Below are 72,089 nucleotides of genomic sequence, written 5' to 3'. Positions count from 1 at the left end.
CAACAGCCGAACCATGGTGTGAGGCGCCGACTGGCCAGAAGAGACCGAATTAAGTTTTGTAAAATAACTTTTGTAAAAACGCCTTGTAGTCCAGGAGGAGCAGGATTGCTCTCCCCAGGTCCAGCAAGGAGTCCTTGGACCTCCCTTGCCCAGGGCTTCCCCCCACCGATCCCCAATCAAGGCTGCAACCCTCTCAACCCGATCGCCTCCAGACCCCTCCGTCCACTGACTGCCGGGGACTGTTCCCACTGGTCCCAGGCTGCAGTCTCCTGCCGTTAAATTCCCGCACGCATCGGCCGGCCAGGTAATAGATCTGGTCGGGTTTGGGCAGGGCTCTGAGAACATTTATGTTACATTACAGCACAGGCTGTTCCTGAAACCCAGTCTGCTTCTAGAATTGGTCTACAACACCTCTTTAAGGTTTGGATTACCCATGCACTGGGTTTGTGCAGTGGGAAAGAATAAAAACTTTCTTACATGCTTTGTATAATGTGCCCAGTCACTGCAGTCCCTGGGGGATTTGTACTTCAAGCACAGTAAATGGTCTGTTCAGACTTTCTTACTGTCTGAATGTGGTCCCTTTCATATCCAACCCTAACTAATCCTGAATTACGAAACCACCTGTCTTTAGGAGTTTGCTTCCACCAGTTCAATGCATTTAAACTGATTGCAGATTATACAAACACCTGCTCCCAACAGTCACTACTTTGTGGTTTCAATGATTTCCCCATTGTAGTTGTACCTAGCCCGATTGGCTATTAACAGCAGATCTCTTGTGGGAACACACACATCAGGCTCAGCATGTGCAAAGGCAGTTGTGCTCTTAAATCATTAGAGTCCGGCCACAACACACGCTATCTAGAAACTGACAATCCACTCACGCCTGCTGCTATATGGCTCCTGTTTGTTGCCTCCTTGATGCGTTTGCCATCAACTGGGCATGAGTCCTACCAGTGTAGAATGCAATGGATATTTGAGACTTAGGGTGTGTCAGCGATGTTCGAGCTAGTATCCCTTTGTCTAGTACCTCAAACCTAAATGATACTGTACAGGAGGTCCAAGTAAATCTGGCTCATATTTCACTGGTACAAATTATGCCATAAATCATGAGCAATGAAATTACGAGTAGGGTGACCAATGAAATATGGAACAGTTAACATTTACCTTAACTCCCCTAGAGTGTCCAACTGAGGGCATAGAATAATACATAATGGAATTACAGTAAATATAAAAATTAATTTTTGTAGGGAATTACACTGTGAAGATTATTATTTGCTGATTTGTTATTTTTGACATCATGTGAGGTAAAGTTTAGCAACCATCTCATAACCATCTCAGAGAGAGAAGCTGGAGTAAACCTGCAGGGAAGGGAGACATGGTGGGCACCAAACTTTCTGCAACTTTCTATGGGACAGCTGGCTGGGGAATCCCTCTTAATGAAGACACTGATGGTGAGTTCAGCGGCTGGGGAGATATCAGCAGGATGTGAAATTACTGTTTCAAATGGCGAAAGATAATAATAGTGCTGAGCCAATGCTTGATTTTTGAATTTTGCTTTCCTTTATGGTAATGTGTGACAGCACAAATTTTAGGACTCAGAAATATTTCACCAAATATGTGCTGGTGTTCAAACATGTGTTTTAACTAAAATTTCTGACTTCTAATAACAGCCATTCCGCATGTCATAAGCAAGAGTCGATCCAGTGACCATTTTATTCATCACTTCATATTTCACTCATTGACTCCACCATCTGTGGAGTAATGGCACAATGACTGTAGAAATGAGAGATAAATGCCACCACTGGCAGTTTTACAATGTTTTGATTGTTTTTCTTTGTGCCAGGCACACTCACAGATTTTAAATATGATATGTGACTACAGAATCTGAATGTTTGAATTCAAACCGGCAGTCTGCTCTCCAATCCCCTTCCCTCAGTTTACGTTGGCATTTCCCTGTCCACTCTTCAATTCAGACTGGTATTGTCCTGCTCCCTTTCAGTTCATGCAGGCACCCACCTCCCCCTGCCCCCAGTTTATGATAGCACTCTCCTCCCCTTGCCCTCAGTTTGTGCTGGCATTCTCCCCCACCCCCTCAGTTCAAACTGGCACTCTTTGCCCCCTCGGATTGTGCTGGCACTCTTTTTCCTAGCTCCAGTTCACATTGGCAGTTTTCTCCCCCTCCCCCCTCGCCACCACCTGACTCCCATGGATGGGAGTACCTGACCTGACAAAAATATTGCGACAATTCCCATCTAGAAAATTGAACAGATTTGCATCCCTCGGAACATCAACAGCATCAGGTGGGAGCTGGGCCAGGCGGTAAGGAGTATAGCCAGGAGTGGTACTGATTTTCACCTGCAAACAAGAAGCAAACACTGACTCCAAAGCGCTAGCTATTTCAAACATAGGCGACTAGTATCATGAATGTGGGTCAGGCTTGATGGACCAGTTGGTCTTTTCCTGCCCGTCATTTCCATGTGTCGTTTGTATGTAAAATGGCAGCACCTCATCCAGGAAGCTGAAAGACACAGTTTGGTTGAGGCATGGAAGCATGCTACACCGCTCGATAAAATTTAGCTATAAAGTACAATCCCTCTGCTATCACTTCAGCTTCTGCTCATCATTTCTTAACTTTTCTGAGCAGCTGTTTTAGGTGTTGCCAGTTGGAGAATAAGCAAACACTATCTCATAACAAGGAGCACATTTTAACGGGAACGTCTGGCAGACTTTATTAATTTTAACAATAGATTTTCTTTACGTAGCTCATGATTCATTTTTTTAATGCTGACAGTGACTGTCAGCATCACTGATGCTTGATAATGTGTGGACTGAAACATTAACAACTACGGCAACATTGCTGCAAGTTTCTTGAGTCATGAGTTGCAGTTGATTATTAGGAAATTATCTGAGCCATGTATCAGCAGAGATGGTTTAGAATGCGTTGAGCATGCGGCACAAATTCAGGACTCAAATGACTTTCATCAACCACTCAAGCATCGCTCCCACAATTTATAATGTCATCCAAACACCCCGACAGCTTTATGGCTTTACGCAGTGTCAAACATTTATTACACCCTGCATTCTGCCTTTCAGACAAGCATATTGTGGTTTTTACAAGGAATGGGATTAGTAATAAACAGAAAACATATTTGACGTAGAAGTTATCACATTTGCTTGATTTGCTTATACACTTAAATATCCTCTGAGTCATGGCTGGATTTTACTTCCATGTCACAATTACTACTGAATCCTGTTGTATTAAAATATTAATAAGCCCCACCCCGCCCATACCCCCGCCACCCTCGTCATCAGGGTTACATTAAAGAAGAAGTCCCATCACCATGATCCATTTCCTCTCTCTTTTGTTTGTGAATCATTGAGGTAAAGGATGTTAGTGCTGGGACTGGAACAACTTTGGTTCCGGTACAGGGTAGACATATCCCTATGAGGAGGAAAGGAAGGGCATCCAAAGCTGGAGGTCCCTGGATGCCCTGTTTTATTTTGATATAGAGATCAAAATGAAACAGAAAAAGGAGGCTTATGATGAATGTGAGCTTCATAATACAGTAGAGAACCAGGCTGAATACAGAAAGTACACAGGAGATCTAAAAAAGGGAATAAGAGGGCCAAAGAGAGAATATGAGAGTAGATTAATGGCTAACATAAAAGGGAACCCAAAAGTCTTTTATAAACATATAAATAGTAAAAGGATAGTCAAAGGAAGCATGGGACCAATAAAGGACAGAAAAAGATCTTTTTGAGGAGACAGAGGGCATGGCTGAGGCATGAAATGAATGCTTCGCATCTGTCTTCACTAGAGAAGAGAATGCCGCCATTGTAGCAGTAAAGGAGGAGGTAGTAGCGATATTAGATAGGATTAAAATAGATAAAGAGGAGGTACTTCAAAGATGGCAGTACTCAAAGTAGAAAAGTCACCCGGTCCAGATGGGATGCATCCTAGGTTACTGAGGGAAGTGAGGGTGGAAATTGCAGAGGCTCTGGCCACAATCTTCCAATCCTCCTTAGACATGGGGACGGTGCCGGAGGACTGGAGGATTGCAAATGTTACAGCCCTGTTCAAAAAAAGGGGAGAGGGATAAACCCAACAATTACAGGCCAGTCAGCCTAATGTCGGTGGGGGGGGGAGCTTTTAGAGACAATAATTCAGGCAAAATAAATTGGCACTTATGGGCTAATAAATGAAAGTCAGCACGGATTTGTTAAAGGAAAATCATGTTTGACTAACTTAATTGCGTTCTTTGATGATGTAACAGAGAGGGTTGATGAGAGTAATACTGTATATATGGACTTTCAAAAGGCATTTGATAAAGTACCACATAATAGACTTGTTAGCAAAATTAAAGCCCATGGGATTAAAGGGACAGTGACAAAATGCATCACATCACACTTCTCTGCGTTAAATTTCATCTGCCATGTGTCCGCCCATTTCACCAGTCTGTCTATGTCCTCCTGAAGTCTGTTACTATCCTCCACATTATTTACTACAATTCTGAATTTAGTGTCATCTGCAAACTTTGAAATTATACCCTCTATACCCAAGTCCGGGTCATTAATATATATCAAAAAGAGCAGTGGTCCTAATACTGACCCCTGGGGAACACCACTGTATACAAAACTGGATACAAAACTGGCTAAGGGACAGAAAGCAGAGAGTAGTGGTGAACGGTTGTTTTTCAGACTGGAAGGAAGTATACAGTGGTGTTCCCCAGGGGTCAGTATTAGGACCACTGCTCTTTTTGATCTATATTAATGACCTGGACTTGGGTGTAGAGGGTATAATTTCAAAGTTTGCAGATGACACTAAATTCAGAAATGTAGTAAATAATCTGGAGGATAGTAACAGACTTCAGGAGGACATATACAGACTGCTGAAATGGGCAGACACATGGCAGATGAAATTTAATGCAGAGATGTGTGATGTGATGCATTTTGGTAGGAAGAATGAGGAGAAGCAATATAAACCAAATAGTACAGTTTTAAAGAGGGTGCAGGAACAGAGAGACCTGGGGGTCCACATACACAAATCTTTGAAGGTGGCAAGACAAGTTGAGAAGGCTGTTGAAAAGCAAGGAAGTTAGTCTAAACCTTTATAAAATAGGTTGAGGCCTCAGCTGGATTATTGTGTTAAATTCTGTGCTTTAGGAAGGATGTCAAGGCCTTAGAGAGGGTGCAAAAGAGATTTACTAGAATGGTGCCAGGGATGAGGGACTTCAGTTATGTGAAGAGACTGGAGAAGTTGGGATTGTTCTCCTTAGAACAGAGAAGGTTAAGGGGAGATTTGATTGAGGTGTTCAACTCATGTACGGTTTTGACAGAGTAAATAAGGAGAAACTGTTTCCACTGACAGGAGGGTCGGTAACCAGAGGACACAGATTTCAGGTGATCGGCAAAAGAGCCAGAGGCGACGTGAGGAAACATTTTTTTACGCAGCGAGTTGTAATGATCTGGAATGCACTGACTGAAGGCTGGTGGAAGGAGATTCAATAGTAACTTTCAAAAGGGAATTTTATAAAAACACTTGAAGGGAAAAAACTTACAGGGCTATGGGGAAAGAGCAGGGGAATGGGACTAATTGAATAGCTCTGTCAAAGAGCTGGCATCGGCATGATGGGATGAATGGCCTCATCCTGTGCTGTACCTACTATGAACTTTCATTTCAAGCATCCAGTGCCAGCATCAAGCATACCCAGGTCAGTTGCAGCATGGTCAAATGCAGAATTGAGCTCCATCTGCTCTGCCCCAACGATATACCTCAGCCCCAGCCTCAAAACAGCATCCTCCGCTGCACCAGTGTGATTAATTTGTATTTCCCATGCAAGCCATCCTCTCTGCATGAGCTTGTCAATTAGTGGTGAATATTGGACAGTTTCGTGCTATGTGTTCATGCCCACTAGGAACAAAGACCCCTCTTAAAGATGCAGTCATTCAAGAATTAGACCTGCCTAAATGTGCACATTCAAGACAGTTTTTTAATTAATATGAACAAAAATTCAGACTCCTGTGCCTGTCAAAGAAGTAGTCCAACAAGTCAACATTTTCCACTTTGGGCACCCAAGGTCAGCATCAGGCACTCCCAGGTCAGCATCAGGCACTCCCAGGTCAGCATCAGGCACTCCCAGGTAAGATGCAGCACAGGTTAGATATGGAAATAAAGCTCCCTATACTCTGACCCAACACTGTGCTCCAACCCCATCGTCAGAAGAGTGCCTGTTAAGGTGCTTAATACTTAATAAAGAAAAAAAAATATTTTTGAAGGTCACAAAGAAAGTGTTTGCATAAGGACTAGAAAAATATTTCCCCGTCTGTTTCTGACGTTGGAAAAAAAAAGACCCTTTCACAACCTCAGTACGTTCCAAAGCGCTTTACGGTCAATAAAGTACTTTTTTTGAAGTGTAGTCACCGTTGTAATGTAGGATCATGTCATATGGCTGGTGACAGCATATTCTATTTGTAACACAGACTTCAGGTTTCTATAACTATGGGACCACTGCTTCATTGCTTCACATTATACCAGCCATTTTTTGGCAATGAGGATTCATTTGACAAGGCACAGAAATAAAAGCCTTGAGGATGTGGTAAGAGTAAGCAGCATGAACGTGGCATAACATCAGCAGATATTAAGATAATGTGGCTAAGTAGTCAAGCCAATTTCATGACTCATGTTTGACAAAGGTTTTTCTACTCACTACATGCTGCTGTCAATGTTCCCTCGATACCTAAATCGAATCAGCATGTCCTCAGTAGCTGGGTATGCAAACCCATGACACAGGCTCGAGTAGGAGGATGGGCTGTATGGCCTACTCCTGCTCCTATTTGTTATGTTCACAACGCAACACAATAATCACCTTCATCAGTTTATTGACCATCGCTGCAATATAATGATACTTTCTTTTGATTAATATCATCAAAATTGACAAATATCTTTTTTGTTCTGACTTGTCTTACTGTAGGATCTTATCTCATCAAAAGAGAATATCAAACAAATTATTTGCACTTCTTTACTCAGTCATGCCTTGGTGCACCAAGCTCACCTGTCCTAGTCTTGCACACACCATTCACAGTACAATACAATGACACTTCATAGAACAGTATGGATCTAGTCCTGCTGTGACAAGGGAATACAACAAGACACAGTTAGTACAGATAAACTCTAGCACTCAAGGTAGAGTCGTTGAGAGTCCAGGGAAAGAAGGCATTTTATTTTTATTTCTTCGTGGGATGTGGGCGTCACTGGCAAGGCCAGCAGTTATTGCCCATCCCTAACTGCCCTCGAGAAGGTGGTGGTGGGCCGCTATAAGATTCTCAAAATCCACAGATCCCCCAAAACTCAGAGAAAAACTCTAAAGAAAAGGACTTTGGACTCTTTTCCAGCCATTTCAGGGTGATGAAATATTGGCCCTAACAGAGGGTGATTCAAGGTCAAAAACCAAGATTTGGTATTTTAAAAAAAGGCATGTTTGGGCTTGTGAAGGGAAAAAAACGGCGACAACAGGAGTTGGGATCAACCTCTGTAATAGACGGTTTGAGTATTGGAGTTAATCAAACTGTCCGGGGAACTGTGTGACCTCACTCAGCCCCTACCTGATATTTACATTCAGACAATAGACCCACGGAAGAGCAGTCCCCACCCAAATTACAGGACCCATCCAAAACATGCATAAAACAAATCCAATCAGCCCACTCCATATAAATCTCAGGCCCAGTCAGGAAACTCGAAACCTGAGCACAATGACTACAATCAAGCAAGAGCTCAACAACTCATGAAACCATCCCGAAACCACTTCACACATTTCATAAACAAGTTACTCTTAACGAGCCAGCCAAAATCTTACAATAAACCGGGTCACATTTGGCACGCAGATAAGGAGGCTTCAATTAGTATAATTGAAGGCCCATTTTCTCAAGAAGTTCAGTTTCAGCCAGGAGTTCGACAGCTCGGGAGACAACAGTTCAACAAGGCGAGGGGGCAACAGAAAGACGTTCAACAGAGAAGGTCCGCAGCTCTAGAAGCAGGCCGACACACAAGAAGAAACCAGAGCAACAGCCCCAGTGACCATCGGACACCTCGCGGCAACAAGGGCCTTACGAAACAACCAACCGAATATTACCACCAACCAACTGGGTAATATTGAGCCACCGTGACCAAAGAAAACCAACTCGGGAGAAAACCGAAGATCCGCAAAGTTTCCACTCTACAATCTATTCCTGACTTACCCCGGGCGAGTTTTCTACTCAAAAGACTCTAAATCCTATCACTTTATGAAGAAAAGTGGGTACTCACCCGATAGATCCAAGACGCACCCTACCGCATCAGTGGACTCGCGAAGACTGACCAGCTACATAGTTGAAGTCCTCTACCGCGTCCGGGGTACGGCAGACACCAACCAACACATACAACGAACCCTGAAATCGCGAACCAGCTCAACTATCAAGGATTCATTTGGTGAGCATTATCTCTGGTCCTTTAGAGCCCAACTTAGCTAGTACAGTGGGATTGGGAAGGGTGAGGTATCTTTCTACTGTAATTTCCCTCGTGTGTACCGAAGTGTTCCCCATTTTATTAGAGTGTTAAGATTGTTGTGTTGTATTTCCTCTCTTGAATAAAGATCAAAGTTTCTTGCACCAAAACCAATTGTCTGCTGTACTTTTGTCACAACCCCCAAATAAGTCCAAGGTCTAGAACCAAGGGAGTGGGAGCGATTCGAACCGTTCAGAAGTCAGATGTGAAGCTGACACACACCACCACCCCCTACACCGCCTTCTTGAACCACTGCAGTCCGTGTGGTGAAGGTTCTCCCACAGTGCTATTAGGTAGGGAGTTCCAGGATATTGACCCACCGACGATGAAGGAACGGCGATATATTTCCAAGTTGGGATGGTGTGTGACTTGGAGGGGAACGTGCGGGCGGTGTTGCTCCCATGTGCCTGCTGCCCTCGTCCTTCTAGGTGGTAGAGGTCGCGGGTTTGGGAGATGCTGTCGAAGAAACCTTGGCTTCACTGAAGTCACAAAGACTGGGACCCTAAAAGTGGGCAGTCTTGGGATGAGGCTTAACTGACTATTTCAACCAGACAAGTTAACAATGAATTAATAGCTGGGTGAGAACTGTCATGGTGGCTGTCTCTGAGAATTTCTTTTCCGAGAAGGTAATTGGGTAGAATTTTTTTTTGGTGTCTTCTAAATGGGGAGAAAATTGAAAAGTTTTGCAGAATATGATGAGTGAATAATGAAAGTAGAAAATAACCAATTTAAAAGAAGAAAAGACAGTTAACCAAAGAGAAAGATAAAAATTGATGGACATTCATGACAAACTTAACAGTCAAAATACTTTTTATATAGAGGTAGTTTTGGGAATGTGCTCTTTATTTTTCAAATTTTTTTTGCATAAATATTGTGTGTTAGGAGCTCACTATCAGTGCAGCCGTCTCTGAACACTGCAATTCCAAAATAAGATGAACTCATTCCCATCTTATTTATTCAGATGGATTGCTCACGCAACGATGAACATCACATGTGCAGAAAGGGAAGTCCCTTTGTCTGATGTTGTATTTGGGAAATCTGATTGAACCTTGACATTTGGTTGGTCAGACACAGTGATTGTGGCTATCACACCTGGAAGTTTTATCTACCCAGTGTTGCCCTACCCTGTGACACCATGCAAGTCAACTTTGGTGGAATCCATTAAGCTAAATAAGAATCTGTCTAAAGTTCACTATAGGATAGAAATCGGTATGCATTGTGCCCGTTTTGGGGCACAAAACTGGTGCAAAGCATATCAATTTAGCAGTGGGACGGTCTGCACAGGCGTAAATATGTAAATTAGGGGCCCAATGCCTGATAAAGTACCCCTTTTCTAAATCCATTGGTGATGAGCGGGGCAGGCTTCAGAAGCAGGGGCTGAATGGCCTACTCCTGTTCCTATGTTGCTATGATACGCTTACCTAACAAAAATCTATCCATCTCAGCCTTGAAAATGATTTTGGTGTCGGTTGAGGTACAAATGTTGGCCAGGATACCAGGAAAACTTCCTTCAAATAGTACACCTGAACTGCCAGAATTATCCATGCTTTAATGTCTCATCCAAAAGACAGCACCTCTGACAATGCAGTGTTCCCTTGTTTCTAGATGTATTTGTTTTCTTTGTACAAAGTTACAACACATTGTGAAATTCAGTTTCTTTTCACCATGCTATGTGGGTGATATGTTACCATTACAGTGGTTCCTTTTGACAAGATTGTCTGCACAATGTATTGTTTGATGTGCTGTCTTTTACATAAAAAAATTGAAAATTGGACTTTGTATATAAAGTATTCAGTGAAATTATATCAGTAGTAATGTACTCTGATTAGCATAAAATGCTTCTCACGTTGGGGGCTCACAAAGTGCTTTATAACTTGATTTGCAGTTTACAACTTGCAATTCTTCAGTACTTCATGTTTAACACATGAGCAGTGTGGTAACCCTGTGGAAACAATATTTTAAAATGCAAAAGCTAAAGAAAAACCCCCTATAAGATTAGACGCTTTTTCAATCTGGGTTGAAACCACATTCTTTTTACAGCACTCAATCCCCAAAACGTGTAAAAAGTTTATAAAATGTTTTCATATATAAAATTAAACTACATAGAATTTCCACTTGCGGGGAATTAAAGGCCTTGTCGGGCCTCTGTGAGCCAAAACCCAGCAAGAGTCTTATTCAGGAGAGGAAGGGGACAAAAAGGGTGTTGGGGAGAAAGCTTTGGTAGTGGCCAAATGTAATAATGTAATTAGAATAGTTTGATTTTATATCCAAATTATTTTACCAGCTTTTGCCATGTTTAAGGGTTGGATGCATGTAGGTTTACCTCACACTGGATGGTGAAGGTACACTAGGTCCATGTGCTTGAAGCTAATGGATTAAAGGGGGCGTTGGCATGTATGGAACTGCCTGAACCTTCAGCACAGCACGGTCTCGAAGTTACACTTGAGGAACCAGTAGAATCCTGGGAAACTGTGGACAATCAGCTCACAGTTCTCACAAATACAGCCAGAAAGGTGAGCTGAAAGGTGGGTCCACTTACCTATCCCTGAGTCTCTCACTCCAGCAATAATGTCATAACCACTTCCCACACACTTTCCATGTCATGTTCCTTTTCTTTTCTCACTTCGTCTAGCAGGCCAGAGCCTGACGTTTATGTATCCTTTTCCTCTTTAATTTTCCCACAGATCACACTAAATTTAATTTGGCCATAAAAATGCAGATCTGTGTTTTTTTTTTAGCAATGGCTGTTCCTGTTAATGTAGTGGACCTTTTGGATACAGTTTTTTGATCTGCTGATGTCTTGATTGTAAAGTTTTTTAAATAGGACATTGAGTGAAGAGTAAAGACGTAAAGATAAACTTATACAGAACATTGTAGGCCACAGTTAGAATACTGTGTGCAGTTTTGGGCACACCATTATAGAAAGGTTGTTAAAGCCATAGAGAGCATAGATCCTAGTATGGGTTCATTAGGGTGATGCCAGGAATGGGAAACAATAGTTATGAGAAGACACTTGAGATACTGAGACTATTTCCACTGGAGTAGAAAAGGCTAAGAGGAGATTTAACTGAGGATTTTAATAGAATGAGTAGGAAAAGATTATTTCCTCTGGTTGGGGAGTCAGTGACAAGGGGATCATCAATTTAAAATCGTCACTAGTAGAGTGAGAGCTTAGGAGAAATTTCTTTGCACAATGGGTTGCTAGATCATGGAATCCTTTGTCACAGGTAGTGGTTGAGACAGACGAACATACGAATTAAGAGCAGGAGTAGGCCATTTGGCCTCTCGAGCCTGCTCTGTCACTTGATAAGATCGTGGTTGATCTGATTGTGACCTCAAACCTACTTTCCCGTCTACCTACGATAACCTTTGACTCCCTTGTTAATCAGGAATCTATCTAACTCAGCCTTAAAAATATTCAATGACCCTGCCTCCACTGCTCTCTGGGGAGTTCCACTGGCTCACGACCCTCTGAGGGAAAAAATTCTCCTCATCTCTGTCTTAAATGGGAGACTCTTTATTTTTAAACTGTGGCCCCTAGTTCTAGTCTCTCCCACAAGGGGAAACATCCTCTCAGCATCTATCCCTTCTAGTCCCCTCAGGATCTTATATGTTTCAATAAGATCACCTCTCATTCTTGTAAACTCCAGTGCATACAGGCCCAACTTGTCCAACTTTTCCTCATAAGATAACCCCCTCATCCCAGGAATGAGTCGAGTGAACCTTCTCTGAACTGCCTCCAAAGCAGCTATGTCCTTTCTTAAATAAGGAGATCAAAACTGCACACAGTATTCTAGATGTGGTCTCACCAATGCCCTGTACAACTGTAGCAAAACATCTCTACTTTTATATTCCATTCCCCTTGCAATAAATGGCAACATTCCATTTGCCTTCCTAATCACTTGTTGTACCTGCAGACTAACTTTTTGAGATTCATGTACCTCAGAGTTCTGCAATCCCTCTCCATTTAAATAATATACTGCTTTTCTATTCCTCCTGCCAAAGTGGACAAATTCACATTCTCCCACATTTTACTCCATCTGCTAAATTTTTGCCCACTCACTTAACCTATCTATATCCCTTTGCAGACTCCTTACGTCCTCTTCACAACTTACTTTCCTACCTACCTTTGTGTTATCAGCAAATTTAGCAACGATACATTCGGTCCCTTCATTCAAGTCATTGATATAGATTGTAAACAGTTGAGGCCCAAGCACTGATCCCTGTGGCACTCCACTCGTTACATCTTGCCAACCTGAAAATGACCCATTTATGCCTACTCTCTGTTTCCTGATAGCTAACCAATCCTTTATCCATGCTAATATGTTACCCCCTACACCATGAGCTCTTATTTTGTGTAGTAGCCTTTGATGTGGCACCTTGTCAAAAGCCTTCTGGAAATCCAAGTACACCACGTCCACAGCATCCCCTTTATCCACGTTGCTTGTTACTTCCTCAAAGAACTCTAATAAATTAGTCAAACACGATTTCCCTTTCACAAAGCCTTCTTGACTGCCTGACTGCATTGAGATTTTCTAAGTGCTCTGCTATAACCTCCTTAATAATAGATTCTAGCATTTTCCCTATGACAGATGTTAAGGTAACTGGCCTGTAGTTTCCTGCTTTCTGACTCCCTCCTTTCTTGAATAGAGGAGTTACATTCGCTATTTTCCAACCTGATGGGACCCTTCCAGAATCTAGGGAATTTTGGAAAATTAATACCAATGCATCTACTATCTCTGCAGCCACTTCTTTTAAGACCCTAAGATGAAGTCCGTCAGGACCTGGGGTTCTAATTATTAGTTCTAATAATTTTTTCAGAACCCTTTCCCTGGTGATTGTAAATGTTTTAAGTTCCTCCCTCCCTTTCACCTCTTGATTCACAATTATTTCTGGCATGTTATTTGTATCCTCCACAGTGAAGACGGATGCAAAATATCTGTTCAATTCACCCGCCATTTCCTTATTCTCCATTATTAATTCCCCAGATTCACTCTCTAGAGGACCAACACTCACTTTACTTATTCTTTTTAAATACCTGTAGAAACTCTTACTTTCTGTTTTTATATTCCTAGCTAGCTTTCTCTCATACTCTAATTTCTCCCTCCTTATTATTCTTTTAGCCATTCTTTGCTGTTTTTTATATTCTGTCCAATGTTCTGACCTGCCGCTAATCTTGGCAAAATTGTGTGCTTTTTCTTTCAATTTGATGCTATCTTTAACTTCCTTAGTTAGCCACGGATGGTACGTCCTTCCCCTAGAGTCTTTCTTTCTCACTGGAATATATCTTTGCTGAGTGTTATAAAATATCTCATTAAATGTCTGCCACTACATCTCTACTGACCTATCCCTTAATCTAAGTTCCCAGTTCACTTTAGCCAGCTCTGTCTTCATGCCCTCATAATTGCCCTTATTTAAGTTTAAAACACTAGTCTTAGACCTACTCTTCTCTCCCTCAAACTGAATGCGAAATTCAATCATATTGTGATCACTGCTACCTAGAGGCTCCTTTACAATGAGGTCATTAATTAATCCTGTCTCGTTACACATTACCAGATCTAGAATAGCCTGCTCTCTGGTTGACTCTAGAATGTGCTGCTCTAAGAAACTGTCCCAAAAGCCATCTATGAACTCATCTTCCAGGCTACCTTTGCCAATCAGATTCTTCCAATCTATATGTAGATTAAAATCACCCATGATTATCACTGTTCTTTCTCACAAGCCTCCATTATTTCTTCCGGTATACCCTGTCCTACAGTATGGTTACTGTTAGGGGGCCTATAAACTACTCCCACAAGTGACTTCTTGCATTTACTATTTCTTATCTCTACCCAAACTGATTCTACATCCTGCTCTTTAGAACTAAGGTCATTTCTCTCTATTATACTCATGTCATCTTTAATTAACAGAGCTACCCCTCCACCTTTTCCTAGCTTCCTGTCCTTCCGAAATGTCAAGACCATTACAGCTTTTAAGGGAAAGTTTAATAAATATTTGAAGCGGAGGATGATACAGACCATGGTGATGGAGCAGGGCAGTGGGATTAGTTTTGGATTGCTCTCAGAGAGCTTGCACAGACATGACGGGCCAAATGCCTCCTTCTCCTCATCCTAAACACATAAGGTTAAGTTTCAGATCCTGAGGAATGTGAGCTTGGCTATGGAGGAAGCACTTTGCAGTGAGAACAAGTAAAATTTATTGGGAAAAAGTCTGAGTTGTAACATGTGTATCTAGAGTAGGGGCTTTTTACTGTAATATAAACAGTGCCACCTTTCAATGTAACAGGAAGAATGTTTAACTTAACATAATGTCTTTTATTGAGTTGTCATCAACTTTTAACAAATCTTACTCATTCTGATGTGGTTTTGTTCAACTATTTCACAGATACTGGATGGAAAATTTTACTACAAGCCAATTCATCCCTTTACAGTTAGCAATGAGCTCTTTTAAATTAGGGTGACTTGCCAATTTATTAGAGATTCATTTTATTATGTTGCAATAGTATTCACAAGCCCATAGTTAAATCTTCATTCTTCCATGTTTACTATTTCCCCAAGATCGGTTTGGATGATGTAGGCTCCTTTGGCCCATTAATCTTATCCTTTCTGAACTCCAAATCTACCTAAATTTCCTTGCTAGTCTTAAGCTCTTTAAGCTCAATTAACAATATTAATGCTGAGCCTTGGAGTAAAGGCTAGGAAATTAGTTGAGCCTTGATAGATCAAAGATGCTGATTTGGTATTCTGAAACGATAAGATTAATGGATAAAGGAGCCTACGTCATCCCAACCAATCTTGTAACAGGATGAAAGTCACTTTCCTCTCAGGGTTCTGATGAAAGGCCCCACCAGAAATGTTAAATTCTCCTTCTATCTCATCTGCTGACTGCCCTGCTGAGTAGAGTCATAGAGTTATACAGCACGGATAGAGGCCCTTCGGCCCATCGTGTCCGCGCCGGCCATCAAGCCCTGTCTACTCTAATCCCATATTCCAGCATTTGGTCCGTAGCCTTGTATGCTATGGCATTTCAAGTGCTCATCCAAATGCTTCTTGAATGTTGTGAGGGTTCCTGCCTCCACAACCCTTTCAGGCAGTGAGTTCCAGATAGAGACAATGAGAATATAACCACCTCCCCTTGACATTCAGCGGCATTACCATCGCCGAATCCCCCACAATCAACATCTTCGGGGTCACCATTGACCAGAAACTGAACTGGACAAGCCACATAAATACTGTGGCTACAAGAGCAGGTCAGAGGCTGGGCATTCTGTGGCGAGTGACTCACCTCCTGACTCCCCAAAGCCTTTCCACCATCTACAAGGCACAAGTCAGGAGTGTGATGGAATACTCTCCACTTGCCTGGATGAGCACAGCTCCAATAACACTCAAGAAGCTCGACATCATCCAGGACAAAGCAGCCGGCTTGATTGGCACCTCATCCACCATCCTAAACATTCACTCCCTTCACCACCGGCGCACTGTGGCTGCAGTGTGTACCATTAGGATGCCACCATGCCCACATCCCATGAACGAATTAAAAAAAAGCATGCAGCAAGTAAAACAACATAAAGTTATGCTTTTCTTTTACTAATTTCTGGTCCAAATCTACATTATATAGATCATAAAAACATCCTTCTTAATGACTTAACTACTTCAGGAAATCCCCTGTGACATTCACTTCCTGTTCTCAGGGTCTATGATAATTCTGATGGTGAACTTCCAGTAACAAGGTGCCAATGAGCCCATCACTACAATGAAAAGAAATGAAACCACGCCAAGTGCATGATGAGCAACGTCAGTACCAGCCAAGGCCGCACATTAGGTTATCTTTCAGCTTTCACAGTCAGTGGTTTCCTGAAGCACAGAAAGAAAATAAGAAAACTGGGGAATTCACAATTCTTTCAAATTTGCTTTTACAGTAAGAAATTTTATGTCTTTGAAGATGGCCTTGGCTTAAAAATATTTGAAAAATGGCATCCTTTGGATTAGATTTTTGGGACTTCATTCCAAGTAGCTCTTGTTCCTGAAACAGAGTCTGGACACTCCCAAAGACAAGACATGCACAGTAGGGTATAAATTAGAGGATGTTGCGCTGAAATGAATACGTGTTCTGGTCTGACTATATCTTAGGTGCCGTGTTTGGTTTGGTCAATGATACACAAGAGGAACATTCACTCTCTGGAGGCTGAGCAGAATAGTCTGGGATTTTCAGCTTGGGCAGAATCCTGGTGGATCTTCGGTGGGGCCAGAGTTCCGCCCACCCCAGTGGACCATCCCGACCCTGGCCAATTATCTGAGGTCAGAGTCATTTAAATAATGTCAGCAGATTCCTGGTAGGGTTCCTGTTATCGTCGGGAAGCCCACCTCAGGGAGAGAGGAAAATCACCACAGGAAGTCTGTCGCAATATTTCGGGGCCAGCTGGAATTTCTACTCCATATGTCCTCCTCCTGAAATGGGACAAGGATGGTTAAGTGCTAAGATTACCTGGCCCACAGCACAATGGAGGAGACACCCACTTCCCGTTCATCTGGAGTGTAGGGGCCGCTCTTCCCAAGTACAGCAGTCAGTCACTAGAGCCCTTTATGATTATCTGGACCGTTATTGGTTTCCCCTCCAGTACAGGAACCATCTCTAAAATATGACCATCACAACAACACACATTGCTGATGGATTTCTCACTAATACAGAAACTATGTAAATAATCCTTTCTAGAATGCACCCTTCTCTCGGGCATTCTTCTAATGTAGATAGTCTTAGACTAAGTACAATCCAACAGTTTTATAAAATTCAAAGTCACAATTAAGAGTGGCCAAAAGGACCATTTAGAACAGAGTCATTTTAATTTAGATGGGAATTAACTCTATTCAGAGGTTAACAATGTATTTCTTCTTTAAAACAATCTTTTTATTTGATTCTCCAAATGCAAAATGATACAGTAAGCACAGCATGCAGCAGGTAGAGGGTTTACAGAACTAAGAATACAACTGAGGTAAAGGACCAGATGATGAGAGACTAAACTTAAGAAGTCAGTGTACGGATCAGTAAAACACACCAAGGTAGAAAGGTAAAATGAGAATATTTGAACATTAACAAAGTATTCTGGGGTTGAGTTTCTGCTTGTTTATGCCGGTAATATCAGCGCAATCCCAGCGGAATTGGCCGAACCAGCGTAAAAGATCGGGGAATTTTAAACGTGAGTTACGCCCAAAACCACTTACGCTCGTGTTTTCTGCGATCATTTACGCTGGTTTAAAATTCAGTTCACTTGAATCAGACCCCGCCCACAAAACTGGCCACAAGCCCAGATCGAAACTGCGAGATTCCACGATTGTACTGGTTCGGGAATGTTCTTCAAATTGCGCTCATTTTCCTAGCGCACAGGCACTAGTAGGCACGTCTTAAAAGTATTTCACGTCAAAAACTGTTTAATTTACTAAGAAACTGACTAGTGTACACCAATGAAACTGTTAAATGGTTCAAGTATAGCTTTTTTTTTTAAGTCATTTTCAGTGATTTTAAATTAAGTTACTCACAGGTGGAGGACTTTACAATCTTATTAAAAATACTTATTTTTGCTGATAAACCCATTTTATTTAACCCATTATTAAACCCAGTATTAATAAAACTGCACCAGGTTACCACTCTTAAATACATCAACAACAATACCAACAATGTGCATTTATAGAGCGCCTTTAATGCAGTAAAACATCCCAAGGTGTTTCACAGGAGCATTATCAGACTGAATTTGACACCGAGTCACAAAAGGAGATATTAGGACAGGTGAACAAAAGCTTGGTCAAAGAGGAAGGTTTTAAGGAGCGTCTTTAAGGAAGAAAGGTAAGGAGGCAGAGAGGTTTAGGGAGGGAATTCCAGAGCTTAGGGCCTAGGCAGCTGAAGGCTCGGCCAGCAATGATGGAGCAATTAAAATTGGGGATGCACAAAAGGCCAGAATTGGAGGAGCGCAAAGATCTCAGAGGGCTGTAGGGTTGGGGGAGATTACAGAGATAAGGAGGGGTGAGGTCATGGAGGGATTTGAAAACAAGGATGAGAATTTTAATATCGAGGACCGGGAGCCAATGTCGGTCAGCGAGCATAGGGGTGATGGGTGAACGGGACTTGGTGCAAGTTAGGGTACGGGCAGCAGAGTTTTGGATGAGCTTACGTTTATGGAGGGTGGAAGATGGGAAGCCAGAGCATTGGAATAGTCAAGTCTAGAGGTAATAAAGGCATGGATGAGGGTTTCAGCAGCAGATGAGCTGAGGCAGGGGCGGAGACAGGCGATGTTATGGAGGTGGAAGTAGGCGGTCTTGGTGATGGAGCGGATACAGGATTGGAAGCTCATCTCAGGGACAAATAGGATACCACGGCTGCAAACAGACTGTTTCAGCTTCAGACAGTGGCTTTAATGGAGTCGGTGACTTGGGAACGGAGTTTGTGGCCGGGATCGAAGACAATGGCTTTGCTCTTTCCAATATTTAGTTGGAGGAAATTTCTGCTCATCCAGTACTGGATGTTGGACAAGCAGCATTGCAAATCAGAGGCAGTGGAGGGGTCGAGAGAGGTATTGGTGAGGTAGAGCTGGGTGTCATCAGCGTACATGTAGAACCTAATGTATTTTCGGATGATGTCGCCGAGGGACAGCATGTAGATGAGAAATAGGAGGTGGCCAAAGATAGATCCTTGGGGAACTCCAGAGGTAACGGTGCAGAAGTGGGAAGAGAAGCCTTTGCAGATGATTCTCTGGTTACAACTGGATAGATAAGAATGGAACCAGGCGAGAGCAGCCCACCCAGTTGGACAACGGAGGAGAGACGTTGGAGGATTTGGTGTGGTCAACTGTGTCAAAGGCTGCAGATAGGTCGAGAAGGATGAGGAGGAATAGTTTACCACGGTCACAGTCACATAGGATGTCAACTGTGACTTTGATAAGGGCCACTTCAGTGCTGTGGCAGGGGCGGAAACCTGATTGGAGGGGTTCAAACATGGAGTTACGGGAAAGATGGGCACGAATTTGGGAGGCGGCAACACGTTCAAAGACTTTGGAGAGAAAAGGGAGGTTGGAGATGGGGTGGTATATAGCAAGGAATATTTTTAATGGAAAGAGAAAAAAGAAACAATTACATTCTATTACGCTGTCCGATTACACTGGTTCATGGAAGATTTTACGTTTGTGATTATGCAAATGTGTTTTAGCGGAAACTTGAACTGTATCCTAACCAGCGCAATTTCAAGCGCATTTTGGGCGCAATTCCCCGATTGCGCCCAAAACAGAAACTCTACCCCCTATCTCTTAGCAAAAAAAAAGGGCTAGAAACTTGGCTTAAAGTGCCAGGAACATCAGTAAGACAATGAAAACTCAGTAAAATTGAACTCTATGAATTGTAACACAAAAAGGATGCTACGGTTTTAACACATGAACCATCACCATTACTACAATTGTGTTGGAATTAACACCATTTACAATCCCACCCCCTGCACAAAGTGGGATGTTTGCATTGAAATACACATTCAATCCCCCTCCGCACCTCCCAAAAATGTTTCATCACAGGTTAACATGTTTCAAATTTCATAGGGTGAAGAACATACTGCAAGCTACATGATATTTTCCCCCATTAACAATTGTAAATGTGAAACTTTGTACTAATTCCGTACTGTCAGACTGGCCGTATAAACTGTTTGATGAATGCAATAGCATTTCAACACAAAAGACTAAAATCAAAAATAGACCATAATCCAAGAATATTTAGAAATACTTTTGGTTGTTACCAGGTTCCAAATTGTTACCGAGATCACCCCACATTAGAAAATTCACAGAAAATTCTTTTGCAAATGATTCATAAAAACTAAATTGTATACCTACTGAAAGCTGGAAAGATATAGTGTAGGCCAGAGGTGCCTTCATCTGGTGATTTCAGTCCTGTCAGTCAAACTGTAAATTTGGATATTCTACAGCCGAATGTCCCTTCCTCTTCCAGACACCACCCCACCCCCCCCCCAACACCCTACACGCAAGCTGTTTAACTCTTCATGATTATGTTTATTATTTGATAGATAGCATTCCTTCATTTCCACCTGCTTAGTCCCAGCCGACCTCCTGAATTTAGATCAAGGCACTGTATTAATCCCCTTCGATTGCCATGTGGTACATATTTTCCTTTTACTTTTGCTTTTAGCATCAAGCATGATCCAAACTGGTCCCCAGCGCCTGGAACTGAGGAGAGTGCTGGTTACTCTGCCTTCTGTTTCTTTCGGTCTCTTCCTTGGACATAGAGGAGCAGCAGCAGTAAGCCAAGGCAGACGGCAGCTGGTGTACACATGTAAAGAGGTTCCTTCAGCATCAGGAGGGAATAGATGGCACCTGCGGAGTCATAAACAAAAACAGTTAAATACACTACTACCTACCTTTTACAAAGTTCATAGCTTTCCCCTGAACAGCAAACAGCAACTCCTGGCTTTAAAGACAGAAACCATTTAGATGGACTATTTCAAGGGATGGTCACTCGTTGAAGGAAAACTCCAACGTCCAAAACAACTTTCATCATTTTGTTTTTATAATTTCCTTTCATTCTATTCTGAAGGTACTGACTCATGCTGGAGTATGGTCCACAGGCCTAACAACTTTCTCATTATCTCACTCATTCTTCATGCCGAAGACTAGACCGTAAGTGTTGGCTGTCTACATGACCATGAAGGACAACCCAGCAATGCCCAATTGCATCATCAGCTGATGTTCAACATGTGCACTCTTCCGTTAAGATTCACTGGATAGCGATCGGGGGTGGGAACCCTGGCTGATATTTTCTCCTTTGGTCCAGATATTAAGTCAAATACCACCTGGCTGAGATAAGCTAACAACAGCAAAGCAACTTACACTCATGTAGCACCTTCAACACAGCTTCACAGTTGGGTATCAAACCCAAACATGAGTAAGGAGGAATTAGGGGAGATAGCCCACAGCACCTTTAAAAAGGTAGGTTTTAGCAGAGACTGAATATGGGGACCTTCCTGATGTGTAGAATTAACTATTCTTTCAAATTTGCTTTTACATTAAAAAATTTTATGTCTTTGAAGGTGGCGTTGGCTTAAAAAAATATTTGAAAAATGGCATCCTTTTCATTCCAAGTAGTTCTTGTTCCTGAAACACAGAGTCTGGAGAGTCCCAAAGACAAGACATGCGCAGTAGAGTATACATTGGAGGCTGTTGTGCTGAAATGAATAAGTGGTCTGGTCAGACTATATGTTAAATGCCGTGTTTGGTTTGGTCAATGATACACAGGAGGGACATTCACGCCCTGGAGGTGGAGCAGAACGGTCTGGGATTTTCAGCTTGGGCAGAATCCTGGTGGATCTTCAGCAGGACTAGAGTTCCACCCACCCCATTGGGCCATCCCTACCTGGCCAATTATCTGGAGTCAGGGTTATTTAAATAATGTCAGCAGGTTCCTCATAGGGTTCCTGTTTCCGTCAGGAAGCCCACCTCAGGGAGAGAGGAAAATCACCACAGGAAGTCTGTCGCAACGTATCGGGGCCAGCTGCCTCCTCTGAAGAGGAGTATAACTTTTTTTAATTGTAGGATGGTCCCCACTTTTGATTCAACTCCCTACTGGGCCTTTAAAATTTAAATGCCACTTTCACACACCATAGCAACGCTGGATACCAGGAATGCATTCCCTTTGAATACGCTCACACGTTTGGGCAGATGTATTCTGTCACTTCCAGCCCAAAATGACTGGAAATGGCAGGGGAGAGTGGGTAGACAGGGAATTCCCAAAGAATTTTCCACCCCTTGTCCTCTGGAGTTACACATGGAACTGGCGGCAAATTCTGGTGCTAGTACTGGGAAACTGAATCATGAAAAAAGACTGGAGATACTTGGACTCTTTAGCCTTGAAACTACTGAGGTATACACAATATTAGTTAGTTTAGGACAAGTAAATCAGGAAGGCTACCTTGACAGCAAGAAATAGGCCACAAGTTCAAACTAGCAAAAGGCCTAGATCAGGAAGGCTTCATATAGAGTCACCAAACACATGCAATGGACTTTAGCTAGGACAGTAAAAGTAAAAACCAGAAGTCATTTAAGGCAAATTTGGAGGTGTGAACTGTAGATTTTTCCTGATGGATGAGCTGTGATGGGATTAAGTGCCTCATCTCTATCGATCTTGTGACCAATTTTGGGAGCACCTATTAATTATTTACTCCACTTAAATTAAGGGCCTGTTAAGAATTCTGCTTATGAGAACTCTGCCCATCACTTGCTCCAACTCACAAAACACTGATCTTTTGTGAAAAATGCAGATGCAAGCCAGATCATTGCCCTGCCTCTGTATTTTTCACAAAAGTTCAGTGAGTTGGAGCACATGGATTAGGGGCAGAGTTCACATAAGCAGCGACCAAACAAACACTGATTTAAAATTGTAAATTGTTGATACGCTTTCCTCGGGGAGAAAACAAAGTTAAAAAAATCTGCAGGCACGGCTCTCCTGATGGTCCAACTGCCCATCCAGTGTGGTACTGAGCTACACAAACAGGAAGAGCCAAATTTCCAATCCCTGGTTTGTGATGAGTTAGCTTATCTCAGCTGGGATGGCAGTGGAAGCACTGCAACTGACCTCAATGTTCCTGGGCTGGGAGGTTGGAAATCAGTCAAGGTACCGGCTCCTTACCACGTTCCGGTGACTTCTCCTCGAAAGTTTGCAGAACTAGCAGAAGCCTGATGGCATTAATCCAGGCTGCCCTCTTGGCTGGGGAGACTTCGCAAAAGGGAGATGATCAAACCACCAAAAAGAAAACAGAAATCCACAAGACAAAACCTGTGTGATCTACACCAGCCCCAGCCACATCAGAAATGCTGTCTACTATAATAGCCTGAGATAGAAACATAGAAAATAGGAGCAGGAGTAGGGCATTCAGCCCTTCAAGCCTGCTCCGCCATTCAATATGATCATGGCTGATCTTCTATCTCAATACCATATTCCTGCTCTCTCCCCATACCTCTTGATGCCTTTTGTGTCTAGAAATCTATCTAGCTCCTTCTTAAATATATTCAGTGACTTGGCCTCCACAGCCTTCTGTGGTAGAGAATTCCACAGGTTCACCACCCTCTGAGTGAAGAAATTTCTCATCTCAATCCTAAATGTCCTACCCCGTATCCTGAGACTGTGACCCCTCGTTCTGGACCCCCCAGCCAGGGGAAACAGTCTCCCTGCATCCAGTCTGTCTAGCCCTGTCAGAATTTTATGTTTCAATGAGATCCCCTCTCATTCTTCTAAACTCGAGTGAATACAGGCCGAGTCGACCCAATCTCTCCTCATACGACAGATGGGGTTGTGCTGATGGTTTCTATGTACCAGCTCTAGTCTCGGCCATGGCATCAAGCTTATGTAGCAGTTCATGAGAATAACCTGTCCCTTTAACTTCCCTTTAAAAAAAAAACTTCAAAACTAAACTGAATTTTGCTCCCTTTTGCCACTATTTCTTCTTCAGGTGTTATTTTCAAGAGTTCTCCTGAAATGAAATAAAAATTATGGATGTCACAGGGCTTAAATATCCTAAAAGTATTTTTTTTAAATTGATGATTTTTTGGGACCTTATGTTGCCATTCATTACAACAATTATTACACCTAACTACAAGAGGAACACCACAAAGGCAGCTAAAACCAAAACCAAAACCACTGCATTTTCAAAAAGACTTGCATTTATATAGCGCCTTTCACAACCTCAGGACATCCCAAAACGCTTTATTGCATTGAAGTACTTTTTTAAAGTGAAGTCACTGTTATAATGTAGGAAACATGGTAGCCAATTTGCGCACAGCAAGGTCCCACAAACAGCAAAGTCATAATGACCAGATCATTTGTTTTAGTGATGTTGGCTGAGGGATAAATATTGGCCAGGGCAACAGGGAGAATTCCCCTGCTCTTCTTTGAATAGTACCATGGGATTTTCCACATACAACTGAGAGGGCAGATGGGGCCTCAGACAGTACATCATTTCCTCAGTACTGCACTGGAGTGTCAGTCTAGATTTTGTGCTCAAGTCTCTAGAGGGCGATTGTGAACCCACAACCTTCTAACTCAGAGGCGCGAGTGCTACCACCTGAGCCACAGCTGACACCGGCCAGAATCAGTGATTACCAGCATTAATCAGACGTGTTTAAGAATCCAGCTCCCAGTTCCAAAAACTTGCTAGAAATTCCACTTTTGCGCTGGTCAGCCCCGTGATATTCAAATAAAAGGGGACACGGATGGATAAGTTCTAAGGTTACCTGGCCCACAGCACAATGGAGGAGACACCCACTTCCCGTTCGTCTGGAGTGTAGGGGCTGTTCTTCCCAAGTACAGCAGTCAGTCACTAGAGCACTCTGTGATTACCAGCACCGTTATTGATTTCCCCTCCAGTACAGGAACCATCTCTAAAATATGACTGTCACTACATCACACATTGCTGATGGATTTCTCACTAATACAGAAACCTTGTTGAAAACCCTTTCTAGAATGCACCTTTCTCTAGGGCATTCTTCTAATAGATGACTACCAAAGACACTCTTAGACTAAGTAAAAGTACAATCCAACAGATTTATAGAATTCAAGGCAACAATAAGGGATGGCCAAAAGGTCCATTCAGAACAGGATCATTTAAATTTAGATGACAATTAATTCCATTCAGAGGTTTACATTGTATCTCTTTTTTTTAAAACAATCTTTTTATTTGATTCTCAAAATGCAAAATGATACAGTAAGCGCAGCATGCAGCAGGTAGAGGGTTTTACAGAACTAAGAATACAACTGAGGTGCAGGACCAGATGATGAGAGACTAAACTTAAGAAGTCAGTGCATGGATCAGTAAAACACACCAAGGAAGAAAGAGAAGTGCTGCTTCCCTTTTAAAATGAGAATATTTGAACTTTAATGAAGTATTCTATCTCTTAGCAAAAAATAAACAAGTGCTAAAAACTTGGCTCAAAGTGCCAGGAACATCAGTAAGACAATGAAAACTCAGTAATAATGAACTCTAAACAGTAAAACACTAAAAGCATACTATGCTTTTAACACATGAACCATCACCATTACTACAACTGTGTTGGAATTAACATCATTTACAATCCCATCCGCTGCATAAAGTTGGATGTTTGCAATGAAATACACTTTCAATCCACAACTCCCGAGGATTTTTCATCACAGGTTAACATACTTCTAATTTCAAAAGGTAAGGAACATACAGCAAACTATATGATATGCTTTCTGCCGTTAACACTTCCAAATGTGAAACTTTGTACTGTTTCTCTATCAGACTGGCCATATAATCTTTGATGAATGCAATACCATATCAACACAAAAAAAAAGGAAAGACTTGCATTTATATAGTGCCTATCACAGCCTTAGGACATCCCAAAATGCTTTACAGGCAATGAAGTACTTTTTGAAGTGTAATCACTGCAGTAATGTAGGAAACACAGCAGCCAATTTGTGCAAAGTCTCACCAACTGCAATGTGATAATGACCTGAGAATCTATTTTAGTGATGTTGGTTGAGGGATAAATATTGGCTAGGATACTGAAGAGAACTCCCCTTCGCTTCTTTGAAACAGTGCCATGGGATCTTTTACATCCACCTGTGGCACCTCAGTTTTACATCTCATCCAAAAGATGTCACCTACTGACACTGCAGCACTCCCTCAGTACTGCACTGGAGTGTCAGCCTAGATTTTGTGCTCAAGTCTCTGGAGTAGGACTTGAACTCATAACCTTCAACTAACTCAAAGGTGAGACTGCTACCAACTGAGCCACAGCACGGTTGTCCCCAGTTTCTATATTCTTACCAAGATCACCCCACATTAGAAAATTCACAGAAAATTATTTTGCAAATGTTTCACAAAAACTAAATAGTATACCTACTGAAAGCTGGAAAGATACAGAGGTGCCTTCATCTGGTGATTTCAATCCTGTCAGTCAAACTGTAAACTTAGATATTTTACAGCTGAGCATCCCTCATTCTTCCAGAACCACCCTCCCGCACCCCACCCCCATCATACAGACTACAAGCAAGCTCTTTAGCTCTTCATGGCTATGTTTAATATTCGATAGATAGTATTTATCTATTTAGATAGTATTTATCATTTCCACCTGCTTATTCCCAGCTGACCTCCATATTTTACTTTTACTTTTAAAATATTCGGACACTAAGCATGATCCAAACTGGTCCCTAGCGCCTGGAACTGAGGAGAGTGTTGGTTACTCTTCCTTCTGTTTCTCACTGTCTCTTCCCCATACATAGATGAGCAGCAGCAGTAAGCCAAGGCAGACGGCAGCTGGTGTGCACAGGTAAAGAGGTTCCTTCATCGTCAGGAGGGAATAGATCTCACCTGCGGAGTCATAAACAAAGACAGTTAAATACACTGCTATCTACCTTTTACAAAGTTTACAGCTTTCCCCTGAACAGCAAACAGCAACTCCAAACTTTAAAGACAGAAACCATTTAGATGGACTTTTTAAAGGGATGGTCACTCGCTAAAGAAAACTCCAATGTCCAAAACAACTTTCATCATTTTCTTTGACAATTTTCTTTCATTCTATTCTGAAGGTGCTGACTCATGCTGGAGTATGGTCCACAGGCCTAACAATTTTCTCATTACCTCACTCATTCTTCGTGCCTAAGACTAGACCGTAAGTGTTGGCAGACTACACGACCATAAAGGACAACCCAGCAACGCCCAGTTGCATCATCAGCTGATGTTCAACATGTGCACTCTTCGGTTAAGATTCACTGGATAGCAATCAGGGGTGGGAACCCTGGCTGATATTTTCCCCTATAGTCCATATACTGAGGTCAAATACCACCTGGCTGAGATAAGCTAACAACAGCAAAACAACTTACACTCATGTAGCACCTTCAACACAGCTTCACAGTTGGGTATCAGACCCAAACACCTTTGAAAAGTTAGGTTTTAGCACAAACTGAACACGGGACCTTCCTGGTGTGCATGGTTCTGTACTAATCCAGACAGGTAGCCATGTCCAATTGCAAGGGTTAATTAATTAGTCATCAGCACTTTGTCGACACAGTAAAAGGTTATTTGATAGGGAATGATTAACATCAGCCATTGTGGATATTGTGAGCAGCCTTTTCAATCTAAGTTTCGATAAATGTTGGTGCTGGAAGAAGAAAAAAATTCACAAAAATTGTTTTCTTTTAATGGAGTTTAAACAGAAGAGTCTTTTGTCTGATAATGACCATCCTACACTCTACTGAAACCTTTAAAAGCACACAGACACTAAGTATCCCAAACAGCAGCAACAGATTAACATCACAGCACCCAACGTTCTCTCCTCAGTAATGGAGTCATTCTGACACTTGTTTTTCCTGTGCAGATGAAATGATAACAAAAATAATCAATGCTTGGAACCAGATATTGGACCACTGTTCTGTGTGTTAAATAGAATCTGCTTAGAGTCTGGAGTTTCCCTCCAAGAATCAGGTAACATCCTGCACACAAAATATTTCACAACCCTTATGTTCTTATCCTGTGAATCCACATAAGCAGCTAGATTTATGAGAATGGTGAAAGAGGCTTTTTAATTGAGGAAAGAACCAAAGAGAAGATTAGAAAAATCAAAAAGCAATGATTAGGTGATATGAGAGGGTGATTAAAGAAATGAGACAGAGAAAAGAGAGAGAGTAATGAGTCCAGTAACCATTTCAGGACACTGGGACACTTGTAGGATGAACTGGTATCTATGAGCGTTTGTGATAGTGATAGGGACCTCAGGAGACTAGTTTCTGCAGCTTTAAAAGTTAAAGTAAATTTTAAGCTAACATGGGATTTATTTTGGATTCTGAAATCTCTTGTTAAAAGCTGTTACAAGTTTGAAATGCTATCTCAACTCCCCAAATCATACCAACAACATCCCATCTCTCTTTTGATCTGTTCCACTGGATATTAATAGGCAATTTTAGGAGTAGAATATTTTGAGTTAGATCTTCCTCTTTGTTCAATAAAGGAGTAAACAACCTATTTATTAAATAGTTATTTATAACCTGCTAACAAAATAACTGGTGCACAGGATTCATAAAAAAGCAATTTTCTGCAATATGATTTTGTTACTCAGAATTGCAACAACAATACAAAATCAGCCAATCATGCAATGACTGTAATAATGGCCCTTCAAAACTTTATAAGCAGTTATTGAGCTACTTAACCTCAACCAACACCACCAAACAGATTAAACTGGTCATTCATCTTATTGCTGTTTGTGAGACCTTGCTGGACACAAGTTGGCTGCTGACTTTGCCTACAAAACAACAGTAACCACACTTTAAACATAACTTATTGGTTGTGAAGCACTTAGGTATGTCCTAAGGTCATGAAAGGTGCTATAAAAATGCAAGTTCCTGCTTTCTTTCTATAAATGACAAAAAGTTTCTGGTTCTAGCTGTGGAGTGCAGGGTACTTTAACATTATTACTGATTAAAAACTGAGAAACTTCCGATTTAATCGAGTCCTTGCATGTAGATGGAACAGTTTCATAAGATCATAGAATAGAATCATAGAATGGTTACAGCACAGGAGGCCTTTCGGCCCATCGAGCCCATGCCGGCTCTTTGTAAGAGCAATCCAGTTAGTCCCATTCCCCCGCTCTTTCCCCGTAGCCCTGCAAATTGTTTCCCTTCAAGTATTTAACCAATTCCTTTTTGAAAGCCATGATTGAATCTGCTCCACCACCCTTGCAGGCAGCGCATTCCAGATCATAACTACTCGCTGCATAAAAATGTCTTTTCTCATGTCGCCTTTGGTTCTTCTGCCAATCACCTTAAATCTGTGTCCTCTGGTTATCGACCCTACCGCCAATGGGAACAGTTTCTCTTTACTTTATCTAAACCCTTCACAATTTTGAACACGTCTATCCAATCTCCTCTTAACCTTCTCTGCTCTAAGGAAAACAACTCCAGCTTCTCCAGTCTATCCACATAACTGAAGTCCCTCATCCCTGGAACCATTCTAGTAAATCTTTTGTGCACCCTCTCTAAGGCCTTCACATCCTTCCTAAAGTGCGGTCCCCAGAATTGGAAACAATACTCCAGCTGTGGCTGAACCAGTGGTTTATAAAGGTTCATCATAACTTCCTTGCTTTTGTACTCTAGGCCTCTATTTATAAAGCCCAGGATCCCGTAAACTTTTTTAACCACTTTCTCAACCTGCCCTGCCACCTTCAACAACAGGTACACATATACCCCCAGGTCTCTCTGTTCCTGCACCCCCTTTACAATTGTACCATTTAGTTTATTTTGCCTCTCCTCATTCTTCCCACCAAAATGTATCACTTCGCACTTCTCAGTGTTAAATGTCATCTGCCATGTATCCGCCCATTCCACCAACCTGTCTATGTCCTTTTGAAGACTATTACTATCCTCCTCACTACACTACCAGTTTGCTACACTACCAGTTTTGTTTCATCTGCAAATTTTGAAATGGTGCCCTGTACACCCAAGTCCAAGTCATTACTATATATCAAAAAAAGCAGTGGTCCTAGTATCGACCCCTGGGGAACACCACTTCCTCCAGTTCAAAAAACAATCGTTCACCCCTACTCTGTTTCCTGTCACTTAGCCAACTTCGTATCCAAGCTGCCACTGCCCCTTTTATTCAGTGGGCTTCAATTTTGCTGACAAGCTTATTATGTAGCACTTTATCAAATGCCTTTTGAAAGTCCATATACACATCAACCACATTGCCCTCATCAACCCTCTCTGTTACCTCATCAAAAAACTCAATCAAGTTAGTTAAACATGATTTGCCTTTAATAAATCCGTGCTAACTTTCCTTTATTAATCCACACTTGTCCAAGTGACTATTAATTTTGTCCCGGATTATCGTTTCTAAAAGCTTCCCCACCACCGAGGTTAAGCTGATTGGCCTGTAGTTGCCAGGTTTATCCTTACACCCTTTTTTGAACAAGGGTGTAACATTTGCAATTCTCCACTCTTCTGGCACCACCCCCATATCTAAGGAGGATTGGAAGATTATGGCCAGCACCTCTGCAATTTCCACCCTTATTTCCCTTAGCAACTTAGGATGCATCCCATCCAGACCGGGTGACTTATCTACTTTAAATAAAGCCAGCCTTTCCAGTACCTCCTCTATCAATTTTTAGCCCATCCAGTATCTCATAACCACCTCTTTTACTGTGACTTTGGCAACATCTTTTTCCTTGTTAAAGACAGATGCAAAGTACTCATTTAGTACCTCAGCCATGCCCTCTGCCTCCGTGCGTATATCTTTTTTTTGTATCACATAATAATATATTTAAGTGTATGGACCCGTTTCGTGTTTCAATACAACTTCAAAACATGGTCGAAGGTAAAAGAATTGATCATCATCAGGAAACCGGCTTTGTGGTGACTGAAAGCTTGATCAATTGGTTTTAAGGAAGGTCAGAAAAGAGAAGAGGGAGTTTGAGAGACGGAGAGGTGTAGAGAGGGAATTCCAGAGCTTACGGCCTAGACGCCAAAGGCACAGCTGCCAATGGTGGGGGGAAAGGGATTTCCAGATGCTCAAGAGGCCAGAGTTGGAGAAATGCAGAGTTCTCGGAAGGTTGTAGGGCTGGAGAAAGTTTCAGAGATAGTGAAGAGTGAGGGCATGAAGGGATTGGAATGAGAATTTTAAACTGGAGGCATTGGGGAACCAGGAGCCAAGGTTGTCAGCTAGCATGGGGGCCAGGAAGGAAAGTTGGGTGGTCAGCAGTTTATTGGAAATGGGGTCAAGAGTAGGAGTGCGTCTCATGGACAAGATGAACTCAGAAAGGGCATAAGTGGACATAGGAGAGAAATGAGAAAACAGGTTCAGGGCAGGGCAGGGGAAACCTTGGGAGAGGTTTAGCTTGGTAAGTAAGAGGAAGGGGTGATGCTGCAGAGGCAGGTGAATGGATGGTCTCAATATTGGTGACAAAGAAGTCCATGAGCTCCTTGTACTTGTTGTTGGAAGTGAGGGTGGAAGGGGCAGGGCACAACGTTTTAAGGAGATGGTGAGTGGTGGAGGAAAGGAGCCAGGGGTTATCTTTGCTTCCCAGGATGATCCTGGAGTAATAAGCAGTTTAGGCAGAGGAATCCTGAGGAATTTCAGAGACATTCTGTTTTATACCTTATCTTTAGCAATAAAGATAAGGTATAAAACAGAATGGCTCTGAAATTCCTCAGGATTGCACCTGACAGTGTCCTCCAGCCCGGAGATTGCAAGGTAATATGGGAGGAGGGCACTTCATTTGCATGGGTCACTCAAGCACAAGTAGCACTTTGGGCACATCTCCAAAACCTGCCTGCAGGACACTCTGGGGATCCGGGCCGGGTTGGGGGGGGGGTGCCCAGGCCCCTCACCTATGGTCCCATCAGCATCCCTATCAAGGGGCCAATCTGAGGAACAATTTTTTAAATGTTACATTCTTCAGGGTTCCAGGCTGCTTGCAGGGCTTTGACCTCTCTGGTGGACCCACACGTGCCCTTGTGAAGGCCGGCATGCTCCATTCACTCAGCGGCCAACTGCCGGAACTACACCGGATCCCTTTCCAGGCTGATGTATGGCGGGACAACTGGAGAGTTCCGGACCAAGTGCCTCCACAGTAGAGCCTCAGAATGAAAGTACGGAACTAAATGCCCGTGTTTAAGATGCACAAAATGGAATGACAATAGTTGGCTGGGCTCTGCCAGGGGTCGGGGTGAGGACACCATATTCTATATTCAGTGTATCTAAACTGGGAAGGTTGGGGGGGTGGGGGGGGTGGGGAAGAGCTATTATTCCCACTCCTGATTGCGAAGTGTACAAGTTGTTGCCGGGGAGATCAGGATCAGGCTCCGTTTAACCAAACGCTCATCATGTGAGTTCAGGTGTCTTGGGCAAGGCATTAAAGGGGTGGAACAGCACCTCAGCCTTTAGATGCAGGTTTTCCCCTTGTTCTAATTTTGTTCATTCTTTACTGTGCGCAGACAGGATTTTTCCAGAATAATCTGATCTCTTCTGCAATTGTGGTTAGGCGAGATAGGTACGTGTTAAAAGTTATATTCCTCATGTACTTTCCATCTAAGCTGGGTTTTTAGTTTAGTGGTGAGAACTAATTAAAAGTTTGCAGTTCTTTTCAATGACGAAAACCACATTCAGCACACAGGTTCTAACAATTTAAAAATGACCTGGGACTTTTCATACACCAAGCCTATAAAACTAGCTTGTTATGAGAGTGCTTGGAATTGGTGATGTAAACAGCAACTTCCTATATACATGAAGTAAAACCACAATCATAAATTTTATTCAAAAAAAGCAGTGATAAGCATCATGTTGAAATTACCCATCACCTCATAAGCTTGAGCGTGTGACTGTAAACGAATATTAAATCATTTCCCACCTAAAATCTATGGTGGATGAAAGATTGCTCAATTTACGTCATTTGATTGTACATCTAGCCTCATGTATTTTTTCCGGTATTGTCACTAGGTTTATTTAATGTATTGAAACTCTGTAAGAGAAATTATACTTAAGTCAGCGAGCTTCAATATTGTTTTGATAGGCTTCTTAATTCATTGCCTCCAATTCCTCCCACTAACACCCCCAGTATCAGACCTGTAACCACTCGTACACACCTCACTACTCCGTCTTCAGCCACAACACATCTTAGGAAGGACAAAACTAGAATATTATACTTCTAAACACCTATAGTGAGGCTCATGAAAATTTAATGCATTCCGCATTATGCTCCCACTTTCAAAGAAAATCCTGTAAATTAATTTCAAGTTGGGGTTGGTCCATTAAAATTCTGTAACTGGGAGTCAGTGGGAATTGGTTTGGTCCATTGGATTTCTGGGCTTAGACCAGAGTAGATGGGGCAATGCCAGTGTTTGCAGGTACCATCAGCCACTCAATTCCTCTAGTCTGGTTGGCAACATTTACACCGCCAGCCAGGGACAAAGTGTTACCCACAAGTGCAGTCGTGAGACTTGAGCCAGCTTGACCTCAGCTGCAAAGAATATGGCACCATTCCTACAACTACTCTTAGTGAACATAGGCCTTTGTTGGGCCACACATGGTGCAGGACACACCCTGATGTTGGTCCAACCACACCTGGCACGGAGCAAGCAGTACCTAAAGAAAGACCGACCCGCATTCCTAGTTTTTCAGTTTCATCTGATATAGATGTGGCTAAGGTGTGATAACACTATCACTTGTGGATGGCATGGCGGTATAGGTGTCTACACTCATACTGTTCAAGGTTCTGCCAGGGAACGATCTCATTGTTGAGCACAATGTGGTAAATATGGTTGCGGGAGAGGAAGCTTAGGTGGTTACTAAGTTAAGCAAAGGCTGAAGAGCAAAACCAGACTGAAGCAACAATAGCATTGGCAGCAGCAGTGAGCTCAGCCCACATGGCACCGGAAGCAGTGGTCAGGTCCCAGGGAGAGGAGGATTTTGCTACCATAGAGGCACCGAGTCACTGGGAAGCAGGAGCCGAGGCCACTCCGCATAATATAGCACAACAAGCAATCAACTAGGGGAGTCCAGTGTTTGCTGTGACTGATATTAATCATCCTCAGAAGTGACATGGGTTGTAGTAGAAATTCCATACATAAATCCAAAATACAAGGGAGACTAATAACCAGAGGCCTCCATCTCAAATCTGTTATCAGTGCAGTATCTGGAAAACAGGGATTTGCAAACAAATATTCAGTCCTGCCTTTCAGACAGTGGAATGAACCTCAATAAACACGGCCGTGAACCTCAATAAACACGGCCGTGAACCCCATTAAACACGGCCGTGAACCCCATTAAACACGGCCATGAACCCCATTAAACACGGCCACGAACCTCAATAAACACGGCCACGAACCCCATTAAACACGGCCGTGAACCCCATTGAATACAGCCGTGAACCTCAATAAACACGGCCGTGAACCTCAATAAACACGGCCGTGAACCTCAATAAACACGGCCGTGAACCCCATTAAACACGGCCATGAACCTCAATAAACACGGCCGTGAACCCCATTAAACACGGCCGTGAACCTCAATAAACACGGCCGTGAACCCCATTAAACACGGCCATGAACCTCAATAAACACGGCCGTGAACCTCAATAAACACGGCCGTGAACCTCATTAAACACGGCCGTGAACCTCAATAAACACGGCCGTGAACCCCATTAAACACGGCCGTGAACCCCATTAAACACGGCCATGAACCTCAATAAACACGGCCGTGAACCCCATTAAACACGGCCATGAACCTCAATAAACACGGCCGTGAACCCCATTAAACACGGCCGTGAACCTCAATAAACACGGCCGTGAACCTCATTAAACACGGCCATGAACCTCAATAAACACGGCCGTGAACCCCATTAAACACGGCCGTGAACCTCAATAAACACGGCCGTGAACCCCATTAAACACGGCCGTGAACCCCATTAAACACGGCCGTGAACCCCATTAAACACGGCCATGAACCCCATTAAACACGGCCATGAACCCCATTAAACACGGCCACGAACCTCAATAAACACGGCCGTGAACCTCATTAAACACGGCCGTGAACCCCATTAAACACGGCCGTGAACCCCATTAAACACGGCCGTGAACCTCATTAAACACGGCCGTGAACCCCATTAAACACGGCCGTGAACCCCATTAAACACGGCCGTGAACCCCATTAAACACGGCCATGAACCCCATTAAACACGGCCGTGAACCTCATTAAACACGGCCGTGAACCCCATTAAACACGGCCGTGAACCCCATTAAACACGGCCGTGAACCTCAATAAACACGGCCGTGAACCTCATTAAACACGGCCGTGAACCCCATTAAACACGGCCGTGAACCCCATTAAACACGGCCGTGAACCCCATTAAACACGGCCGTGAACCCCATTAAACACGGCCGTGAACCTCATTAAACACGGCCGTGAACCCCATTAAACACGGCCGTGAACCTCATTAAACACGGCCGTGAACCCCATTAAACACGGCCATGAACCCCATTAAACATGGCCATGAACCTCAATAAACACGGCCGTGAACCCCATTAAACACGGCCATGAACCCCATTAAACACGGCCATGAACCCCATTAAACACGGCCATGAACCCCATTAAACATGGCCATGAACCTCAATAAACACGGCCGTGAACCCCATTAAACACGGCCATGAACCTCAATAAACACGGCCATGAACCCCATTAAACACGGCCATGAACCCCATTAAACACGGCCATGAACCTCAATAAACACGGCCATGAACCCCATTAAACACGGCCATGAACCCCATTAAACACGGCCATGAACCTCAATAAACACGGCCATGAACCCCATTAAACACGGCCATGAACCCCATTAAACACGGCCATGAACCTCAATAAACACGGCCATGTACCCCATTAAACATGGCCATGAACCCCATTAAACACGGCCATGAACCCCATTAAACACGGCCATGAATCTCAATATATCCTTTTAGAATAATGAGATTAATTAAGGTTTTGAAATAAAAGAAAATTGAGGTGCACATCAACTTTTTACCTGATTTGACCCAGAGCACAGCAGCAACATTTCTGTATCAAAATCAAAAACATAAGAGGAAACGCAGAGTTTTATTTTCCCACTGATTGGTACTTTTTTTTAAGTTTTACTTTATTAACCAACACTGAAAATTGACAGAGATTTTGGGGATATTGTATGAAAGAGGTTTATATTATGGCAGCTTAAAATTTAAATGGGTCACCTGCAGCCACGTAGGCAGAGATGGAAAATTCTGCTACCCAAAAGATACACAGGGCGGGTTTGACTGTGTCAAATCAACAGTGACTCCACAAATGGATTTTTCTGACAGACAGAAGCCAAAGAGGCTGACCTGCTAGAATGTTTCTTTTGAGCACCACCTGTTAACATGAAATTAATGCTTTGCAACTGAGCTCCCTTAATGGCTGTTGGCTAATGCAAAGCCTTAGCGTAGGAATGTCCCCCGGTTCAAACCCTGGCTGTGTTGAGTTAGCTAATCTCAGTCAGAGCTCTACAAGTGGCCTCATTGTTGCCAGGGCTCCTGTTCCTGATTGATATCCCCCAGCCTTACAAATGAAAGGCAAAGTATCAGAGGGCTGCGTGGAATCGAACATCAGTCCGAGTCAGCACCCTCCTGGGAGAAGTGGAGAAAATGCTTCTTTTTCAGATCAAAAGGTAGGGATTAGATTGAAGTTTTAATACCAAAGAGATCAGTACAGCACCATCGCTAATCACTAAAGGCTTTTTTTGAGGGTGGTGGGAAGGGCGAAGGGACAGCAAGGCAGAGGTATAGCAACCGTGTACTGAAATCTATCTCCTCTCTGACAGATAGGCTATTTTCATAGCACACAGCAGACCTGGTCAAGTAGGATTGCCAACCCTCCAGGATTTCCCTGGAATCTCCAGGAATTAAAGACTAATCTCCAGGACACTGCTGCGAACAAACCCACGAGAAAAATCATAGGGGCAATCATTTCTTTTTAATTTTCTGTAAACACTTTTGTTTATTAGTTATAAAAATATTGGGCATGGCAAAAAAGGCTGTTTGACTGACAGTCAAGAATCATCCAATTGTGGAATGAAGAGTCTATTCACTTTCCAATTGGCGTAGGAAGGTGGTGCATCATGAAGACGGACATGTCAGGCGACCAATGGCAGAAGTGTGGGATTGGGCAGTAACCTCCAGGAATATGTCCAACCAGAGTTGGCAACCCTATGGTCGAGTGGGTTGGGTCCTGAAACTTCAAGATGTACACAAGATTTTTTTTAAAACTAATGTTGCTACAAGTCAACTGTGGGGCACTGCAGGTTTAATGCAATACAGCTAGTGTACGTGGGGTGTCTATCTGCAATTTCAGTATTAAACAGTGTGTGGTATACAATTGCAGCATCATCACTAGCTGCTCAGACAATCGTTTCTCACAGGAAACACAGCACAGAATGAACTGGGCTAACTGTTATCCTGTGGTCCAACTGAAAACCAACACACACATCATCGTGTCAAATGCTTACACGAATAGTCCACAGTCCGTTCCAGACAGCCAACATTTACTTCTTGGGGGGTGGTGGAGGGGACATTTTTTGTAAAACTCTACACGAAGGAAGCCTGTATTGCAAAAAGGAACATTTCCCACTTTTTTTAGCCGAAATCAAACAGAAAACCTGTTACTGTATTTCAGCTTCCTGGTTATATCACTTGTCCTCACATGATCCTTCTCGACCTCAGAAGACAGTAGAATAAACATTCCAGTAGACCATGGGTTAGGTTATAAGCTGCTAAACAGATTCATCAAACACTAAACGAATAAGAGAACAGAAACAATAACACATTAGATTTACAGTATTTAAAAACTTAACTATCCTTCCCCTTAACATACAAAAATAATAGTCTCATCTCACTAAATTGTAGTGTAAAATGGACCAGACACAAAGTTCCTGAATATCAACCTTTATGTGGTGGTTTATTACTGACTGTCCACAGATTTTCCTTCTGGCCTATCTATCTCTTTCTTTGATGGTTTTAAACAAGTTGAACAAGACAGGCTAAGAAATGCTTTATCAAAAAAAATGATAGGAACAAAGAAAATTTAAATTAGTATTTCAAACTCAAAAAGTGCTGTCAAAGGTCTATTCAAACAAAACCCACAAGATGTTTGTATCTGAATTGAATGACTTGTCCCCCCTCCCTTAGACAAGGGCTATTGTATCAAAACAAACTAGGCCAGCCAGTAAAAGTGACTGGTATGTGGCTCCATATCAGCTGCAGATTGAAAAGGTTTCTCAGATTCAGGAGTGTCCAGAATTTAGAAGCTCACACTCAAAAGCATTATGCATTCCAGGCCAAGTGAAAAATGACTCCTCGATAACCAATCCATCAAAGCTAATAACGACAAGAACTCTCCTTTAACGTAGTAAAACGTCCCAAGGTGCTTCACAGGAGCGTTATCAAACAAAATCTGACACCAAACCACAAAAGGAAATATTAGGGCAGGTGACCAAAAGCTTGGTCAAAGAGGTGGGTTTTAAGCAGCATCTTAAAGGAGGAGAGAGAGGTAGAGAGGTGGAAAGGTTTAGGGAGGGAATTCCAGAGCTTAGGGCCCAGGCAGCTGAAGGCACAGCCGCCAATGGTGGAGTAATTAAAATCAGGGATTCGGCCAGAATTGGAGGAGCGTAGAGATCTCTAAGGGTTGTAGGGCTGGAGGAGGTTACAAAGATAGTGAGGGGCGAGGCCATGTGGGATTTGAAAATAAGGATGGGAATTTTAAAATCGAGGCGTTCCCAGACGGGGAGCCAATGTAGGTCAGCGAGCACAGTGGTGATGGGTGAAGGGGACTTAGTGCGAGTTAGGATACAGGCAACAGAGTTTTGGATGAGGTCAAGTTTATGGAGGGTGGAGGATGGGAGGCCAGCCAGGAGAGCATTGGAATAGTCAAATCTAGAGGTATCAAAGCCATGGATGAGGGTTTCCGTAGCAGATGAGCTGAGGCAGGGGCGGAGACAGGCGGTCACGGAGATGGAAGTAGGCGGTCTTGGTGATGGAGCAGATGTGAGGTCGGAAGCTCATCTCAGGATCAAATAGGACTCCAAGGTTGCGAACGGTCTGGGTCAGCCTCAGACAATGGCCAGGGAGAGAGAAAACTAAATACTTCTTGAACAGAAATTTTTCCTGCAATTCAATATCACGCCTGTTTCAAGGAGGTAGTTAATGTCAGTGAATCTGTCCAGTACACTGAAGCTGAATGAATACTTTTCAAGACTCACCAGTAGGTCCCAGTGGATGCTGTAATTAGCAATACTTCTGTAAATCTTAATGTACTTGCTGAGCATACCTCACCTACTAGGGGCAATTTTGAACTTCACTGCCCAAGTGGTAACCTGGTGAAGCAGATCATCAATAGAGGCACAGAGTACAAAAGTATGGACGTCATGATGAACCTTTATATAACACTGGTTCGGCCACAACTGGAGTATTGTGTCCAGTTCTGGGCACCGCACTTCAGGAAAGATGTGAAGGCCTTAGAAAGGGTGCAGAAGAGATTTACTAGAATGATTCCAGGGATGAGGGACTTCAGTTATGTGGATAGACTGGAGAAGCTGGTGTTGTTCTCCTTGGAACAGAGACGGTTGTGAGGAGATTTGATAGAGGTATTCAAAATCATGAAGGGTCTAGATAGAGTAGATAGAGAGAAACTGTTCCCAGTGGTGGAAGAGTCAATGACCAGAGGGCATAGACTTAAGGTGATTGGCAAAAGAACCAAAGGTGACATGAGGAAAAACTTTTTTACACAGCAAGTGGTTAGGATCTGGAATGCACTGCCCGAGGGGGTGGTGGAGGCAGATTCAATCATGGCCTTCAAAAGGGAACTGGATAAGTACTCGAAAGGAAAAAACTTGCAGGGCTACGGGGAAAGGGACTAGCTGGATTGCTCTTGCATAAAACCAGCGTGGACTCGATGGGCCGAATGTCTTCCTTCCATGCTGTAACCTTTCTATGATTCTATGATCTGGCAATTACCCCTCATGTGTCTTAAAATAGGAATCATATAGCCAGCAGGCGACTAAGTACTATTACTGACCACAGCAGGTTAAGTATACATACACAGAGTGATGGAGAGTAGGACACCAGTTCCAACCTACAATTTCTAATATGCCGAGTTCCTGATCCCAGGGCAACAACAGGAGATTGTGTTTCTCCTCCGCTGAGTGGAGAAACAGTAAAGAAAGAGAAAATCATTTAACAAAAGTAGAAGCCTTCCCTCAATGCATCAGAAGTCAATGCATCGTATGGTACAGTATTAAGGCCAGGAAGATCCCAGGTTTGAAACTTGATCTCAGCTCAGTCAGCTGATCTCAGTATCTTCGAGGGAGGTGGTTTGGAGGAGAAATAGTAGCAAGCACTGTCAAAACTGGTCTGTATGCCATGTTCTAACAGTGAAATCTAATGTAATTTTTTATAATCCATTGTCAGTAACACTGGAAGTCCTACACCATCACCACACTAGTATTCCATGAGTTTTCATGTCACTCAGCCCATCAACAATTAACTCACCCAATGTTTGCCTATAAATTAGACATTGTAACCATAAAGGGACACAGTTTCATCCTAGCAGAAAATTACATTCTGCAATACATGGTATAATGTTCCCTTTATAAAACATCAACCGACTTTACTGTACAGCAGATCCACTAAAATATATATCTATATAATATGCACACAAATTGTATTGCTTCCTAATACTTGATAGGTCTTATTTCCCATTATCACACTCAGGGATTGGCTTCAGGCCAGAGGGCACGAGTCCCGAAGACCCAGGAAGGTAGGACCTGGTGCTCCTGGCACTGAACTCACCGATTCTGTGGAAGGAAATGTTTTTTCCAGTTTTGGAAGCAGCACTACATGTACGTGCTGACCTCATTAGAACTTGTAACATTATGCAAATGTATTATAATAGGCCATACAATAAATTCCCCATGCTACGTTGCAGTGCAGCTCATTATTTGCTGAGCGTCTCTGGGAGGCCTGCTAACAGTTCGACGCAGAACTGTAGCACCTAAAGCTAGCTTGGCACTTGTGAGTGTTGCATTTTTACTGCTATTTTTGACTTGATTAACTGAACTTTGTGTACCAGACAGAGTGTATTTTTGTTGCCTGTTGCTTTATGCTGGTTTTATGCATTTTAAGCAATCTTTTGGTGCAAATTTCTTGCTGCCATCAGTTGCCACCCTCAGCTGCAACTACAGTACATGACGTGGTCATTTTATTGAGCCTGCCATTGATTGTCCTGGATTTAGAGGAGGAAGAGTCATTCCTGAAGAGGGAGAAAAGGCAGATACGATTGCACCTCAGGTGACTGATGCCCATCGTTTATGTGACATGTCCCAGGCACAACTACTCGGGAAAGTCAAAAGAGCCCTGCCCTCGCCATCAATAGCGAGCCAGTCACTGAGTTATGCCATCTACTCGAGCCTGACCTGCAGATTACATCTAACACAGGGATAGCCCTGCCCACTGTGGTCAAAGTCAGGATCGCATTGAACTTTTATATTACTGCCACATTTCAAGCCACCGCTGACGACATTTGCCAGATCAGACATCCGTATTCCATTGTTTCAAGTAGTTCACTAAAGCCACGTTTGCTAGGGACAATCAGTGCAGTACTGAGGGAATGCTGCACTGTCGGAGGTGCCATCCTTTGGATGAAATGTTAAACCAAGGCCCCGTCTGCCCTCTCAGGTGGATGTAAAAGACCCCACGGCACTATTTCAAACAGCAGGGGAGTTCTCCCTGGTATCCTGGGCAATACTTATCCCTCAACCAATCACGAAAACAGACTATCAGGTCATTATCACATTGCTGTTTGTGGGACTTTGCTCTGCACAAAATTGGCTGCTGCATTTCCTACATTACAACAGTGACTACACTTCAAAAGTACTTCATTGGTTGTAAAGCGCTTTGGGACGTCCTAAGGTTATGAAAGGCGTTATATAAATGAAAGTCTTTCTTTCAACAGTTTTGTCACTTCCATGATGGAAAGAACAACTAGGAAGGGCCTAGCACTTCTACCATGTGGCTTGGTTCCCCAAAGGGCAGAGCCTTCTTGATGGCATTCATGTAGTCATAAGGGCACCAAACAATAACACAGTGGCACATATGAATCACAAAGGACTTCATTTGATTTAGGTCAGATAGTCTCAGACCATCATAACAGACCCAGGCAGGTGGCTGCAAGATACTCCTGCAGCCACAAAACTTTAAACATAAGAGAGTCCATAGTGCCACAGTTATTTTAAGACAGGTGTCTGCTGGGGAACCTGAGTAACCCTTTCCTGTCCATCAGGAATCCCAAAACCAAGGCAGAGCAAAAACAAAAAGAGGCTTATTTACTCACCCAAATTCTGGTACAGGATACCACTGGGATCTTAAAGCAGCACTTCCAATGTCTGGGCAGATCAGGTGGAGTCCTACGAGCCTCCAATTCTCCCTTGGCAATGTAGGGAAAACACCTCTGGGGGTTGATTTTCACTGCCTTCGCCTGGCATAAATGGGGCGGTAACGGTCTCAAAATGGGGTCAGTAGCCTCACTGCCGGCTCCATTTTGAAAGGGGCCTACCACCAGGTGTCCAAAGCGCCCGCCTGAATCAGGCCATAGGCCCCTTTTAATATGGAAATCGAGGTCCTATGACACAAGTAGGACTCCAATTACCATTTTCGGTTGGAGCCGGTCAGAGCCTGCGCCGTGCTCCTCCGGGCCCACAAAAATAATCTGGTCTGCCGCCGCTCCGGGATTCTCACTCTGCGCGATCACAATGCCCCCCGCACCCCCCTCAACTTACTTTGCTGGCAGCCCAATCTGGAGGCCTCAATCCAGCGAGTTGCATCGGGACGGCTGTTTGGCCTCAAAATCGCGGGGGCTTCTCCCACAGAATATGGGTGGGCCGACCAGCGCGCTCCACCAGACTGTAGCCCAAAAGGCCAAAATACACCCCCTGGTCTCCATATTGCTTCAAAGCAGGGTAGATGAGAACTAGGCAGGAGGCTGCAATCGAACCTCCATCCTATCACTCTATGGTGTCACACCACTCCTTGGGCAATTTATGGCATTATCTAAACCCCAAGCTGATGAGTTACTGCCCAGTCATCGGTTGTATATATTGATGATTTGTTATGTAAGTGGGAGGCATTCAGAATCCTCTATACTGTGCAGCCTCACATTTCTGCACAACGAAACTCAAAGCTATTTGATAACAAAAGAGAAGGGAAGCTTTGTACTTATTTTCCTCTTGGTTAGTATTTACGTGTAATCATTTTTCAGACTTCAAACTGGAATTTCTCCGCAGCGCTGAGCGAGGGAGACTTTTCATTTCAGTCGTGCTTTACTTTTGCTTTTGGGGCCATCTAGTGGTGAATTCTGAAACACCAGAGAGCCGCAGCTTCAAGTATATGTTTCTCACAGTGAAGTCCATGGACACAACCTGGGGACAAGCCACAGTTAAGAGTCGGCAGAAACAGAACTGACGTGGATTTATTTCCTTTTCCAAGTGCTTTAAAGCTGTAATTTAATCTTGGGTTGATAGGATGAACATAACAACTTTCGACCTTAACCACCATTTTCTCTCGGACAGCAGGTGTTGGTAATGGAGGATGGCTGCACCAGAGCCACTGGGAGTGGAGGTGGTGTGGGCTGGTGCTTGGGGTGGGCGATCTCCTATCGGTACATGGCTGGCGGGATGGTCCACACCCCTGGGATCTACCTGCCTTTCTTCCACCAATTTCCCGGGCCACGGGAACTTTCCCATCTTTGCCAGATTTTCCATGCTTCCTTCGTCCTCTGCTATTCTGCTGTGACCATTTACACCTCCTCCGAACCCATGTTTTGTTTCTTTACTTGTCCCAATATCACTTCATTTTGCCTCGCACCATCATCACTTCTGTCATTTAATCACTCCTGCCTTCCACCCTATCACAGTTTTTTGTTCATTCCTCCCCGTCACCCCCTCCCCCACCAACCCCGTATCTCTGGCCCTGCACTTTCTTAAAAGCCGTTCATATTAACATCTTCCAGCTCCGATGACAGGTCATCGATCTGAAATATTAACTCGGTTTCTCTCTCCACAGATGCAGCCTCACCAACCGAGTGTTTCCAGCATTTTCTGTTTTTATTTCAGATTTCCAGCATCCGCAGTATTTTGCTTTCATATGAATATAAAGTATTTAGTTTCACCTGTTCCCTTCTCCCAGCTTCTCCGTCTCCATCGCATCTGTTCTGACGATGTCACCTTCCACACCAGTGCTTCCGATATGTCTTCCTTTTTCCTCAAATGAGGATTCCCCTCCACTCCACTCCACTGGAGTTGACAAGACTCTCGACCGTGTCTGTCCCATATACCGCACTTCTGCCCTCACCCCTTCCTCTTCCTCCCAGAACCATGATAGGGTCCCCCTTGTCCTCACCTTCCACCAGCCTCCACATTCAACGTATCATCCTCTGTCGTTTCTGCCATCTCCAGCGCGATGCCACCACCAATCACATCTTCCCCTCCCTTCCCCTTTCAGCATTCCGAAGGGACCACTCCCTCCGCGAGACCCTAGTCCACTCTTCCATCACCCCCAACACCCGCTCTCCTTCCCACGGCACCTTCCCGTGCGAGCACAGGAGATGCAATACTTGCCCCTTCACCTCCTCCCTTCCCACCGTACAGAGCCCCAAACACTTCTTCCAAGTGAAACAGCGATTTACTTGTACTTCTTTCAATTTAATATACTGTATTCGCTGCTCATGATGCAGTCTCCTCTACACTGGGGAGACCAAATGCAGATTGGGTGATTGCTTTGCTGAACACCTCCGTTCAGTCTGCAAGCATGACCCTGACCTGCCGGTTGCTTGCCATTTTAATTCTCTGTCCCACTCCCACTCTGTCCACGGCCTCTTACACTGTTCAATGAGGCTCAATGCATGCTCGATGAACAGCACCTTATCTTTCGTTTAGGCGCTTTACAACCTTTCAGACTCAACATTGATTTCAATAACTTCAGATTATAACCACTGCTCCCATTTCTTTTTTCGGACAGCAGGTGCTGGTAATGATTCTGCTGTTGCCATTTACAGCTCCTCCAGACCAATCTTTTGTTTCTTTACTTGTCCCATTATCACCCTCCTTGCCTTGCACCATCATCCCTTTTGTCATTTAATCACTCATGCCCTCCACCCCATCACAGACCTTCCCTTTTGTTCTTTCCTCCCCTCCCGCACCCCCCACCCACCTTTCACTGGCTCTGTACTTGCTTAAAAACTGTTTAATCTTTAACATCTTCCAGTTCTGACGAAAGGTCTTTGACCTGAAACGTTAACTCTGTTTCTTTCACCACAGATGCTGCCTGATTTGCTGAGCTTCTCCAGCATTTTCTGTTTTTACTTAGTTTTACCTGTGGTTCTCCCCTCAATTACTTGGAATCAATGATAAGCATTGAGCTTCTTTGGTGGCTCATGGGCACATGCACCACCTAGTGTAGTATTGAGGCATGGAGACCAGGAAGGTCCCCGTTCTGATCCTCAGTCTGTGCAAAGTTACCTGATCTAAACCAGAGTGGCAGTAAGGTTTCCACAATTGGTCCCAGTGCCCCAGGCTAGGGAAAGGGGGTTGGGGGAAAAGCAACCATGCTCCACTCCTGATCGTGATTCAGTGATCGTGCTGGTAAGTGCGCACGTTTGGATGTCAGATGAGGATAGGATCAGGCTTAGCTGTGATACCCTCAATGACAGAACGGCCAGTCAACTGTCATCCTAAGTGCTCATGCAACTTGCATTTATATCGCGCCTTTAATGTAAAGAACGTCCCAAGGTGCTTCACAGATACAGGCAAAGAAAACATTCAGCGAGCCAGGGCGAGAGAGGTTAGGAGGGTTGACCGAAAACTATGTTGAAGACACGGGTTTTGAGGTCTTTAAAAGGCGGAAAGGGAGGTGAGAGGCAGAGAGATTAGGGAGGGAATTCCAGAGAGTAGGTCCCAACTGGTTCTGTTACCAATGGTGGGACAAGAGAAGGGGGGGAATAAACAAAAAGGACAGACTCAGGATCGGAGCATTCCATAGGTATATAGGGTTGGAAGAGATTGCAGAGATAGGGTGGGGCAAGGCAGTGGAAGGATTTAAAGACAGGGACCAGGATTTTAGATTTAATCCATTGGAAGACAGGAAATCAAAGTGGGTCAGTGAGGATACATGAAGAATGGCAACTGGCGTGAAGTACTGTAGGGCTATCACCTCCCATGGAACTGTACTCCAGCACAAGTTGGCACCTTTAGAAGAGAAGGAAAAATTACAGCCTATGAGTCTGGCCTTGTGCTTTAGTGCAATTTATGCATTATTCTGTATATTGTTCATCCCTGACCATCCAATACTCAATGCACAGAGCATCTTTTAATTACACAGCACATGAACCAGAATACTTCATACAATTTCTCCACAGATGCTGCCTCACTTGCTGAGCTTTTCCAGCATTTTCTGTTTTTACTTCAGATTCCCAGCATCCGCAGTATTTTGCTTTTGATTTTCATACAATTAACCAACTACTTGATTAAGTGTAAAGATGATAAGTGAACAGAATTGTTATCCTGCATTTTCCTACTGCCTCACACAGACTGTATGCAAATTAGTCAGGGAGGATTAAAGTTACCGGTTTGTCACAGTGTGGCATGCTATGATTTTTATAACCTACTGTGACCAGTGTGATTTTTAAATACTGATGCACTTTCCAGCAAGGATCACTGGATAATGTTCAATAGTGGGAACTCTGGTTGATCCCCCTCCTCTCTCTACACAGCAGTGCAATCTGGGATTGAAGTCAGGAGTCAAGTGGGAGAACGCAGTGGGTTGGGATTGAAGTTGGGAGGCAGATGGGATGTAATAGCAGGAAGCCTGGGGCTGCCATCGGGATGCTTCTTCAGCGACCTGTCAGTCCAATTGTACAGAACATTCTGTTCAGTCTCCATAAGAACATAAGAACTGGGAGCATATGGCCCCTCGAGCCTGCTCTGCCATTCAATCAGATCATGGCTGATCTTCAACCTCAACTCCACTTTCCTGCCCGATCCCCATATCCCTTGATTCCCCCAGAGTCCAAAAATCTACCTATCTCAGCCTTGAATATTCTCAACAACTGGGGTAGAGAATTCCAAAGACTCACAACCCTCTGAGTGAAGAAATTCCTCCTCATCTCAGTCTTAAATGGCCGATCCCTTATCCTGCGACTATGCTCTCTACTTCTAGACTCTTCAGCCAGGGGAAACAATCTCTCAGCCTCTACCCTGTCAAACCCCATCAGAATCTTATATGTTTTAATGAGATCACCTCTCCTTCTTCTAAACTCCAGAGAGTATAGGCCCATTCTACTCAACCTTTCCTCATAGGACAACCCTCTTATTCCAGGAATTAATCTAGTGAACCTTTGTTGCACCACCTCTAAGGCAAGTATATCCTTCCTTAGATAAGGAGACCTAAATTGTATGCTGAATTCCAGGTGAGGTCTCACCAAAGCCCTGTACAATTGCAGTGAGACATCCTTACTCTTGTACTCCAACCCCCTTGCAATAAAGGCCAACATGCCATTTGCCTTCCTAATTGCTTGTTGTACCTGCATTCTAACTTTTTGTGTTTCTTGTACCAGGACACCCAAATCTTTCTGGACACCAATATTTAATACTTTCTCACCATTTAAAAATATTCTGTTTTTCTATTCTTCCTACCAAAGTGAATAACCTCACATTTCCCCACATTACACTCCATCTGCCACCTTCTTGCCCATTCACTTAACTTGTCTATATCCTTTTGTAGACTCTTTGGGGTCAATTTTCGGATGGCCGAGCGGGTGCGCTCGTGGCGGAGGGGATCCTAAAATTGGGGATTCCCGGAGCGGGTCCAGAGCCCGGCTCCAACCCGCCCACTTCCAGGTTCCCCAATGACACGAATCGGTGCGCGCGCAGCCCCCACATGCAGGACTCCCACCGGCAATCAAAGCCGGCGGGATCCCACTTAAGATCATTATCTGGGTCCTTGAGGTCGTTCACAGACCTCATTAGTTGGAGATTTTAGGAAGATTCGGATTTTGGACTACCCAGAGCGTGTTTCCCATACTGGGGGAAACACTCCCTGTTTAAACAGACATGTTGCCTCCAGCAGCCAGTGGCAGCTGCAAAGGTCCGTTTAACAGGTGCGGGGTAAACCCTCATTCATTGCAGCAGGGCACTCTGTCACCACAGACAAAGTTTGGCCTGCCGCACCGTTGCCTCCACACTCCAAAATATTAAATCATACCCTAAACTCTGCTGCCCAAACACATTTACCTACTTTGTGGACCCCCTCACTCTCACACCGTCAGGATTGGTGGGGGGGGGGGTTCCATTGCTGCATTTATCACTCCATTGGAGGACGAGCAACATCACCAGCCTCGCCAGGAATGCCATCCACCTCCGCCACGTGGAGCTACACAACACAGTGCTGCACAACAGGCACCTGCACAAAGTAGTCGTGCAACTACACATACACCCACTGTAGGGTGACCCAATGGGTGGCATCAAGGGTGTTCATGGAGAACCTCATGAAAGGGCATTATTGCACAAGCCAGTCAAGAATGGCTAAGATGTGGCAGTAGTGGTGACAATATAATATGTAATGTGAGTTGATCAGAAATCAAATATAAGTAAAAACCATGACAAACCCTCAATCACCCTTGTGCATCCCCTTCATGCTCACGACACGTTTGCCTTACGCTTCCTACTGCACATACGTGATGCATGCCCTGTGGCTGCAGCACAGGTAGTGGCAGGTTGGGTGAGGCTGACCGTGAAAGAGATGCATGAGAGGGTGAGTATGAGACAGAGCCATGAGGTTGTATAAGGATTGGGTTGAGTGGTAGTGGTGGGATGAGTACTGGCGAGGTGAGTAAGTGCAGGTAAGATGAGGATGAGCTTTGAGTGGGTGTGAGGAGTGATGTGATAGAGTAGCGTTGGCAGTGCAGAAGGAGATGTGGGGTGGGGGCGGTGATGTGGCAGACGGAGTGTAGGGGAATGAGTAAGTGTACTCACTTCGGCTGACCTACTTAGGTCATTGAAGCGCTTCCTGCACTGTATGCAGGTGCATGATATGTTGGTGGTGCTGGTGACCTCCTCTGCCACCTCGAGCCAGGCCTTCGTGGTGGCAGAGGCAGGCCACTTCCTCCCGTCCGCCGGGGAGAAGATCTCTGTCCTCCCCCTCACCCCATCCAGTAGGACCTGGAGTGAGGCATCATTATACCTGGGAGCAGCCTTCCCCCTGTGCTGCTCCATGCTGTAATTTTGGCTCCTTTCTGCAGCATCAGTCAATGGAGGACTGCCCCTTTAAAGGTTCCTCCAACTGACAGCCCATGATGCGGGTGTGCAGTCCACCGGCTGCGCAGCATTCCAGCGCGAAACCCGGAAGCCAAGGTAAGTGGTTTCAATTTACTCGCGGTTGCGTGGGGAACCCACTGATTTTACTGGGCGGGTTACCCACGCGCCCAGTCGACCCCCCGCTGGCAACCCCCCTCCCTCCTAATATCGGGTCCTTTGCGTCCTCCTCACAGCTTACTTTCCCACTTAGCTTTGTATCGTCAGCAAACTTGGATACGTTGCACTCGGTCCCTTCATCCAAGTCATTAATATAGATTGTAAATAGCTGAGGCCCAGGCATCGATCCTTGCGGTACCCTACTAGTTACAGCCTGCCAAACTGAAAATGACCCGTTTATCCCTACTCTGTTTTCTGTCCATTAACCAATCCTCTATCCATGCTAATATGTTACCCCCAACCCTATGAGCCCTTATCTTGTGTAACAACCTTTTTAAAAGCAAATTAAAAAGCAGGACTTCAAAGGTAGTGATCTCAGGATTACAACCAGTGCCACGTGCTAGTGAGTATAGGAACAGGAGAATAGACAGGATGAATGCGTGGCTGCAGGGATGGTGTAGAAGGGAGGGTTTTAGATTCCTGGGACATTGGGACCAGTTCTGGGGAAGGTGGGACCTGTACAAGCGGGACGGGTTACACCCGAGCAGGACTGGGACCAATGTCCTCGTGGGGATGTTTGCTAGTGCTGTTGGGGAAGGTTTAAACTAGAGTGGCAGGGGGATGGGAACCTGAGCGGGGAGTCAGAAGGGAATAAAGTTGAGAGCAGCAAGACAGGGGAAGACCCAGGGGAAATTTACAATACAAATAGTACAAACAGTTGTTCAAGAACAAGTGAAAGGGAAAAGCGTAGAGCAGCAGAAAGAAAATGTACTTTAGACAATACAGATAAAGTGAAAACTAGAAGGCATAAGGCAATTAACCAAGCATCAAAGCTGAAGGTCAGGCTAGGGTGTGTGGCCCAACTAAGAGTTCTATATACAAATGCACGGAGTATAAGGAATAAATTAAATGAACCACAGGTTCAAATTCAAATTGGAGGGTATGACATGATAGCTATTACTGAGACATGGCTGCAGGATGGGCAGGATTGGGAACTGAATATACCGGGTTATAAGGTCTACAGGAGAGACAGGGAAAATGGAAGAGGGGGAGGAGTAGCCTTAATGATTAGAGATGAAATCACTTCAATGATAAAGGAGAATATAATGAGAGGTAAGCAGCCAACAGAGACCTTATGGGTTGAATTGAGAAATAGGAAAGGATCTAAGACTATAGTGGGAGTTGTGTATAGGACCCCCGGCAACAGCTCTGAAGTGCTAGATTGTATAAATGCAGAGATTAGACAAGCGTGTAAGAAAGGCATAGTGGTCTTAATGGGGGACTTTAACCTTCACATAGATTGGGAAAAGCAGACTAGCAACTGTCAGAAAGGTAGTGAATTTCTTGAGTGTGTCCGGGATAGTTTTCTACAGCAGTATGTCCTAGAGGCAACAAGGGGGCAAGCCATACTAGATTTAGTAATGAGTAATGAACCAGATTTAGTTAACGGCTTAAATGTATGCGAACATCTATCCAATAGCAATCATAACATGATTGAGTTCAATGTAGTGTTTGAAAGGGAAAAAAGTGAGTCAGCTGCTAAGATTCTAGACTTGGGTAAGGCCGACCTCAATGGGATGAGACAGAGACTGTCCACAGTAAACTGGGCAAATCGGTCAATGGGTAAAACGACTGATGATCAGTGGGAAATGTTTAAAGAAACATTTAACGTGATACAGAATCGGTTTATACCCCTGAGAGGCAAGAACTCTACTTGCCAAAAAAAAAGCCATGGACAACTAAAGAAGTAAGGGACAGTATAAGACATAAGGAAAGGGCATACAAAAGGGCAAAAAATGGCACAGATCCTGGCGAATGGGAAAGATAAAAAGATTAACAAAGGGTCACAAAACAGATAGTAAGAGCTACAAAAAGAGTATGAAAAGAAACTTGCAAGGGATATCAAAACCAATACGAAGAACTTTTATAGTTACATTAGGAAAAAGAGGGTGGTCAGGAGCAGTGTTGGCCCCTTAAAAACTGAAAGTGGGGATATTGTCATTGACAATGGGGAAATGGCGGACATGTTGAACGATTACTTTACGTCAGTATTTACAGTAGAAAAAGAGGATAGCATGCCGGAAATCCCAAGAAAACTAATATTGAATCGGGGACAGGGACTCGATAAAATTAATATAAGTAAAGCAACAGTAATGAAGAAAATAATAGGACTAAAGAGTGACAAATCCCCAGGACCAAATGGTTTCCATCCCAGGGTTTTAAAGGAAGTAGGTGAGCACATTGAAAGATTATAGTTAGGGCATCTGCAAAGTTCTCTAGATTCAGGAACTGTCCCTCTAAATTGGAAAATTGCACATGTCACTCCGCCTTTTAAGAAAGGAGAGAGAGGGAAACCAGGGAATTATAGACCAGTTAGCCTAACATCTGTTGTGGGGAAAATGCTGGAGTCTATAATTAAGGATAGGGTGACTGAACACCTCGAGAATTTTCAGTTCATCAGAGAGAGCCAGCATGGATTTGTGAAAGGTAGATCGTGCCTGACAAACCTGATTGAATTTTTTGAAGAGGTGACTAAAGTAGTGGACAGGGGAATGTCAATGGATGTTATTTATATGGACTTCCAGAAGGCATTTGATAAGGTCCCACATAAGAGACTGTTAGCTAAGATAGAAGTCCATGGAATCGAGGGAAAAGTACGGACTTGGTTAGGAAGTTGGCTGAGCGAAAGGCGACAGAGAGTAGGGATAATGGGTAGGTACTCACATTGGCAGGATGTGACTAGTGGAGTCCCGCAGGGATCTGTCTTGGGGCCTCAATTATTCATAATATTTATTAACAACTTAGATGAAGGCATAGAAAGTCTCATATCTAAGTTTGCCGATGACACAAAGATTGGTGGCACTGTAAGCAGTGCAGATGAAAACATAAAATTACAAAGCGATATTGATAGATTAGGTGAATGGGCAAAACTGGGGCAAATGGAATTCAATGTAGACAAATGTGAGGTCATCCACTTTGGATCAAAAGAGGATAGAACAGGGCACTTTCTAAATGGTAAAAAGTTAAAAACAGTGGATGTCCAAAGGGACCTAGGGGTTCAGGTACATAAATCATTGAAGTGTCATGAACAGGTGCAGAAAATAATCAATAAGGCTAATGGAATGCTGGCCTTTATATCTAGAGGACCAGAGTACAAGGGGGCAGAAGTTATGCTGCAGCTATACAAAACCCTGGTTAGACCGCACCTGGAGTACTGTGAGCAGTTCTGGGCACCGCACCTTCGGAAGGACATATTGGCCTTGGAGGGAGTGCAGTGTAGGTTTACTAGAATGATATCCGGACTTCAAGGGTTAAGTTACAAGGAGAGATTACACAAATTGGGATTGTATTCTCTGGAGTTTAGAAGGTTCAGGGGTGATCTGATCGAAGTTTATAAGATATTAAGGGGAATGGATAGGGTGGATAGAGAGAAACTATTTCCGCTGGTTGGGGATTCTAGGAGTAGGGGGCACAGTCTAAAAATTAGAGCCAGACCTTTCAGGAGCGAGATTAGAAAACATTTCTACACACAAAGGGTGGTCGACCTTTCGGAACTCTCTTCCGCAAACGGCAATTGATTCTAGCTCAACTGCTAAATTTAAATCTGAGATAGCTAGCTTTTTGGCAATCAAAGGTATTAAGGGATATGGGCCAAAGGCGGGTATATGGAGTTAGATCACAGATCAGCCATGATCTTATCAAATGGCGGAGCAGGCACGAGGGGCTGAATGGCCTACTCCTGTTCCTATGTTCCTATGTAGCACCTTATCGAATGTCTTTTGAAAATCCCAATATACTACATTCACTAGTTCCCCTTTATCTATCCTGTTAGTTCCATCCTCAAAAAAACCTCTAATAAATTTATCAAACACAATTTCCCTTTTATAAAACCATGTTGACTCTGCCTAATCATATTATGATGTTCTAAGTTCCCTGTTACCACTTCCTTAATAATGATTCCAGCATTTTCCTGATGACTGATGTCAGGCTAACTGCTCTGTAGTTCCCTGTTTTCTCTCTCCCTCCTTTCTTGAATAGCGGAACTACATTTACTACCTTCCAATCCACGGGGAACGTTCTAGAATCTAGGGAATTTTGGAAGATCATAACCAACGCATCCACTATCTCTGCAGCCACCTCTTTTAGAACCCTTGAATGTAGGCCCTCGGGTCCAGGGGATTTATCAGGTTTTAGTCCCAGACTCCAGACTGAATAGTTCACATTCTGAAGGCAAACCAATAAAGGAATCTCAAATGTGCTGTAGCCCTCCTTCTAATTGGGCAGCTGCTGCATGAAAACAGTATTCCAATTGGGCTACATAATAGACCTCCTTCTGAGTGGAAAATTAGACGACTTGGGCTGTAGAGCTCTGGATTAAACAGAGTTTGTAAGGAATGGAACGTGGAAGTTGGTGAGTAGAGTATTAGAGAAATCAATCCTTGTGCCGTGGATGAAGGTTTCAACAGGAGAGGAGGTGGGTGAGATAGGGCACAAGATAGGGCCATCAGGAGGTGGAAGAATGACGTGTGTATTTCATTGGTCGAGAAATGTGCGTTGCGATTGGACAGAACAAGATGCTGGACGTCATGGGCGGCAATTTGAAACAAATTGTTTGCTCGATCAGTTCAAAACTGGACAAATGGAAACCTGGGCATTTAACATGAAAAGAAGCATATAAATTCAAGACTGTTAAAGTCACCAACAGATATTAAAAAGTTTACGACGTGATACAAGAGGCCAGCTCACTAGTATACTGTTCTTCCATCTCTGGAGTCTGGGTTCAAATCCATCCCAGACTAATGGGAAGAAAGACTCCTCCCTTTGTTAGTTGTGAGCATCTTGTAGGACACGAGGTTCAGCTTAGATCCATTTGTCCATAGCACAAAACTGCCCGGCACAACTCACTTAGAGAAAGAGGAAACATCACATTGATACAGTAAGGAGAAAGTGTGGGGAGCACTCCTTCCGTGGCAGGGTAAAGAGATTTACTTTGCAACTGGCTGTGCTATACTTGTATGTACTTTTCTCTGGCAATGGGCACCCAAAGTGGCCTTCACAAGATGGGAAAGGACAGTCGGCCTGTCTTAACTCATCCATCCTAAAGGAAAAACCTACAGTCCCACCATTACACCATCCAATCGGCTCTTGAATAACGCTCAAGGTTTTCTCCTCCACTGCTCTTTGTGGATCTATTCCAACTGTCAAATACCCCTCGTGAAGAAATTCTTCCTGACATCGCTCCTAAATTTGCTGATCATCACTTTGAACCTGGTCCTACTTCAGCTTTACCTTGAAGTAATGTTCCAAGTTTACTTTTTCTATACCGTTTAATATCTATAAACAAGATTCCCCCTCATTCACCTTTGTTTGAGGATAAGGAGCCCCATTTCTCCATTCTACCCTCTGATTCTGGGTGCTCTTCTCTGAAGTGCCTCCAGGACTTGAAAGTTTTCTCTTATGTCAGTAAAATGGAGGGATGTCAGAGATCCATTAATTGATCAGTGTGCTCACAGCAGACCCCATTGTATTCACAGGTGGGTCTGGTTATGTATTTTACTGGACTTTACATCATTTCTTACCCATCATAATGATTGCAAGGATAATATTACAGATTTCCTGCAGGATTCTAGGCCCAATCGCCAGTAGCAAACCTCCAACCAATTCGATCCAGCCCACAGCTATTAGGTAATGCATGGGCTCTATCTTGATACCCAGGTCGTTTAATGGGAACACTGCAGCAAACTTCACAAACTCATCTTTCTGTTGAAGAAACACAGATAAAGGGAAAGAAAATCAACAACATTGCAAAGCAAGAGACAAAGAACCTTAGAAATATAGGAAGAGGCCATTAAGCTAACAAGCTTATCTCTTTTCTTAGATCAAGCCCACCAGTCCACCTTTTCAATATATCCCTCAATATCTTCTCTCTCCAGAAACACATCCAATTGTCTTTTTAACCCATTTATATCATTTTCTTAAGTGGCCTCAACTAGTTACTTATTCCATAACTATTACACTTTAGATAAATAAGTTTCACTAGACTTCCCTTCTTACTCCTAACATCCTCATTTTAAATTTGTGCGCCCTCAACCCTTTGCCATAGTGACCAATCTGCCTGGATCAACTTCACCCAATCCTCCAGATGGGGTCTGACCAACTTTGCTTACTCTTTGCTTTAAACCCATTACTTGTGAACTATCATATAAACATGAAGGAGAATAGGAGAGAGCTATCACTTGGCCATTGGTGCCCACCTCCTGGCTGCCAGCTGAAGGGCAGCATGGTGGTGGCTGGTAGTTGTCTCTCTACCCTCTCTACCAGACAGGGCGCGTGGCCCTACATGGGGGGGAAATTGGATGCTCATCAAGACGAGGGCTTTTAGTATAAGGGAATGGATTTTTTCTCCCATTTTGTGTAACCGGTGTTAGCATCAAACACACCCAGGCCAGGTAGAGTGCAGTCAGCAGCAGGCACTCTGCCCCAATCTAAGAACACTCCTACTACACAAATGTGACACTGTCACTTCCCACAATAGCCATCCTTCTGATTCTTTTGAGTAAACTTTCCAATTTGGTGTTAGCTTGTGCCAATCAGGTGCAGGTTTGTCCTCTGAACCCACTCCCATTTAGAACTGGATTGACATTGTGCAAGCTCATTTCATGCAGAGCCATTACGGCCAGTATTCCCTAAGTTTGGGCTGTATCCAACCACAGGCCTGAGAGATTAAAGTGCAATACTTGAAAACACTGCACCACCCAGACTGAGGTAACAACCTCACAAACATAGGGGAAAAAACGTTCGCTATAAATTCTGAGACATACAACATACCTGAACTGTACAGTCTTTCATTTGTACATTTTCAGAGAATCTCAGCCACAATTTTAAGCACAGAAACTTTCACTGAAGTCTGGGAGAACAGGCGTGCACGTCCTGTAATTAAAGCGGTTTAATCTTTTTCCTGCCCATAGAATATTAACGGGAAGGATTTCCTCTTTTCAGTATTTTTAATGAGATTGTAAATGCACGTGTAAAGATTTGGTTCTAAATAGCCAACAGAGGAAATCTCCCCCTCTTCCTGACAAAGAGTTCTTTGTCAGTAAGGAAGCTCTACTTTAGATCTCCACTCGAGGTTACCCTCCCCATCTCCCGGGCATCGGCCAGTGCCACTGGGTCACGAGGTGCTCCTGTAATGCAGCTGACCGCCTTCTGAATTTTCCCTCTCCTGTTGCCTGGCAGAATTCCCACTTTAGCCAACAAGCTAAAGTGGGGAACTGCTGGACTTAACTTATGTTGTACCATCATACTGCATATGATACTAACAAGCCGTTACTATTTACTACAAAGATTTTAGTTTAAAAATTTTCTCCGCTTATCCTCTCCCCTAAACCCCTCCTCTCCCAACACAGGTTTGGAATTCTACAGCCTGCAGCTGGCCAACCAGTACCTCACCCAAGTGGCAATTTTCCAAGTGAAGGCCTGGTCTAGTAGGGGCTGAAATATCAGTGTATGCTATTTCTAGTGTCCTGGTTAACACACTCAAACTAAATTCTGTGTTTTGCTATATTTGAAATGATTAACCACTAAGTGAAAATGGTGCACAAAAAGCATTTGATGCAAATACATTAACCAGTCTGCTAAAAGTAGCACTCAGAGAAATGTCAATCCTCTAGTCCCTATTACTTTATCTATGGTGACGGCCATCACAACTACACCTTTCCAGCTTCGATTACCAGAGAGAAACCCACATAAACGCAAACCACACTGCACAGAGTTGAGACGGCTGCACGTTGAGCGCAGGTCACATTCTGGGACAAATTGCTGTATGACATGAGGTCAGTGAATTGAAATAAATTCCATCTGTTCCCAGTACTAAGCTTCTGACCCCACTATGGAAGGGGACAGATTAAGGGGTGCAAGCTGGCAGCCCATGAGGGCTGCTGGGAAAAAAAGGTTGCAGCATTTAAAAGGTAAAGTGGCCACATGAGCAGAAATCTTGGAATAGTGTTTTTCATCTTTAATTTGCTAAAATCTTTTAATATTTGTCAGCCTTTCTAAAAATTTATATGGGGTGGGAGGCAAAAAAAGTGCAAAGGAGACAAAACCGTGACAGGCCATAAGGAACGCAATGTCGAGGCGTGAATCGGAAGCATTGGACTAGTGATGGAATAATGCAGACCCTAGCCCCATTTAATGGCTGGGGAAGTGGACATGATGCTACAGAGAGGAGTGAGAGGGGCGCACCTCCCACAAGTTGGCAGTTCGCCGTGCCCAACTGAAAGTGGCAGGCCAGCCGGATGCTGTGTATGATAGTCTGCAGGACCCGGGGACAGAAGAGGGAGAAGATGGCATACCATCAAGGAACGAGATTACCCAACGGTACAATGTACCAAATTGATGGTGCAAGATTACATGCTACAAAATGTTGCCTTTCAACCCATCCCGCATGTATCACTAGCCCACATCAAACCCCCTGCATAACCTTTCATTGCATCTCATACATACTCAATATTTCAGCAGGGCACACATTCCAGCTGCGTCTTACAATGGAAAGCTTTGCCACGCTCACATCTTCCAAGAACTTCACACATTAAACCACTGTAGCACAAACACGGTCATGTATTGATTCCCAGGATGGGCTTCTGGTTGGGCACAGGACAGCCATCAATGACCTCGCACTTTGGGGAATGCAGTGCGGTGGCACTGGGCAGCTGTGTCATGCTATTCGGTGGGAGCGAAGACAGAAGAGCAGGCTATGCTGACTGATGCATCAGGCACCTTTTTGATCCATGAGCAGCGCATTGACTGTTATTGCAGTGTTTGCTGTAATAAGGCACAATTGAGGGCGGTGCCAATGTTGCAATTTGCCTGGAGGCGTGCTTGCTCCAGATGGCAAAGCTCTTAAACTGGCATCCTGCTGACCTACAAGACGTTGAGGCAGTATCCACAGTTATTGGCAGGTAGGTGAGCCAAGGTCTGCACATATGTTTGGGGCCTGCTGATTTCTCCACAATCCTTCTTTCATCTTCTACCATCTAAACCATGAAAAACAAATTTAGCACAAGGAGTAAAAAATAATTGGCCAACTAAAATTTTTTTTGAAATGTTAAAAAATTTGAATATCAAAACTATGAAAAAGATCTGTAATAACAGCAACACTACACTGAAACAATTGAAAAAATAAAAAGCAAAAAGGTTTTGCCACTCTAAAGAGCTCATGTGTGCAGAAAGCTTCTGTTGATCCCATTCCAAAGGGAAAAGAGCAAAGCTGGCACCAGTACTGCACTATGGTGTTATGTGCTCTTTCTAATATTTTTGCCTGAATCCTAAGCCCTTAGTGAGATTTGCTCAAGACTTGTGCCCAAGCTCTCAGCACCATAGGCTTTTCCCAATTGCATTATGCCATGCTGGGGCACAGGAGCACATTATCTGCCCTCAGGTGCCAATTTCTCCCCCTCCCTAATCCATGGGTGATCGCACTAACTGTAGTGCCTCAACTGTTGCTCTGGCTGAATTGGGCTATCTCAGCACAGAGCAGGGATCAAATCAGAGACGTTCCTGGTCAGTGTGCCTCACTCTGCATGCAGGACAACTCCAAGGAGATGTTTCTGGTGAACATTTTTAACAAGTAAAGTAAATGCAGTAATCAATCCACAGAAATCATTTACATCAAAGAAGCTCCTGCTCTCACTCCAACTGAGCAATATGTAATGCCCTCAAGTCTTAGTGAAGGGCCAACCACAACTGTGTCAATCTGTCTGGAGCGAAGTTCAAAAAGCAAAGTGGTAATCAATAGTTATATCTCGGTTATGTAAACTGCCGCTAAAAGCTCTAACAGCACTCTTACCCTTGAAGCTATTCACAAACAAATCGATGAACAGTCAAACTTTGAACCCACCAACGCGAGACTTACACCTTCACTGGTCATTAATAGAGACTCAAGCCCTGAAATTATGCCTTATGAATATTAGTACACCAATACTTAACACATTCGTATGAAACTGTGTCTTCTATTTTAATGGAATGGAGGAGAATTTTCATTCAATCTAGGTAAATATTTGGATGCTAATAATGGTAGATATAATTTCAAAACCTCAGAGTTTTAATAAACAACTGTTTTTCCAGAGGCTACTTGCTTCATTCCTGGAATAGTCTACACTTACTCCCACTCATGTGGGGACCTTAGCTCATGAATAATTCAGTCTGTGCTCTTCTACAATAATCTCACACCTCCGCAAGTAGCACGCCAGGGGGTGTTCAAGATTTAACTGCCCGAATTTGATTCAGACCTGGTGAGGAAAACCAAACTTCTAATTAGAAGGGAAATTCCAAACTGCAAATAACTTTAATAGAACATTCACCCAATGTCTAGTCTTTTTAAAAAAAAAATTTGATTTACACAGGACAAGTTTTGTGGTAGATGTTTTCCACTTACTGAGAGCAGCTAATCATCGCAGTGGGGAAATCATCACAAGAGCAACCTTATGTCACCAGGCCATACCACTTATTGGGGTTGAAAAAGCATTTGTCCTCTTTCAACAGAGTGCGACTTGTAATCATTAACATGCACAAAAACATGAACTTGGCTTCAGTTTAAGCAGTCATCAGATTTGCATTTTCAGAAATCTCCAAATTAAAAGGATTTCCTGCTCACTCGTACTTGCTCTCTTCTTCCCAGCAATAAACGAACATACAACTGGTAAAACATACAAAGGCAATACACTGCAGACCATATACAATTAATGGAAAATATTACAATAAATGCAATTTAGTACTTGCAGTTACAGCGTTTTCAATTGCTTTAAGCTGTTGTCTATAAATTTATGAGGAATGCTAATAAACCGCATCGATCATTCAACCATCCGCCATGTTCTAGCTAACCTGGTGGTATGGCTAGACGACCTCCTTACTTAGAGATAGATGGTGAGCCCACAACTGTGTTACAAAGTGGCAATTATCAACAGGGATGGAGTGAGGACAAAGGGCAAACAGATGGCACAAGATGGAGACTGCTGACCATATGGAAAGCTGCAAACAGCGGCCGCTTAATAGTGGAAAACCATGTAACACAAACAAAGGAACTGAAACAACTGCAACCAGATGAACTAAAATTTCCTTCAGAGGTGCACAGCTGTGAGAACCTAATGAACATCAGGAAACATGTGGGAAAACAGATTATGCAAGTTACCTATTTTCTTTGCTTTCTTGCTGAAGTCACAAGCACTGACCCGGTTTTAAGTTTACATTAAGGGAAAATAAATAAGACCAGGTATTACAGCTGTGTAATGAAGCAGGTCAGATAAAGATTTGTTTTGGCAAAACTCATTTTAGATTGTTAACATTTATAGAGAATGTGTAAACAGGTCTCAGTAGAAATGGTGACTGTAGTACACATCCATTTTATAAATAAAAGGCTAATAGTAAAAGCTTTGGGATCAGATGTCTGTAAACATGCTTGGGGATCAGACGGCCTGAAGGCTGTAGATCCTGTGGCTAGAATCACGTTGCAAATACACGCAGAATCCTTGGATGCTTGAACACAAGACTTCTATGTAGAATTGGCTTATACTGACATTGATAGTTAAACCTACTGAGAAATAGCCCAAAATATGTGCCAGGATGCAACTCAGCTAAAGTGCCTGGGAATGCAAAGGAGTACAAGTGGTCTAGAATCAGTCTGCTCACCAGATCGATAGAGTTTGCTGGGAGCAGTGACTAAAAGCAAACTTTCAATATGCATGAGTCAGCATATCTGTCAGATCAGAGACACAACATAGGAATCCATGGTAGATGAAAGAGTTGCTACATAAGCTTATGGATAAAACCAGATAAGACATGCCAATCCGTAAAGTGAACAGAAATTAGTTTGGCTTTTACTTTAAGAAATGTAGATTTTATTGGATTAGAACTAACTCCTGACTGCTGAATGGAAAACGTATCTGAATGGTGATAGTTATTTCTATAAAATGTGCCATCCAATGAGAAACTCCCCAGAAGATAATTCTAACGTTGGGCTGCAGAGGCAAAACACCTTAAAGAGAGGAGTGATACAAGATTCATAGAATATGACTGCACAGGAGGCCGCCATTCGGCCCGTCGTGCATGTGTCGGCTCTTTGGAAGAGCTGTCCAATTCAGTCCCACACCCCAGCTTTTACCCCATAACCCTGCAAATTAATCCTCTTCAAGTACATGTCCAATTGCCTTTTGAAAATTCCTATGGAATCTGCTTCCACCTCCCTTTCAGGTGGTGCATTCCAGATCTTAACAACCCTCTGTGTGAAAACATTTCTCTTAATTTCGCCTCTAGTTCTTTTGCCAATTATTTTAAATCTATGTCCTCCGGTTACTGACCCACTTGCCAGACAAAACAGATTCAGAAACTTAAAAATAGAAAAAGTACAAGAATTGATCTTATGAAGCACGACATGAAGCAAAGTGTAAACTCGATAAGTACCGAAAACTCTCAAAATGGCAAAGTATTTCAAATTTAAAATAAATGCCAATTACCCCAGATAAAGGGGCAGTGAGTTTACATAAGGCTGTGATACTAGACAATAGCCTAAGTCCTGCAATTCTCACAGGCAATTACAAAGCCATATTTAGGTTGCAGCCTGATGCAGTTCAGATTCTAGGAGGAGTGATATCAACTTGACCTCCCCGAGTTGCTCTCCTATTTTGATATTTCAGATTGCTGCCAGTCTTCCGAAGGTTGATCAGCTACACGGAGGCCAACACGTCTGGAATGTCCAGAAAACTGAAGCGATAAAAAGATAACCATCCCTTTTGTTGTTACAGCTGGATGACACAGTTGCAATTATATTGATGTCATGCACAGTGATGTGACAAAAACTGCTTTAAATATTTTGATTGCCCCAAAAAGAATAGACAGCCATGACTCCTTCCTCAACAGTTGCCCAGCCCCTCTGGTGTGTAAAACTACTGTACAAATATCTATAACTGTCAAAGTACACTCCTATAAATGCTGCGTACGAAAATGTGCATTGTCACCAATGTATAAGTTATTCTGATAACTGAAGATGTTACCATTTCTGTGGTGTAACATTCAGCCGATTACAACTGTTTCCATTGATTTAACTCTTGCTCTGCTGCTATACTCCACAACTAATCTATTGCTACATCTTAATAAAACGCTCGTCAAAAAACAGCTCCTATGTTAAAATGCACAGGGAAACAGTAAATGTTAAGTCAATGTGATCTTCATATGTGGTGAAAAAAGTTCTAATCATTTCTGCCATCAGGGAATGCAGTCACTTTGAAACAATTTTACCCATATTGATGAAATTTTAGAATTTCATTAGTGCTAACGGGAAAATACTGTGTGCATTAAATACTAGGAGCCTGTCCTTGAGATGCCAGTGATCTTACTGGCACATTAATACCAGGGAGCAGGATACTGCACAAATGTCAATTCCTGCTGGTAAACTATAGGATTTAATGCACCTGTGGGCATTTCATGTGGATCATAGATGAGACAGTGACAGTCATTGCCTATTCCAGCACTAAGTCATGGACTCAATCTTACTTCCAATAACAACCTGTGTTTATATAGTGTCTTTAATGTGGTAAGAGTCCCAAGGTGCTTCACAGAAGGTTATGGGAAAATGTATGCTGAGCCAAAGGAGGGAAAATTAGGAGGGGTTGACCAAAATCTTAATCAAAGAGGTGGGTTTTAAGGAAGGTCATAAAAGGAGGAGAAGCAGCGGGGTTTAAGGCAGGAATTCCAGAGTGTGCGGCCTAGGCACGGCTGCCAATTATGGGGCCCAGAGGAGGGGGGGGATGCACAAGAAGCCGGAATGATTAGTACAGAGTTTGGTGGGGGGTGTGAGGGGTGGTTGTGATGGTGGTGGGAGGGGGGGTGGTTGTAAGGCTGGAGGAGGTTACAGAGATATGGAGGGGTGAGGCCATGGAAGGATTTAAATAACAATAATATGCATTTATAGAGCGCCTTTAATCTAGTAAAACGTCCCACAATGGTGAGAATTTTAAATTTGAAGCCATTCAAAACAGGGTTTTGTAACCTCTCAATTGAAATTATAAATATATAATAAAAAATGAGGGGAAAATAAATCAAAAACGGATGGAGCCATAGCTTTAACATTACACATATGTTCAGCCCACAACTGGGCTGAATAAGGGAGTACGGGTTTCTGCCCTTGCTCAGATGCCTGCTTTGAGATCTGTCGTAGACAAGAACTCCAATTTTGTGGGTAGAAGGCCCAGTTTCCACTACCGGTGAATTTAAATCACATCGCCCAATGGGAAGTAGCCTTGACACAGACCCAAGTATGTTTCTCCACGTGGGATGGGTTCAGCCACAAACAAACCCCAGAATCACTCAAAGCCTGGAGTTCCACTTTAATTTCACATATAAAAATCACAGGTACAACTGGTTAGGTGTAATTTAAGTAGCAGCTCAATACTGAATTTATCAAATTGCATTTCACAGGGGAAGAACATATTCTTTTTATAAAAAGGGGTGAACAGAACAGAGTACAGAGTGAACCGGGAATTTACACATACTCTTGAAAGACAAATGTGGGAGACAGTGTATCCTTGGAGGATATTGCAGGCTAATGACTCCACCCAACTTTTCTTTTTCTGGTTTTATTGCAGCTTTGTTGCAAACTAGATAATCTTAAATTCCATCCTATTTTTGACTGAAACCATCACTTATCTTGGTTGCCAAAAGTCATTAACAATAACAGGAATAAAACCTGTCAGAAAGGTAAAAGCCCATGGGATACAGGGAAATGTGGCGCATTGGATCCAAAATTGGCTCAGTAACAGGAAACAAAGGGTAAAAGTCGATGGATGTCTTTGCGAATGGAAATCCATTTCCAGTGGTGTGTCACAGGGCTCAGTGTTGGGTCCCTTGCTGTTTATAGTATATATTAATGATTTGGACTTGAATGTAGGGAGCATGATTGGCAAATTTGCAAACGACACAAAAATTGGCCGTGTAGTTGATAGTGAAGAGGATAGCTGTAGACTCCAAGAAGATATCAATGGGTTGGTGGAGTGGGCGAAAAAGTGGCAAATGGAGTTCAACCCAGAGAAGTGTGAGATAATGCACTTAGGGAGGGCAAACAGTAAAAGGGAATACGCAGTAAATGGGAATATATTGAGAGGGGTAGAGGAAGTGAGAGACCTTGGAGTGCATGTGCAAAGGTCCCTGAAGATGGCAGTACAGGTAGATAAGGTTGTGAAGAAGGCATACGGAATGCTCTTCATTATTAGTCGAGGTATAGAATACAAAAGCAGGGATGTAATGATGGAACTGTATAAAACGCTGGTAAGGCCACAGCTGGAGTATTGTGCGCAGTTCTGGTCACCACATTACAGGAAGGCCGTAATTGCTCTGGAGAGAGTGCAGAGAAGATTTACAAGAATGTTGCCAGGGCTTGAAAATTACAGCCAAGAGGAGAGATTGGATAGGCTGGGCTTGTTTTCCTTGGAGCAGAGGAGGCTGAGGGGTGGCTTGATTGAGGTGTACAAAATGATGAGGGGCTCAGATAGTGTAGACAGGAAGTACCTGTTTCCCCTAGCGAAGAGTTCAAGAACTAGAGGACATAGATTTAAGCTGATTGGCGGAAGGATTAGAGGGGACATGAGGAAAAACTTTTTTACCCAGAGGGTGGTGGGCGTATGGAATTCGCTGCCCGAATTGGTGGTAGAGGCAGGGACCCTTAACTCTTTTAAAAAGTACCTGGGCCTGCACCTAAAGTGCTGTAAGCTGCAGGGCTATGGACCGGGTGCTGGAAGGTAGGATCAGAATGGGCACCTGGTTGTTCTTCGAGCTGGCGCGGACACGATTGGCCGAATGGCCCTCTTCTGGGCTGTATCTTTTCTATAGTTCTATGGTTCTAAACCGTACGAGCAAAGTGTTTTTTATAAAAACAATATATAGGTGTTACCACGAGGGCAAATGTTTACATGCAGGCTCAGTTCCTGAAACAGCCCACCACACAATCCCTGCTGTTTCACTGCCCCCGTGAGTGACATTTCAGTGGCAGGTTCACGCCAGAACAAACCTTATCTAGTTCCGCTACGACGTGTGTAAGAAGGGCCGATACATTACGTTACACTCTGATTTCCCATCTTTCCTTGTGAAGGAGTTTTGCACTTCATCCAATCCCAGGATGGTGTTGACTTAGCTGAACTCTGCCAGAATGTCAGGTGGGATGCTACAATTGACAGCAGTGCCTTTGGGCTAAGGAGGGGAAAAATATCTGCCCACGGTTCCTATTCCTGATTGCTGTCCAATCGCACTTGCTGAGTTTGTAGATGCCCAGTGAAAACAGGATTGAACTTGGCTGCGGTGCCCTCCAAAGTCAAATAGCCGGATGCTCATTTTTAGTGCCACATATGAAAAATGGGCACAGAAGTTCAAACAGGTTACTCCCCAAATTGAGCCCATACCTTCGGGGACGAGGGGTAAACTCGGCTTTTTGTTTTTAAAAAGTATCTTGAATCTGCTTTGTGCCAACGTTGAGATGAGGAGCTCACTGTTCCAAACCTGCACCCTACTATTCTGTGGGCATTGTAAGCTGCCCCTCCAATGTAATGGGTCACCATGCCAGCTCTACACAGTGAGAATCCAGAATTTACAGATGAAACAGTGAGCCCGAGACCTCTGCTACAGTAATCAAGCTCGGTGCCACGGACCTCAGCTATCTTCCCCCTACATTCTGGAACTTTCTCCGGTGTCTTTTTGCAGTTTCTCTCCTATTCCTTGTCATGCCTTCTCTGAGCTCACCTTGTCCATGATACCTACTTCCGGCTTCTATGACCCAATTTCTACTAAACTGCTGATCACCCAACTTCCCATGCTAGTTGACATTGTAAGTGCTTCCCTCCTTTCAGTTACTGTCCCCTTCCCTTTCAAAATGGCCATCATCACCCCCCACCCTCAAAAAACTCAACCTTCACCCCTATGTCCTTGCAAACTACAGGCCCATCTCCAACCTCCCTTTCCTCTCAAAAGTTCTTGAATGCGCTGTTGCCTCCTAAATCTGTGCCCATCTTTCCTGCAACTCCATGTTTGAATCTCTCCGATCAGGGTTCTGTCCCTGCCACTAATCAAAGTAACAAAATGACATCCTCTGTGACCGAGGTGCATTATCCCTCTTCATCCTCCTCGACCTCTCTGCAGCCTTTGACACGGTCGACCACACCATCCTCCTCCAACACCTTCTCTCCATTATCCAGCTCAGTGGTATTGTCCTCGTTTGGTTCCACTCTTGCCTATCTGATCGTAGCCACAGTATGTCCAACAATGCCTTCTGTTCCCACCGCTGCATTGTTACTTCCGAAATTTCCCAAGGATCCATCCTTGGCCCCTCCTCTTAACATCCAGAGACGGGATCAGCTTTCACATATACGCTGACGACACCCAGTTCTACCTCTCCACCATCTTGCTCAATCCTTCCACTGCCTCTGTGCTGTCAGACTTCTTGTACGACATCCACTCGTGGGTCAGCTGCAATTCCTTCCAGTTAAAGATTGGGAAGAGCAAAACCATCATCTTCGCCCCCTTGCCATAAACTCCATACCCTGGCCACTGATTCCATCTCCCTCCCACCATTGTCCCAGCCTGAACCAGAGTGTTCGCAATCTTGGCATCCTAGTCGACCCCAAGTTGAGCTTCTGACCCCATATCCTCTCCATTACAAAGACTGCCTACTTCTATCCCCATAACATCACCCACCTCCACTCCCTGCCTCAGCCCATCTGCTGCTGAAACCCTCAACCCTGCCTTTGTGACCTCCATATTCAGCTGTTCCAATGCTCTCCTGGTTGGCGTCCCATTCTCCACCCTCTGTAAACTTCAGCTCATCTAAAATTGTCCCACATCAAGTTCCACTCAGCCATCACCCCTGTCTTTGCTGACCTACATTGGCTCCCAGTGCCCAAATGCCTCCAATTTAAAATTCTCATCCTCATGTTTAATTCCCTTTACGGCCTCTCCCCTCCCTCTCTCTGTAACCTCCTCCAGCCCTACAACACCTCCAGAACTTTCTGTTCCTCTAATTCTGGTCTTTTGTGCAACCCCCCTCCCTTCGCCCCACCGTTGGTGGCCATTCCTTCAGCCATTTAAGCCCCATGCTCTGGAACTCCCTCCCTAAACCCTTTTACCTCTCTACCTCCCTCTCCTCTTTTAAAACCCTCGTTAAAAGCCATTTCTTCAACCAAGCTTTTAATCGCCCCTCCTAACATCTCCTTCTTTGGCTTTGCATCTATTTATGATCACGGTACAAAAATGCAAGTAGTTGTTGTTGTTATAAATGCTCCTCCCCTCTGCTCACTTCTGAAAGTCGCCTTGGTCCACTTCCCTTTAACCATCTGGTTTTTAGAAATCCTTTAAGCCCCTTGGGAGGTTTACTACTTTCAAGGCTGTATTTTAATGCAACTTGTCAGTGATGCTGGTTATGGATTCTTTCGTATTTACCCACGCCTTTCTGTTCTTTTGACTTTTTTAAATTATTTTTTAAAACAAGTAAAACCCCTGACTTGTTCTGCTAAGCGGGATCCATGGTCTGCACTCTAATATCTAAGCTAGACTCACGTGTTAAAGACGTCACCGCCCGGGTTTGAGTCAGTTTCACTGTAAACAAAATATGAAACACACTCGGTGCAAACTGTGGACGGAAAAAAGCCCCAAACTCTATTTAACCAGAGGTCGAAGGTTGCAATGCATCTGTGAACATTATAGTTACACTGAAATAAACCCCAAACTCAAATTAACCGAAGGTAGAAATTTGCAGGAATATTATAGTTACAGTGAATGCAAAATTCACTACATTTTTTTAAGTGTTGCACAAACTTGCACCTTCCACCTCCCGTCCTTGTTATTCCTCGATCCTGCTCTGCAGCAGCTCCTGGTTCTTTATATATATATGTATATATTTAACATTACACCCAGAGCTCCCCCAAACTCACCAGCTCCTCCCCATCGTTAATTTAGCGCCAAAAAAATAATAATATCAGCAACAACAAGCGCTGCTGCAGCAGCCCCCGAGAAACGGGTCGGAGGCGTCTCCGCCCCTCAGCCCTCCTGCTGCTCATACCCACCGCCTGGGCGTACAGGTCGGCGGAGATCCGATCCGTCAACTTCATGACCCCGGTGAGCATGAAGAACAGCCCCAGAAGGACGCGGACAGCCACGAACACAAGCGCCATGATCACTGGTTCACCAAATGAACTCGCAACGAGACACAAGACGGAAGAGCTCCTAAAGGGACACCCCCCCTCCCTCCCTGCCAACCAACCACTGGCTCAGCCCAGCTCTTATCATCTGGCCCTGTCACACTTCTTAACAGGTCCACTCATTTGGAGTGAGACTCACTTATTTTTGGTTTAAAAATGTGACTTACTTTATGCATCTTGTTTTTAAAGTAAGCTTTGCTCCCTGTGTGTTTAAATGAGTTTGTAATGTGTTACATTTTTCTGACAAATCTCACTCCTAATGGCACTCCTTCCATGTTGGCAGTTCTACCCACAGCAAGCTCAGATGCTTTTCAGAGCACGCTGTCCACGATGGAGTTGGTACCTGTCTGGTTTTTGGCCGGTGAGTCTCTCTTTATTCTTTTTTTTTAAATTTAAAGTGGGCAGCAGAAGTCTGGTTTTCGTCTAGTGTTCAGCTGCCCCACCCCTGAGTTTACACTGTACCTTCGCAGACACAGACAGGTCCAGAACGTGTGGCCCAGCTCCAAATCTAGAGCTGGGATCTGGTCCTGGGATCATCCAACTCCTCTAGTCAGTTAGTATCGAAGCTGGAACTTGACGTCAGCCTCAGAAACAATGTCAAAATAAATATAAGACATTGCCTCCAAAAAAAAGTATAACAACCAAGCCTGGATTTTCCTCTTCAATACAATCACTGGAGGTGATCAGGGTAGTCAGCATCAACTCATTAGCCCCATGCACTGCAATTTAGTGTTGGTAGAAGTTTAATGATCTTACCAGGTCAGGCAAGGTAAGAAGAATCAGCCACACCTTTCAAGAATGCTCTGTACTAAGCATGTTTGCCACTTACAACTACTTCCTCTCATTGTATTGAAGTGCTTCAAGAACTTACCATTACTGTCTTCTTTACACCCCCAACCTTCACTTGCAAATGTATTTCATGACATTCAGAGGGCATCCTCAGTTTTTTTCATTTTTCTTAAGAAAAACACGAGAGAGATTGGTGACAGGAGGTGGAATCCCAATCTCTGCCCTCCAACACGGAGGAAGTGTTGGAGCTCCAGAGGAAGGATTCGGAGATGAGGAAGTCAGAGGGCACCTGCTGATTGCAGGCTTGTTGTGACACTTGGCGCCTCGTCTCATGCCATTGGGCCACACATAACCTGTCAGCAAACTAGATCAGGAAACCCTCATATGCTGTGAATTCTGCTCCTCAGCAACCCATCCTAACATTTGCTTCTCCTTTTGATGTGATCCAGCAAAAATAAGCAGAGAAGGAAGATGAACTAGGCCCCTCTGCAACTGGCCCTGCATCACATGTGCCATCACACACTCTCTCTGCTTTACGCGCTAGCCCAGAGACATCCATCAGAGGGGAGTTAGAGAGTGAGCCAAAGGGGATGCACACAGTGATGCACAGAGCACTAGTGGGCAGGAGGAGTTGTGAGTGAAAGATGAGGAGGAAGACATCGCTGATTGGAGAGTCAAGAGTCATTGCTTCTTGACTGGGAATGGTTCCTGATAATGTGCAGCAGATGGCAGGCCAATGGGAGGAATCCACTACCTGCAACCCTGGCACCATGGGTTCACTGCAGTGAAGTGTGTAACAGCTCTAGGCCGATTTGTAGCAGAAGCCCCCACAACAGAACAACAACAACTTGCATTTATGTAGTGCCTTTAATGTAGTAAAACGTCCCAAGGCACTTCACAGGAGGATTATCAGACAAAATTTGACAGTGAGCCACATAAGGAGATATTAGGACAGGTGGTCAAAGAGGTAGGTTTTAAGGAGCATCTAAAAGGTGGGGGAGAGAGAGGTAGAGAGGTTTCGAGAGGGAATTCCAGAGCTTAGGGCCTAGGCAGTTGAAGACACAGCTGTCACTGGTGGAGCGATTAAAATCAGGGATGTGCAAGAGGCCAGAATTGGAGGAACGCAGTGATCACGGAGGGTCGTAGGGCTGGAGGAGGTTACAGAGATAGGGAGGGGGAAGCCATGAAGGGATTTGAATACAAGATGAGAATTTTAAAATCGAGGCGTTGCCGGACCGGGAGCCAATATAGGTCAGCGAGCACAGGGGTGATGGGTGAACGAGACTTGGTGCGAGTTAGGATACAGGCAGCAGAGTTTTGGATGAGCTTAAGTTTATGGAAGGTGGAAGATGGGAGGCTGGCCAAGGGAGCATTGGAATAGTTGAGTCTAGAGGTAACAAAGGCATGAATGAGGGTTTCAGCAGCAGATGAGCTGACGGGTGTTGTTATAGAGGTGGAAGTAGGAAGTCTTAGCGATGGAGCGGATATGGGGACAGAAGCTTATCTCAGGCTCAAAAAGGACGCCAAGGTTGCGAATGGCCTGGTTCTGCCTCAGACAGTGGCCAGGGAGAAGGATGGAGTCAGTGGCTAGTGAACAGAGTTTGTGGCGGGACCCAAGACAATGGCTTCAGTCTTCCCAATATTTAGTTGAAATATATAGAAGCCATAAGGGCAGTCTTAGCTTCTGCCATGGGTGCTCAGGTTTCTGCTATAGAGGCTTTGGGCACAGATTGGAAAGGGTTGTTTCTCCTGGCTTTGATAAGCTTGCCAACCATCTCTCAAGACTTCACTGAACTGATTAGTACCATTAGGTTTGCTTTCCCACCGATCAATGACCATGCAGAATCAAAGCCCAACACTTCCATAATGTGCGCATACGATACTAGCAGCATATATGCGCCCTCTTGCCATCCTCCTCAGATGCCTCCATATGTGACAGAAAGGAGGTAGGGCCAAACTGCACTGCCCTTGCACAAAATGCAGTCTGCAGCAGGTCCATCTCAGGATGTAACTTTCAGAAGATAAGGGCTACTTCAGTCCTAAGTGATTCCTAGAGTTACATAGAAGTCAGCCACTGTGTACTCCTGCTTCTGAAGTAGCATTTAGAAGTATAACATTAGGTTTAACGGGTCACTCATCATACACTTGCACCAAGGGGAAGCTTAAAGGAAAAGCACTAGACACACATACACAGCACGGCTTTTGAATAAAATTATGGTTCCACTAAAGTTGATGTGCGTGGAGACATTGTTTTCTATTATAAAAGATGTGATAACAGAACACTTGGGGGGCATTAACGGGATTGGACAAAGTCAGCATGGGTTTATGAAAGGGAAATTATGCTTAACAAATCTACTGGAGTTTTTTGAGGATGTAACTAGTAGAATAGATAGGGGAGAACCAGTGGATGTGGTGTGCTTGGATTTTCAGAAGGCTTTTGATAAGGTCCCACACAAGAGGTTAGTGTGCAAAATTAAAGCACATGGGA

The 72,089-nt window shown here is 43.7% G+C and overlaps 1 protein-coding gene across 2 annotated transcripts; it reads right to left on the bottom strand.

Annotated features, from left to right (window-relative positions):
• Positions 1 to 17,421: 17,421 nt before the first annotated feature.
• LOC137342530 (transmembrane protein 35B-like) lies at positions 17,422 to 68,825 on the bottom strand. Of its 2 annotated transcripts, none has more exons than XM_068006466.1 (3): positions 68,678 to 68,825; positions 55,166 to 55,346; positions 17,422 to 20,897 (listed from the first exon to the last, which is right to left on the bottom strand). In XM_068006466.1, exons 1-3 carry the CDS (start codon positions 68,783 to 68,785, stop codon positions 20,767 to 20,769), a joined length of 420 nt encoding a protein of 139 aa, XP_067862567.1. In that variant the 5' UTR covers positions 68,786 to 68,825; the 3' UTR covers positions 17,422 to 20,766. The 2 variants fall into 2 exon arrangements, with proteins under 2 accessions (XP_067862567.1, XP_067862568.1); XM_068006467.1 differs by lacking the exon at positions 17,422 to 20,897 and adding an exon at positions 25,226 to 26,902.
• Between the last annotated feature and the right edge of the window lie 3,264 nt (positions 68,826 to 72,089).

This window comes from Heptranchias perlo, chromosome 26 (assembly GCF_035084215.1).
Source record: "Heptranchias perlo isolate sHepPer1 chromosome 26, sHepPer1.hap1, whole genome shotgun sequence".
NCBI classification, from domain to species: domain Eukaryota; kingdom Metazoa; phylum Chordata; class Chondrichthyes; order Hexanchiformes; family Hexanchidae; genus Heptranchias; species Heptranchias perlo.
This window is presented reverse-complemented; position numbering and strand designations above follow the sequence as displayed.

Bases quoted from the DNA above. Each gene is read 5' to 3' on its own strand.
- LOC137342530 (XM_068006466.1), bottom strand. From the start codon at position 68,785: ATGGCGCTTGTGTTCGTGGCTGTCCGCGTCCTTCTGGGGCTGTTCTTC. The intron at 55,347-68,677 runs GTGGGTATGAGC...TTTCTTCAACAG, and splicing joins CCGACCTGTACGCCCAGGCG to AAAGATGAGTTTGTGAAGTT. The intron at 20,898-55,165 runs GTAAGAAATGAT...ATGACTCCGCAG, and splicing joins CCTTGCAATCATTATGATGG to GTGCCATCTATTCCCTCCTG.